Here is a 71,199-nt window from a genome sequence, read left to right on the forward strand (position 1 = left end):
CAAAGTTGTCGATTAATTTGGAAGCAGTGCCAGGGGGGCGGTAAATGACAGCTACTCTAAGATGGACTGGTTGGAAGAGGCATATGGCGTGGACCTCAAATGTAGAGAATATAAGGGATGGTTCTGGTGGTATGAGTTGGTAGGAGTAACTAGAAGGTAAAAGGACCCCAACACCACCCCCATGGCGACCCCCAGGTCGGGGTGTGTGTGTGAATGTAAGGCCCCCAGCAGAGAGAGCAGCAGCAGAAGTAGTGTCAGAGGGCGTAATCCAAGTTTCAGTAATGGCTAGTAGGTGTAGGGAGTTGGAAATGAAAAGGTCATGAGTGGGGACCAGTTTGTTATAAACAGATCTGGCATTCCAGAGGGCACAGGATAGGGGGTATGAGTTTGTGGGAGAGATGTGAATTAGATTTTCAGGGTTGCTGTAGCGATGAGGTGGGATTAACTTTGAGGGCAGGGATGATGAGAGAGTAGTGATGGTACGGGTGCCTGAGCTAGGAGGGGAAACTGCAGGAGGTGGGCAGGGAGGGAGGTCAGTGTGATGTGGATGGGGGTGTGGGGAGGTGACAGGGAAGGGAGAGAGGGAGCAGGGCTGAGTTGTGGGGTAGCAGGACCATGGGGCAGAGGTGAATGAAAGTGGGGTAACAGGAAAGGTGGGGGAAGAAAACAGAGGGATGGAGGGGAGACAGAGGAGGGGAGAGAGGAGGAGGTGGAGGAGACTAGGGGGGAAGGCTAAAGATACATTATTAGGTAGACACTGAGTGATGTGGGGAGTATAAGAAAACCTTGACATAGTGTTAAGTAGGTAAATAGGTTGAGGGAAAGTGGAAGTAGGAGAGGAGACTGTAAGGCAATCCGAGCAGAAGAATTGCAGAAATGCAGGTGAGAAAAGCAGTGTAGGCTCAAGGGGTGTAGATTTAGTATGAAATGAGTCAAAAGCGTAGATAAAGTGGGTGCAGAAAAGAATTTGGAGTGTAAGAAATGAAAGGATTGTGAGAGGTTTAAGAAGCAATGGTAATTATGTTAGATGTTTTAAGTGTTTGCAGGTAAAATTGCATTGGTGCAGCTGTGCTTAAAAAACAAAATTACAATAATACAGATACAGGCATTTGTAGGTGAAATGGATGGTTTATGAAATGTCCAAGTAAGGTAGTTATGTGCTATGTAATCAGATGCAACAATCAGGAGGTGAGTGATCTGAGGAGTAAGTGACTCACATTTGTTATTAGTTCTTCAGTTTTCTTTGTTTTGTTAGATTGGTGTGCTTCTGTTTTCCTTCTTTTTCACTTCGATTGAACGCTGATTGAACACTGCTGTTATGTGTCAATTTTATCACGCTTTGATAAAAATGCACGCTTAGATCAATAAATGCACAGCCAAATGGCTTTGCACAGCCTACACCATTGGACTTAAGTAGAAGACTATTACAAGTGAAACCAATAATTGAAATCTGTAACCACACCCCACCCCCTCAAATGCCAGGCAATAAATTACCTTAAAAACAACAACCAGGCATTCCACAAAGATTAAACTGGGTCTATATCATTCAAAACTTTAAAAAAGTACTTCAAAATCACATACTATGCAATAATGTTTCAATTTGCATTACCCAGCAGAATTAGCTTTGCATATATAGATATAGTGCAGCAGAATATATTGGTGGTTGTAGTCAATTGTAATTACCTGTAGGTGACAAGAAGAGAAGAAACGTCAATTCACAATCGATATCAGCTGAAGATAAATTAATGCTGATTGAACACTGCTGTTATGTGTCAATTTTATCACGCTTTGATAAAAATGCACGCTTAGATCAATAAATGCACAGCCAAACGGCTTTGCACAGCCTACACCATTGGACTTAAGTAGAAGACTATTACAAGTGAAACCAATAATTGAAATCTGTAACCACACCCCACCCCCTCAAATGCCAGGCAATAAATTACCTTAAAAACAACAACCAGGCATTCCACAAAGATTAAACTGGGTCTATATCATTCAAAACTTTAAAAAAGTACTTCAAAATCACATACTATGCATTAATGTTTCAATTTGCATTACCCAGCAGAATTAGCTTTGCATATATAGATATAGTGCAGCAGAATATATTGGTGGTTGTAGTCAATTGTAATTACTCAGCAGAATTAGCTTTGCATATATAGATATAGTGCAGCAGAATATATTGGTGGATGTAGTCAATTGTAATTACCCAGCAGAATTAGCTTTGCAAATATAGATATAGTGCAGCAGAATATATTGGTGGTTGTAGTCAGTTGTAATTACCCAGCAGAATTAGCTTTGCATATATATAGTGCAGCAGAATATATTGGTGGTTGTAGTCAATTGTAATTACCCAGCAGCAGCTCTACTGCACTCAACATCACCAGTGCTCACAATATATATAATGATATATACTATGCCATAGTGGTGCTTACTATATAACACCTCCTACTGCGTTCCCCCTGGCAATGAGCATGACACCCAGAGAGTGAAACCCCTGGCAATGAGCATGACACCCAGCACGTGAAACTCTTGGCATTGAGCAGTTTTTGTAAAAGTAATTAGAAGCTTTACTGTAGGGCATAGTGTATCACAGATATTGTGGTGAGTGACATAATATGTTCCAAAGGGCATTAATGTGTGGGGCTTAACATGGTGGAAATTACTGTACTTTTTTCCCTGTGGTGGCCGAGGTCTGTTGGTGCAGGGTCAAGAACTGGGGTGTAAGGTAGTCTTTGCCTGCAAGGCTACGCCCATTTTATGGAGACCATACCCATTTTTGCGAGGTCACGCCCCCCCATCCCGTCCGGAGCGCTCACGCAAATATAGTTTTTTTTTATATATATATATATATATATGGGGGAGGGGCACAATTTTTAATGCCAATGGTGGCGGGGGGCACGCATTTGAAGCCAAATTGTTTAGAAACACCCCTGCAAGAAAATATCTGCAAATCCAATGTTACCATAAGTGTGGCATATACCTGCGCTTGCTCTTGGGGTGAGAACATCTCCCTAATTGAATTCAGCGATATGAATAGAGGTTGTGCAGCAGCCACAGAAAGGGTTAATCTCTGCAGCTTGTCACTAAATTACATTGTTGCAATTTTAGCTGGGAGCTGCAATAATTACTCTAATACATAACACAGCCAACACTTCTATATTCACACAATATACTGCATGGTGAATATAGAAGTGGTGCTTACTAAACAGCACCTCCTACTGCATTCCACATCACCGCTGGTCACACTCATATCAGGCCCATAATGCTGTATACTATGCCATAGTGGTGCTTACTATATAACACCAGGTGCTGTGCAGTGGTCAAAACACACTAACTGGTCCCATGCTGTTGTTGAACTAAAGGCCTATACACACGATGAGATTCGGTCTATGCTAATAGGTTTAAAAAGGTTACATAAAAGCTACTTTATGTATTTATTCATTAAAGTTTTTAAGTTGTATTTTACAACCATACAATGATATGATATATAATGTATCGTATAATCATTACATAATGTTGATGGCATTGAATTGTCTCTGCCTTGACTAGTGGCAGCAGCTTCAGCACTAGGTGGAAGTGGATCTTGATCTTTCCCTATTTTACCCTCCACCTTTTTGTTCTCCATTTTTTAATGTGTGGAATTATATGCCAGTAATATATCTGGAATTAGACGGTGGTAATGTCTGGAATTAGATACCACTAGATAGATACCAGATATCACTGCATACCCTCCAACATTTTACACACAAAAATCGGTACAAATTAGAAAAAGGGGCGTGGTCACATGTAAAGGGGGCGTTGTCACGCCCCTTTTCCTATACTTTCAATGGAAGTTTGGAGAGCCAAAAATAGGTACAGACCATGAAAAAATAAGATTTTACTTACCGATAAATCTATTTCTCGTAGTCCGTAGTGGATGCTGGGACTCCGTAAGGACCATGGGGAATAGCGGCTCCACAGGAGACAGGGCACAAGAATAAAAGCTTTAGGATCAGGTGGTGTGCACTGGCTCCTCCCCCTATGACCCTCCTCCAAGCCTCAGTTAGGATACTGTGCCCGGACGAGCGTACATAATAAGGAAGGATATTGAATCCCGGGTAAGACTCATACCAGCCACACCAATCACACTGTACAACCTGTGATCTGAACCCAGTTAACAGCATGATAACAGCGGAGCCTCTAAAAAGAAGGCTCACAACAATAATAACCCGATTTTTGTAACAATAACTATGTACAAGTATTGCAGACAATCCGCACTTGGGATGGGCGCCCAGCATCCACTACGGACTACGAGAAATAGATTTATCGGTAAGTAAAATCTTATTTTCTCTGACGTCCTAGTGGATGCTGGGACTCCGTAAGGACCATGGGGATTATACCAAAGCTCCCAAACGGGCGGGAGAGTGCGGATGACTCTGCAGCACCGAATGAGAGAACTCCAGGTCCTCCTCAGCCAGGGTATCAAATTTGTAGAATTTAGCAAACGTGTTTGCCCCTGACCAAGTAGCTGCTCGGCAAAGTTGTAAAGCCGAGACCCCTCGGGCAGCTGCCCAAGATGAGCCCACTTTCCTTGTGGAATGGGCTTTCACAGATTTTGGCTGTGGCAGGCCTGCCACAGAATGTGCAAGTTGAATTGTACTACAAATCCAACGAGCAATAGTCTGCTTAGAAGCAGGAGCACCCAGCTTGTTGGGTGCATACAGGATAAACAGCGAGTCAGACTTTCTGACTCCCGCCGTCCTGGAAACATATATTTTCAGGGCCCTGACAACGTCAAGTAACTTGGAGTCCTCCAAGTCCCTAGTAGCCGCAGGCACCACAATAGGTTGGTTCATGTGAAAAGCAGAAACCACCTTAGGGAGAAATTGAGGACGAGTCCTCAATTCTGCCCTGTCAGAATGAAAAATTAAGTAAGGGCTTTTATATGATAAAGCCGCCAATTCTGACACACGCCTGGCTGAAGCCAGGGCTAACAGCATCGTCACCTTCCATGTGAGATATTTTAAGTCCACAGTGGTGAGTGGTTCAAACCAATGTGACTTAAGGAACCTCAAAACAACATTGAGTTCCCAAGGTGCCACTGGAGGCACAAAAGGAGGTTGTATATGCAGTACCCCTTTTACAAATGTCTGAACTTCAGGTACTGAAGCCTGTTCTTTCTGGAAGAAAATCGACAGGGCCGAAATTTGAACCTTAATGGACCCTAATTTTAGGCCCATAGACAGTCCTGTTTGCAGGAAATGGAGGAAACGACCCAGTTGAAATTCCTCTGTAGGGGCCTTCTTGGCCTCACACCACGCAACATATTTTCGCCAAATGCGGTGATAATGTTTTGCGGTTACATCCTTCCTGGCTTTGACCAGGGTAGGGATGACTTCATCTGGAATGCCTTTTTCCTTCAGGATCCGGCGTTCAACCGCCATGCCGTCAAACGCAGCCGCGGTAAGTCTTGGAACAGACAAGGCCCCTGTTGGAGCAGGTCCTTTCTTAGAGGTAGAGGCCACGGGTCTTCCGTGAGCATCTCTTGAAGTTCCGGGTACCAAGTCCTTCTTGGCCAATCCGGAACCACGAGTATCATTCTTACTCCTCTCCTTCTTATGATTCTCAGTACTTTTGGTATGAGAGGCAGAGGAGGGAACACATACACTGACTGGTACACCCACGGTGTCACCAGAGCGTCCACCGCTATTGCCTGAGGGTCCCTTGACCTGGCGCAATATCTGTCTAGTTTTTTGTTTAGACGTGACGCCATCATGTCCACCTTTGGTTTTTCCCAACGGTTTACAATCAGGTGGAAGACTTCTGGGTGAAGTCCCCACTCTCCCGGGTGAAGGTCGTGTCTGCTGAGGAAGTCTGCTTCCCAGTTGTCCACTCCCGGAATGAACACTGCTGACAGAGCTACCACATGATTTTCCGCCCAGCGAAGAATCCTTGCAGCTTCTGCCATTGCCCTCCTGCTTCTCGTGCCGCCCTGTCTGTTTACGTGGGCGACTGACGTGATGTTGTCCGATTGGATCAATACCGCCTGACCCTGAAGCAGGGGTTTCGCTTGACTTAGGGCATTGTAAATGGCCCTTAGTTCCAGAATGTTTATATGAAGAGATGTTTCCATGCTTGACCACAAGCCCTGGAAATTTTTTCCCTGTGTGACTGCCCCCCAGCCTCTCAGGCTGGCGTCCGTGGTCACCAGGACCCAATCCTGAATGTCAAATCTGCGGCCCTCTAGTAGATGAGCACTCTGCAGCCACCACAGAAGAGACACCCTTGTCCTTGTCGACAGGGTTATCCGCTGATGCATCTGAAGATGCGATCCGGACCATTTGTCCAGTAGATCCCACTGAAACGTTCTTGCATGGAATCTTCTGAATGGAATCGCTTCGTAAGAAGCCACCATTTTTCCCAGGACCCTCGTGCACTGATGCACTGACACCTGGTCTGGTTTTAGGAGGTTCCTGACTAGCTCGGATAACTCCCTGGCCTTCTCCTCCGGGAGAAACACCTTTTTCTGGACTGTGTCCAGAATCATTCCTAGGAACAGTAGACGTGTCGTTGGAATCAGCTGCGATTTTGGAATATTTAGGATCCACCCGTGCTGACGTAACACTACCTGAGATAGTGCTACTCCGATTTCTAACTGTTCCCTGGACCTTGCCCTTATCAGGAGATCGTCCAAGTAAGGGATAATTAAGATGCCTTTTCTTCGAAGAAGAATCATCATTTCGGCCATTACCTTGGTAAAGACCCGAGGTGCCGTGGACAACCCAAACGGCAGCGTCTGAAACTGATAATGACAGTTTTGTACTACAAACCTGAGGTACCCTTGGTGAGACGGGTAGATTGGGACGTGGAGATAAGCATCCTTGATGTCCAGAGACACCATATAGTCCCCTTCTTCCAGGTTTGCTATCACCGCTCTGAGTGATTCCATCTTGAATTTGAACCTCTTTATGTAAGTGTTCAGGGATTTTAGATTTAAAATTGGTCTCACCGAGCCGTCCGGCTTCGGTACCACAAACAGCGTGGAATAATACCCCTTTCCCTGTTGTAGGAGGGGTACCTTGATTATCACCTGCTGGGAATACAGCTTGTGAATGGCTTCCAAAACTGCCTCCCTGTCGGAGGGAGACTTTGGTAGAGCAGACTTCAGGAACCGGCGAGGGGGAAACGCCTCGAATTCCAGTTTGTACCCCTGCGATACCACCTGTAGAATCCAGGGGTCCACTTGCGAGTGAGCCCACTGCGCGTTGAAATTCTTGAGACGGGCCCCCACCATGTCTGAGTCTGCTTGTAAAGCCCCAGCGTCATGCTGAAGACTTGGCAGAAGCAGGGGATGGCTTCTGCTCCTGGGAAGCGGCTGCATGGTGCAGTCTTTTTCCCCTTCCTCTGCCCCGGGGCAGGAAGGAATGGCCTTTAGCTCGCTTGTACTTATGGGAACGAAAGGACTGAGTTTGAAAAGACGGTGTCTTTTTCTGCTGATGTGAAGTGACCTGGGGTAAAAAGGTGGATTTTCCAGCCGTTGCCGTGGCCACCAGGTCCGATAGACCAGCCCCAAATAACTCCTCCCCTTTATACGGCAATACTTCCATATGTCGTTTGGAATCCGCATCGCCTGACCACTGTCGCGTCCATAACGCTCTTCTGGCAGAAATGGACATAGCACTTACTCTTGATGCCAGGGTGCAAATATCCCTCTGTGCATCACGCATATATAGTAATGCATCCTTCAAATGCTCTATAGTTAACAGTATATTGTCCCTATCCAGGGTATCAATATTTTCAGTCAGGGAATCCGACCACGCGACGCCAGCACTGCACATCCAGGCTGAAGCGATTGCTGGTCGCAGTATAACACCAGTATGTGTGTATATACTTTTAAGAATATTTTCCAGCCTTCTATCTGCTGGTTCTTTGAGGGTGGCCGTATCAGGAGACGGTAACGCTACTTGTTTAGATAAACGTGTGAGCGCTTTATCTACCCTAGGGGGTGTTTCCCAACGTGTCCTAACCTCTAACGGGAAAGGATATAGTGCCAATAATTTTTTAGAAATTAGCAGTTTTTTGTCGGGGGAAACCCACGCTTTATCACACACCTCATTTAACTCATCTGACTCAGGGAAAACTATTGGTAGTTTTTTCACACCCCACATAATACCCTTCTTTGTGGTACTTGTAGTGTCAGAAATGTTCAATGCTTCCTTCATTGCCGTGATCATGTAACGTGTGGCCCTACTGGACATTACGTTTGTCTCCTCACCGTCGACACTAGACTCAGTATCTGTGTCTGGATCTGTGTCGACCCACTGAGGTAACGGGCGTTTTAGGGCCCCTGACGGTGTCTGAGACGCCTGGACAGGCACTAATTGATTTGCCGGCTGTCTCATGTCATCAACCGTTCTTTGCAAAGTGCTGACATTATCACTTAATTCTTTAAATACGATCATCCAGTCAGGTGTCGACTCCCTAGGGGGTGACATCACTAACCCAGGCAATTGCTCCGCCTCCACATCATTTTCCTCCTCATACATGTCGACACACACGTACCGACACACAGCACACACACCGGGAATGCTCTGATAGAGGACAGGACCCCACAAGCCCTTTGGAGAGACAGAGGGAGAGTCTGCCAGCACACACCAAGCGCTATATATATATACAGGGATAACCTTATATAAGTGTTAATCCCTTATAGCTGCTGTTTATATAGTTTTTAGCTGCCAATAGTGCCCCCCCTTCTCTTTTTTACCCTGATTCAGTAGCAAGTCTGCAGGGGAGAGTCAGGGAGCCGTCCTTCCAGCGGAGCTGTGAGGGAAAATGGCGCTTGTGTGCTGAGGAGATAGGCTCCGCCCCTTCACGACCACCTTATCTCCCGCTTTTTCTGTAAAAAATGGCAGGGGTTAAAATACATCCATATAGCCCCAGAGCTATATGTGATGTATTCTTTAGCCAATCTAAGGTATATCATGTTATATTGCGTCTCAGGGCGCTCCCCCCCAGCGCCCTGCACCCTCAGTGACCGGAGTGTGAAGTGTGCTGAGAGCAATGGCGCACAGCTGCGGTGCTGTGCGCTACCTTAGTCTGAAGACAGGATCGTCTTCTGCCGCCGATTTCACCGGACCTCTTCGCTCTTCTGGCTCTGTAAGGGGGCCGGCGGCGCGGCTCCGGGACCCATCCATGCTGAACCTGTGATCGTCCCTCTGGAGCTAATGTCCAGTAGCCTAAGAAACCCGATCCACTCTGCACGCAGGTGAGTCCGTTTCTTCTCCCCTTAGTCCCACGATGCAGTGAGCCTGTTGCCAGCAGGACTCACTGAAAATAAAAAACCTAAAATATACTTTTATTCTAAGCAGCTCAGGAGAGCCACCTAGCCTGCACCCTTCTCGTTCGGGCACAAAAATCTAACTGGGGCTTGGAGGAGGGTCATAGGGGGAGGAGCCAGTGCACACCACCTGATCCTACAGCTTTTATTCTTGTGCCCTGTCTCCTGCGGAGCCGCTATTCCCCATGGTCCTTACGGAGTCCCAGCATCCACTAGGACGTCAGAGAAAATACCTATTAAAAAGGTACAGTTGGAGGGTATGTCACTGTGACTGGAATGATGACATATGCACAGTGACAGGACACTACCACAGCACCCTACAGCAGCCATATGCGGCACAAGACACTGGAGTATTAGTAATGTACTGTAGTATACTGAGCACCACAAGACAATGAGCAGTGATACGGAGCACTGATGAGATTACTAGAACTGACACAGAGCAGCCAGATGCAGCACTGGACTATTAGTAATGTTCTGTAGTATACTGAGCACCACAATGCAGCACAAAACAATGAGCAGTGATACTGAGCACTGATGAGGATACTAGAACTGACACTGAGCAGCAAGATGCAGCACTGGACTATTAGTAATGTACTCTAGTATACTGAGCACCACAATGCAGCACAAGACAATGAGCAGTGATACTGAGCACTGATGAGGATACTACTGAGAACTGACACTGAGCAGGAGAGACACACTACAATTTCATCTTGCGCCTCTTTTTTTATTTATCTTTGCATCATGTGCTGTTTGGGGCTATTTTTTTAAGTGCCATCTTGTCTGACACTGCAGTGCCACTCCTAGATGGGCCAGGTGTTTGTGCTGCCCACTTGGGTCGCTTAGCTTAGTCATCCAGGGACCTTGGTGCAAATTTTAGGACTAAAAATAATATTGGGAGGTGTGAGGTGTTCAGAATAGACTGGAAAGAAGTAGAAATTGGTTATTGAGCTTAATACTATAGGATCAAAATTACCCCCAAATTCTATGATTTTAGCTGTTTGAGGTTTTAAAAAAAAATCACCCGAATCCAAAACCCGAAAGGGTGGTTTTGCCAAAACGCGTCCGTATCCAAAACACAACTGCGGCTCCGAAACCAAAACCAAAACATGAAACACGAAAAATGCCCGCTGCACATCTCTAGTTAGGGGAGAAGCATGTAGCCTTGTAGACTATGCACAGCTATATCTAGAAAAATATACGATCTAATCTTTAACCAACCAATGCAAGAAAGTATTTAATGTGAAAATACGAAACACTAGACTAATTGGAGGTGCGCCCTAAAGCAAATTACAATGTTAGGATTAGGGGGTTCGGAAAGACCTCTAGTGTATACACTACTATATACATTTTAAGATAGGAAGGTACAAATTACATATTCACATTGCATCTATGGGCTGGATTCAAATGTCCCTTTCCTCCCTCAATCGTGCCCGTCAGCAGCTATTCTAATGTTGCTGCCAACGGGTGCGACATGTTTATTTCAGCTCGCTACCCCCAGGGGAAACAAGCTGAAATGTGTGCAAAGAGACCCATTTGGGCAACCAAACGGTGTCTTTTCACGATCGCGCCCATTACTTTATTCAGGTTTAGGTGCTTTGTGCACCTAAACCAGAGTGTAATGGGCGCAATAATTGAATGCATTTGAATTTCCCTTATATGTGTGTGTGTGATATACAAACAGACACACATACTGTATTTCTTTATATAATGGACACCTCAGTTTCTATTCATTCATGTCCTGCCCCCTACTCTGTCAGACCCCTTCCCCTCTACTTTTCTGACCCCAAACGCCACTCATTCTTGTTGAGTGCTGGTGGGCCCATTCAGAATTTTGCTATGGGGCCCACAAAGGTCTAGTTACGCCACTGGGCAGGGTTATAGAGGAGGCGGTGCAAGGCATCCTGGGAACAGTCAAAGCTTTAGCCTGTTGGTGCCTTGGATCAACATCCAACTCTACACCCCGATGTTAGTGTAGTGCCTTTTGGGGTTAAGGTTTTACAGAAAGTTACAGTTTTTTTTAATTTAGTAAAATATGCCCCATTTTAAAGATAGGGCATTTAAATTTGTTGCACCTGTGCAGTACATAGCAGCCTGCAGGGCATGTACAGTGGCTTCATTTGGGTGCACATACATTGCCGACTCCTGGTCGCAAACTGAAATTATTGTGTGTAAGTGGAATTAGCGGTGTTTATGTCATACAGGGGGGTGGGGGAGGTTTGTGGTTGGCGGGGGGCACGCTGTGCGATTATTATCCTGCATCTATACATACATGCGCTAACACCTGGACATACACTGATGTACCCACACCTAATATCCATACATACACGCCCTGACACCTGGACATACACCAACATTCCCACACCTGCATCTATACATACACATGCTGACACCTGGACATACACCAACATACAAGCACCTGCATCTATATATACACGCGCTGACAAATGGACCTACACCGACGTACCCACACTTGCATCTATACATACATGCACTGACATCTGGACATACAAGCACCTGCATCTATACATACACGCGCTGACACCTGAACCTACACTGACGTTCCCACACCTGCATCTATACATACACATTCTGACACCTGGACATACACAGACGTACCCACACCTGCATCTATACATACACGCGTTGACACCTGGACGTACACTGACGTACACACACCTACATCTATATATGCATGGATGCAAATGTGGGTACGTCTGTATACGTCCAGTTGTTAGCATGTGTATGTATAGATGTTAGGTGTGGGTACATCAGTGTATGTCCAGGTGTCAGCACATGTATGTATAGATTCACATGTGGGTACGTTGGTGTACGTTTAGGGGTCAGCGTGTTTATGTATAGATGTTGGTGTGTGTATATCAGTGTACGTACAGATATAGGTGTGTGTATGTATGTATGTATGTATGTATATGTATAGAGGAAGGTGTGATACATACATATAACACATACATGATAGATACATACATATATCACACACACGATAGATAGATAGATAGATAGATAGATAGATAGATAGATAGATAGATAGAACACATACATACAAGATAGATAGATACATACATACATACATACATGATAGATACATATATACACACACATACGATAGATAGATAGATAGATAAATAGATAGATAGATAGATACATATATATATATATATATATATATCACAAACATATATGATTCATACATATATCACACACACATACATGATACATACATGAGAAAGACCTGGGATGGTGATGAGGCCCGGGCCCCCTGCTGATGTTGCGTTGAGGAAGGCAGTGTTCCAGGGCGGATGCCAGTCGGGGAGAGCGCTGCGCAGCCCGGGAAAAATACTGCTGAGGAGCTACATCTGGAAGAGCCCCAGGGAGGGAGAGTGTCACATGCCCCATCCTGCGCGGCACACTCTGCAGGCCTGCACATGGGAAGGGAGGTCTCTGGCCACACATACTCACCCTGCTGCTGAAGCCCGCTGCTGTCCCCATCAGCGCTCTCCAGCGGGGAGCGGGGCCAGGATGAACCTCAACCTGTGAGAACTATCTTCATGATCAAGAGATCTCATATGCAAGATAAGTATGTGTTGGGAAAGGGCTGGGGAGGGCGGCTGCTCGGGCACACCCTCGTCAAGTTAAGGAGATTTAACTGAGGAACACAAGGGAACTCTCGTCTGGGGACAACAACTGCAGGGAGACCACATCTTTTCAGATGAACATGGGAGGGCGGAAGGCTGCCTAATACTGAAGCACCCTCAGACATTAAACCATATGCAACAACTATTGCAAGCATTCCTGGGGGAAGGTCTGCAGCAGACGGATTTGCATTCAGTGATGTCATCCAAGCAGTGGGCCAAAGTTGGCTGGAACCCTCATCTGTATATGAAAAGAGAAAAGGGGCATGTGGGGCATGGCGGTCTTTTGCGGCGCTTGGATAACCCCAAGTTTGCATTAAACACCCCCACCCTCCTTCGGTGTGGGGCTCATGTTGGCCATGCCCAAGCCCCTGAAGCATTCAAGCTGATTTCTTGCAGCAGCTGGGCACTGTAACAGCTTCAGAGCTGATCTACAAGACAAGTAAAAGGGTGTGGGCCCTGCAGCACCACCGGTAGTTTGCATACACACATATATAGGACAGCATCTCTTATATGCCCCAGGGTCAATAAAATAGTATCCTTGTCTAGGCTATCCATCCCCTCAGATAAGGCATTTGTCCATGCCGCTACAGCACTACACACCCAGGTCGACGCAATTGCCGGTCTGAGTAAGGTACCTGAATGTGTATAAATGGACTTCAGGGTAATCTCCTGTTTGCGGTCAGCACACTCTTTGAGGGTAGCCGTATCCTGGGACGGGAGGGCTACCTTCTTGGATAAGCGTGTTAATGCTTTGTCCACCCTAGGGGAGGATTCCCATCGTAACCTATCCGTTGATGGGAAAGGATACGCCATAAGAATCCTTTTGGAAATCTGCAGTCTTTTATCTGGAGATTTCCAAGCTTTTTCACATAACTCGTTCAGCTCGTGTGAGGGGGGAAAGGTTACCTCAGGCTTCTTTCCCTTGTACATATGTACCCTCTTGTCAGCGACAGGGGGTTACTCTGTGATGTGCAAAACATTTTTTATTGCCATAATCATAAATCGAATGGATTTTGCCAATTTTGGCTGTAACTTTGCATCATCGTAATCGACACTGGAGTCAGAATCCGTGTCGGTATCTGTGTCAACAAACTGGGATAGTGGGCGCTTATGAGACCCTGACAGTCCCTGCAACATAGGATCAGGCATGGGTTGAGACCCTGACTGTCCCAAAGCTTCTGCCTTGTCTAATCTTTTGTGCAATGAGTTTACACTAGCATTTAAAACATTCCACATATCCATCCAATCAGCTGTCGGCGGAGACACCACATTCATTTGCTCCCGCTCCTCTCTAATATAGCCTTCTTCCTCAGACATGTCGACACACGTGTACCGACACACCACACACACAGGGAATGCTTTTTCTGAAGACAGTTTCCCCACAAGGCCCTTTGGAGAGACAGAGAGGGAGTATGCCAGCACACACCCCAGCGCTATATAACCCAGGAATAAAACAGTAACTTAATGTTTGCCCAGTAGTGCTGCTGTATGTAATTTGCGAATTATGTGCCCCCCCCCCTCTTTTCAACCCTCTTGTCTAACGTGGTATAAGCAGGGTAGAGTCCGGGGAGCTTCCTCTCAGCGGTGCTGTGGAGAAAAAATGGCGCTGGTGAGTGCTGAGGGAGAAGCCCCGCCCCCTCGGAGGCGGGCTTCTGTCCCGCTTAAACTGTAAAATTGGTGGGGGCTCATACATATATACAGTGCCCAGCTGTATATATGTTATATTTTTGCGAAAGAGGTTTATATTGCTGCCCAGGGCGCCCCCCCTGCGCCCTGCACCCTTACAGTGACCGGAGTATGTGAGGTGTATGGGAGCAAAGGCACACAGCTGCAGTGCTGTGCGTTACCTCAGTGAAGATCATGAAGTCTTCTGCCGCCTCTGAAGTCTTCTTTTCTTCTCATACTCACCCGGCTTCTATCTTCCGGCTCTGCGAGGGGGACGGAGGCGCGGCTCTGGGACGGACGGCGAGGGTGAGATCCTGCGTACCAATCCCTCTGGAGCTAATGGTGTCCAGTAGCCTAAGAAGCAGGACCTTGCAACTCAGAGAGTAGGGCTGCTTCTCTCCCCTCAGTCCCTCGATGAGGGAGTCTGTTGCCAGCAGTGCTCCCTGAAAATTAAAAACCTAACAAAATACTTTCTGTCAGAAAGCTCAGGAGAGCTCCTGAAAAGCACCCAGTCTCCACTGGGCACAGTATCAAACTGAGGTCTGGAGGAGGGGCATAGAGGGAGGAGCCAGTGCACACCCAGAACTAAAGTCTTTCTTAAAGTGCCCATGTCTCCTGCGGAGCCCGTCTATCCCCATGGTCCTTACGGAGTCCCCAGCATCCTCTAGGACTTTAGAGAAAATAGGATTTTAATACCTACTGGTAAATCCTTTTCTCTTAGTCCGTAGAGGATGCTGGGCACCCGTCCCAGTGCGTACTGTGTCTGCAGTTATTAAATGGCCCTTAACTCCAGAACATTTATGTGGAGACAACTTTCCTGACTTGACCATCTTCCTTGGATGTTTTCCCCCTGTGTGACCGCTCCCCAGCCTCGGAGGGTTGCATCCGTGGTCCCTAGGATCCCGTCCTGGATCCCAAACCATCGCCCCTCTAGGTGGTGAGAACTGTGCAGCCACCAATGGAGTGAGATTCTGGTCTTGGAAGACAGGATTATCCTCCGGTGCATGTGTAGGTGGGATCCGGACCACTTGTCCAACAGGTCCCACTGGAACACTCTGGCATGGAGCCTGCCAAACTGAATGGCCTCGTAGGCCGCAACCATCTTCCCCAGCAACCGAATGCATTGATGGATTAACACTCTTGCTGGTTTCAGAATTTGTTTGACCAGACTCTGGATCTCCAGAGCCATTCCACTAGAAGAAAACCTCTTCTGTGTCCAGTATCACTCCCAAAAACAACAACCGCGTCATTAGGACCAACTGCAATTTTGGCAAGTTTAGGAGCCAACCATGTTGTTAAAGAACTGTCAGGGAGAGTAGATGTTTTGCACCAACTGGTACCTGGATCTCGCCTTTATCAGGAGATCATCCAAGTACGGGATAATTGTGACTCCTTGCTTGCGAAGGAGAACCATCATTTCCGCCATCACCCTGGTGAAAATCCTCGGAGCCGTGGACAGACCAAACGGCAACGTCTGAAATTGATAATGACAATCCTGAATTGCAAACCTCAGGTAGCTTGATGCAGTGGCTAAATGGGAACATGTAAGTAGGCATCCTTTATGTCTACCAAAACCAGGAAATCTCCTTTATCCCCCGGACTGGAGATCACTACCCTGAGAGATTCCATCTTGAAATTGAATTTCTTTAGGTAGAAATTAAGGGATTTCAGATTTAAGATTGGTCTGACTGAGCCGTCCGGCTTCGGGACCACGAAGAGGCTTGAATAAAAACCTTCTCCCTGCTGACTAAGGCTGATTTGAACAATCGGTGAGGGGGAACTTCTTGAAACCCCAGTTTGTACCCTTGGGACACTATTTGTAAAACCCACGAGTCCAGGTCCGAATGAATCCAGAACTGACTGAAGAGTTTTAGACGTGCCCCCCAGTGGTGGAACTAGCGAGCAGTGGGCCCATGTGCGACAAAATGGCTTGGGCCCCCCCCCCATCCCTTCCCATCCAAGTCCACCCCCTCACCCCTGAAGAGGATCTGGTTAGGGGGGCCTGCTCAGGGAAGTGGATACTTAGCAACAGTGCCGTAACTAGACATTTTAGCAGTGTGTGCAAGAAACGGCATTGGAGCCCCACCCCTGCATGCAAAACAGGGGCAGTGCGCGCCGTAGGCGCGCGCAAAAAAACATAGTGGCGTGGCTTCGTGGTTAAGGGGTGTGGCCACAAAATAATACCAATTCATAAAACGGTGCACAGTAGTCTCCATTATTCAAATTACGCCGCACAGTAGCACCACTACACCAGGTAGAGACCCTTTTACACCTTACGGCGGACAGATTCCTCTTTTTACACATTACAGCAGACAGCGTCCTCTTTTTACACATTACAGCAGACAGCGTCCCCTTTTTACACATTACGGCAGACAGCATCCCCCTTTTTTACACAACGGCAGACAGCGTGCCCTTGTTACACATAGCGGCAGACAGCGTACATTTTTTTCACATAACGGCAGACAGCCTGCCCTTGTTAAACATAGCGGCAGACAGCGTACACTTTTTACACATAACGGCAGACAGCCTGCCCTTGTTAAACATAGCGGCAGACAGCGTACACTTTTTTCACATAACAGCAGTCAGCCTGCCCTTGTTACACATAATGGCAGACATCGTACACTTTTTACACATTACAGCAGACAGCTTGCCCTTGTTACACATTACAGCAGACAGCTTGCCCTTGTTACACATTATGGCAGACAGCGTGCCCTTGTTACACATTACGGCAGACAGCATCCCCCTTGTTACACATTACGGCAGGCAGATTCCCCCTTGTTACACATTGCGGCAAGCAGATTCCCCCTTTTTACACATTGCGGCAAGCAGCTTCCCCCTTTTTACACATTGCGGCAGGCAGATTCCCCCTTTTTACACATTGCGGCAGGCAGTCCCCCTTTTTACACATAGCTGCAGGCAGATTCCCCCTTTTTACACATAGCGGCAGGCAGATTCCCCCTTTTTACACATTGCGGCAGGTAGTCCCCCTTTTTACACATAGCTGCAGGCAGATTCCCCCTTTTAACACATAGCTGCAGGCAGATTCCCCCCTTTTACACATAGCTGCAGGCAGATTCCCCCTTTTTACACATAGCGGCAGGCAGATTCCCCCTTTTTACACATAGCGGCAGGCAGATTCCCCCTTTTTACACATAGCGGCAGGCAGATTCCCCCTTTTTACACATAGCGGCAGGCAGTCCCAACAAAGAAAGAAAGAGACGAAAGAAAGAAAGAAAGAAAGAAAGAAAGAAAGAAAGAAAGAAAGAAAGAAAGAAAGAAAGAAGAATTATACTTACCCTCTCCGCTGGCTCAGGCTTCTCGTGCAGCTTGACGATTCCCGGGCAGTAGAGAAGGAGGAGGAGGGAGGTGGAGGAGGGAGCCGCAGCAGCGCTGTCTTATTGGTGGAGGCGCTGCTGCTGCTGCCCCTCTGCTTCACTATAGGCTGTTCTCGGAAGACAGCCTATAGTGAAGCAGAGGGGCAGCAGCAGCAGCGCCTCCACCAGTAACAAAGCGCTGCTGCGGCTCCTTCCTTCAGCTCCCTCCTCCTCCTCCTCCCGCCCGTGCCGCTGCTCCTCTCATCTCCAAGCGACCCTCCTCCCTCTTCGTGTGTTACAGAGGCGGCAGCGTGTCTGGTGCTGCGGCTGCTGCCCGTAGTGCCCTGGCCTGATCTGTTCGTTACGACGGGCGGGCGGCGGGAGTCGCAGGACGCAGACCTGACGGGAGCGCTGGTGTGCGGCTGCGGCATAATACAATGAGTCATTGTGACTCATTGTAATGCCGGCGGCTGTGGGCCCTTGAGTGCGGTGGGGCACCAGTGCAATGCACTGCCAGTAGTTCCGCCCCTGGTGCCCCCCACTGGTGTGGGCTCCTGCAAGAGAGCCCCAGCGTCATGCAGTGGATTTGGCAGAAGCAGAGGACTCTGCTCCTGCGATCTTGAAGAGGCTTCTTGGAGTCAGCATCAGCATTCCCTTGGTGAATCCACAATGCCCTTCTATCCGAGACTGCCATGAAATTGGCCCGTGAGCACTTGTGCCCGGTGTAGGATTTTTAAATATGTGTAGTTTACTGTATGCAAGGGTTTAAAACCTTTTAGGAACTGAGATCTAAGGTGTATTACATGTAGTTTAAAAAAAACAAAAAAGGTTTATTTTATGGCAGTAGTTTCCAAACTGGGGTTCTTGCACTGGTAGCATAGTTTGGTGGTCCAGGACCAATTAAAATTATTTATACTTTATTAAATTGGCAAAACCATTCCCTCACAACATAACTGAACCTGAGGATGACATGCTATAAACACAATTTACTTAATTTTATATTTTTTTCTGAATTTCTCAATAAAAAAAACTTTGGCCTAGGGGTGCCGTGAAACAAATTTTGATACTATTTATTTATATAGTGCTCTTTCTCCAACAGGACTTGAGATATGGCTTCTGGAACTGAACACAGGATTCTAAATGTGGCTGTACCAAGGACCTATACAGTGGCATTACAGGTTGAGTATCCCTTATCCAAAATGCTTGGGACCAGAGGAATTTTGGATATCGGATTTTTCTGTATTTTGGAATAATTGCATACCATAACGAGATATTATGGTGATGGGACCTAAATCTAAGCACAGAATGCATTTATGTTTCATATATACCATATATACACAGCCTGAAGGTAATTTTAGCCAATATTTTTTATAACTTTGTGCATTAAACAAAGTGTGTGTACATTCACAGAATTCATTTATGTGTCATATACACCTTATACACACAGTCTGAAGTTCATTTAATACAATATTTTTAATAACTTTGAGTATTAAACAAAGTTTGTGTACACTGAGCCATCAAAAAACAAAGGTTTCACTATCTCAGTCTAACTCAAAAAAGTCCGTATTTCGGAATATTCCGTATTTCGGAATATTTGGATATGGGATACTCAACCTGTATTACTTTTTTCTGCTACTGGTTCTTTACCTAAGCATCTGACTTGCCTTTCCTATTGCTTTGTTACATTGCTCACCTGAAATAGTAATACTTAGATAGCTTTCCTCTTGCCATTATAATGCCCTTAATATTATAGTTAGCCTTTGTATTTTTGAGACGTGTATGATTTTGCATTTTTTGGCATTAAATGTTGCCATGTTCTTGACCATTCCTCTAGTCCAGGGGCGGAACTGCCAGAGACAACGGAGTCAGTTGCCGCCGGGCTCCAGCCCTAAAGGGGCTTCCTCCATTGCCCTCTGGCTGTTACGTGCCCTTCCTACTAAATAGACAAAGGCGCTACCAGCAGGGTCTCGCAGTTTGTACATTCCATGCCGTAACACCCTTCTTTCCACCTTTTTCAAGACCCAGCCCAGCAGCCTCGCCGCTGCCACCACCGCTAGCTGCAGCACTGCCAGCGGTGGGGTGCCCCTGCTTCTTCTCACACCACAGATAGCTGGGCAGCACTGCAACTGCCTGCCTGATTGCTCCGCCCCCTTCCGGCTCCCAAGCACCTCTGCTGCCCAGTGATCCAGGAGCCTGCTGCTAGGAAGAAGTGGCCGAGCTTCAGCAAGCGAGTCTGGACACTGGCGGAGGAAGCCATGATAACCAGATAATGGGGAGTGGAGAGCCAGTTCCAAGGTAATACTTTATACAGCTGGTTGAGATCCTGGTCGGTGGATATGGATTCCAAGAAAACCCTGGAGGTGCTTCCTTTCAAGGGAGACACTCTCTTTGGAGAAGACCTCAATAAGATTGTAGCTGATCTGGCTACTGCTAAAACAGCTTGCCTACCTAGTATGACTCCTACCACGCAGAAGGCTAAAAGTACTTTCCCTTGGCCCTTTCATCCTCAAGGTAAAGCGTACCCAAGGTCAGGCATACCCAAAGCAAGCTCATGCTTCCAGACCTGCCAAGCCCAGACTGAAGCAAGCCTGGGCTGCCCATCAGCCTGCTTCCAAAACGGACAAGCCTGCCGCATGACGGTGCAGGCCTCCCTCTGGGGGATCCCAGGGTGGGGGGCCCGACTTCTAGGTTTGGCATAATTCTAAGCTAGAGAATTCTGTTTGGAGCTTACCTTGTACTTTGTGAAGAAATAATCAGCATTGTGGCTGAGCAGATACATGTAGTGTGTGGCTGCAAACTGCATGGATCTGCTGCGTTGTAATGCTGATACTTTTTTTTTCAAAGTACCAATAGCTTCATATAATGTTCACAATTTTTATGCAGGATCAAATAGCTCAATAGGTAGGGTGTTTGATTAGAATTCAACAGGTTATAGGTTTGAATCCTGGGTATGGTAGTTTGAGATGTGTTATTTAATAAAGTATGTTGTTCTGACTGCCGGCATCCTATCACCTGGGATATCATACTAAATAAATGGAGTTGATCAATTTTTTTTTTATTTTTTTTATAAACTAGGGACAATTTCCAGATACTTTTCTTTATAACTGAGATTGCCCCCTGGAACTTCACATCAGTTGACAACTATGCATGAGTGGGCAGTGCTTGCTCTGGATCTGCCCACCCATTTATGTGCCGTCATAAAAGAAAGCACAACTGACAGTTATCCTGGGCGTACACTACACAATTATCTGTCAGGCTATCTATCCAGTCTGGATGGATGGAATGAAAATCTGGTAATGTATAGGAGCAAATGTCAATTAACCATTTGCTCCCAAACACTAGAAAAGTGGTCAAAAATGGTCATTACACAAATTGGTTAAACCCAAAATTTAACCAATTTGTTTAGGGGACCATTTTTGTCCATTTTCTAGTGTTTGAGAGTAAATCGTTGATGGTCATTTGCTCACATAGATAACCGGATTTCTATTCCAACCAGCCAGTGTTGGAGATATGGTCTGCCAGATTACATAATGCATACCAGAGCCATAACTAGACTTTTTGGTGCCCTGTGACAGATAATTATATGCCCCCCCCCTCCCCATTTTTGCAATATGGACAAAAGGCGCATGCCTTGTGGGGAAGGGGCATAACAAGATTGGTCTCAGAGAAAGCACATGAGATATGAAGATATATCTAGTATACTTGACACTCAATGGTTTGTGGTATTGCCGGGGTGCCCTCCTTAAATGCATATACAGTCACACATGGCGTGTTTGTGCAAATGGCATATCAGCAGTCAGCACTAACTGGTGACATGCCATTTGTACAAGTAAGCCATGTGTGACTAATATATAAACATACTTTATTAAATAACACCTCAAACTATCATACCCAGGATTCAAACCTATAACCTGTTGAATTCTAATCAAATACCTTACCCATTGAGCTACTTGATCCTGCATCTATTCAAACCTCCAAAAACAGATTCAGTTGCATTTTCCAGCGTGTTTTGTTTGCGCCTTTGCAAATGTCTTACATCGACAAACTTATTTAGTACTATTTTGCAAATAGGGTTACATTGTCGCAACATTGTGTTCCCTAATTGCTTGATTTTTTTAAATGCAACAATTGATAAAGACACCTGATAATTGCTCTGTGGAGTCTTATTTTGTGTCTACTTCTTATCTACATTTAATTCCCTACCTCTAATCAAGGCATTTTTAAATGCTGGGGGCTGCCAGGACGTGAGGCCTACCTAGACTTTAGATCTGAATTTGAATGTACTTGTGAACTAACTTAATTTTCTACTTCTAAATTCATTCCTAAATTCACTACTTACATTAATCCTGTAGTTGGGCATTTTGAGCCTTCAATTGTGGGCATTGTTTTGTGTCCAGACCAGCAGCTGGTGGTGTGCATTTGCTGGAAAGGCATCGAAGACCTCCGATATGCTGCATCTCCTGATGTGTGTCTCCCTCAAGTGGCTGTCAGCAAATGCATGATAGACACCCCATTCCAAGCTGATTGTGACATCACGGAACATGCATCATAGAACAGGCATGCTAGAATATGGGTCTTCAACCTGCGACCCTCCAGCTGCTGTGGAACTACATATACCAGCATGCCTTGCCTCAGTTTTAGCATACCTTAATAGCAAAACTGTGGCAGGGCATGCTGGGATGTGTAGTTTCACAGCAGCTGGAGAGCCACAGGATGAAGACCCATGTGCTAGAGCCAAGCCGCAGGTACATTGAATGCTAGCAAGCTGAATGTTTAAATCATTTTTGTTCCGCAGCATTCCAATGCGGAAGATTCCATGGAACCAGAGATTATTCCATTGAGAAGGACATGCTGCCTTGATGACTGCACTGTGCAAATTAAATCACGGAGCCAGTTGGCTTGTGGGTGGCTCTGGTGACTGGGTGGTTGGGTGGGCTGTGTGTCGGAGGTGGAGCACATGCAAATGAATGTGTATCATCCAGCTAGTGAGAGTGAAAACTCATGCAGGAGTGTGCCTGCTTGTCAGTGGGTTATGCACCTTGCCAGGCGTCAAATCTACATGGAGCAGCTGGAGGGGACAAGAGCAGGTTTGCAAAATATAGATAGAAGAGCATATATGCTGGCGCATTCTCCATGATTGTGTCAGCTTATGTTTTGGTGCACTGCACTTTCCTTCACTAAGTTTTAGCCATTTTGGTTAAACGCAAGTGTAGTTGCTTCTCGCCCTTTTGGCTGTGATCTTGTATCGTGGTTGAAGAGTCTGCTGGAGGGATTGTTTTCTTCATTGGCGAGAGACTGAAGATATTCCAGGATGGAAGGCTTGGGAACACTATCCGTTTTTCAGTTGTGGAAGAGTTGAAAGACCGGATTGGACTACATTCTATAGTAAAGGATATCTTTGTATTTATTAATCCTCCATTTATATGTGTCTGTCTTTCAATAAAGCTTCGGGCTTGTGATTCCTTCACCCTCTTACACTCCACACCCATAGCCTTATTAACTGTTGTATTATTGTATTGTTTAAATGTATAGTGCAGTTCATGATTTATAGTGTAGGCTGGCCTGTGCTGTAGTTCTTGAACTGTACTATACCGACAGCATTTGTATTGTGTTTTGGCTGTGCTGCAACACGGTACTTATGTGTGTAATGTTTATGTATGTTTTTTTGCTTCTTTATGTCAATAAAGACTGCTTTTTCAATCCAATATCTGAAAACAATCAATGTTTATCTTTGATGGCAATAGAAGTGGTATGATATTTGCTGCTTTTTAAAGGCAATATCTGATATGTCCCCTATCTGGGAACCATATATTAAATGGCTTTTCAGAAAAGGGAGATGGGAGAAGAGCTTTCAGTACTTGTAGGACCGATGCTCATTTCCTATTCTAGCCTCCAAAAACAGATTCAGTTGCATTTTCCAGCGTGTTTTGGATGCGCCTTTGCAAATGTCTTACATCGACAAACTTATTCAGTACTATTTTGCAAATAGGGTTACATTGTTGCAACATTGTGTTCCCTAATTGCTTGATTTTTTAAATGCAACAATTGATAAAGACAGCTGATAACTGCTCTGTGGAGTCTTATTTTGTGTCTACTTCTTATCTACATTTAATTCTCTACCTCTAATCAAGGCATTTTTAAATGCTGGGGGCTGCCAGGACGTGAGGCCTACCTAGACTTTAGATCTGAATTTGAATGTACTTGTGAACTAACTTAATTTCCTACTTCTAAATTCATTCCTAAATCCACTACTTACATGAATCCTGTAGTTGGGCATTTTGGGACTTCGATTGTGGGCATTGTTTTGTGTCCAGACCAGCAGCAGGTGGTGTGCATTTGCTGGAAAGGCATCGAAGACCTCCGATATGCTGCATCTCCTGATGTGTGTCTCCCTCAAGTGTCTGTCAGCAAATGCCTGCTAGACACCCCATTCCAAGCTGATTGTGACATCACGGTACATGCATCATAGAACAGGCATGCTAGAACATGGGTCTTCAACCTGCGACCCTCCAGCTGCTGTGGAACTACACATCCCAGCATGCCCTGCCTCAGTTTTAGCATACCTTAATAGCAAAACTGTGGCAGGGCATGCTGGGATGTGTAGTTTCACAGCAGCTGGAGGGCCACAGGATGAAGACCCATGTGCTAGAGCCAAGCCGCAGGTACATTGAATGCTAGCAAGCTGAATATTTAAATCCTTTTTGTTCCGCAGCATTCCAATGTGGAAGATTCCATGGAACCAGAGATCCTTCCATTGAGAAGGACATGCTGCCTGGATGACTACACTGTGCAAATTAAATCACGGAGCCAGTTGGTTTGTGGGTGGCTCTGGTGACTGGGTGGTTGGGTGGGTGGTGTGTCGGAGGTGGAGCACATGCAAATGATTGTGTATCATCCAGCTAGTGAGAGAGAAAACTCATGCAGGAGTGTGCCTGCTTGTCAGTGGGTTATGCACCTTGCCAGACGTCAAATCTACATAGAGCAGCTGGAGGGGACAAGAGCAGGTTTGCAAAATATAGATAGAAGAGCATATCTGCTGGCACATTCTCCATGATTGTGTCAGCTTATGTTTTGGTGCACTGCACTTTCCTCCACTAAGTTTTAGCCATTTTTGTTAAGCTCAAGTGTAGTTGCTTCTCGGCCTTTTGGCTGTGATCTTGTATCGTGGTTGAAGGGTCTGCTGGAGGGAGGGATTGTTTTCTTCATTGGCGAAAGACCAAAGATATTCCAGGATGGAAGGCTTGGGAACACTATCCGTTTTTCAGTTGTGGAAGAGCACAGAGGTCGGATTGGATTACATTCTATAGTAAAGGATACCTTTCTATTTATTGCCCCTCCCCTTATATGTGTCTGTGTTACAATAAAGCTTCGGTCTTGTGATTCCCTCACCCTCTTACACTCCACACACATAGCCTTATTAACTGTTGTATTATTGTATAGTTTAAATGTATAGTGCAGTTCATGATTTATAGTGTAGGCTGGCCTGTGCTGTAGTTCTTGAACTGTACTATACCGACAGCATTTGTATTGTGTTTTGGCTGTGCTGCAACACAGTACTTATGTGTGTAATGTTTATGTATGTTTTTTTGCTTCTTTATGTCAATAAAGACTGCTTTTTCAATCCAATATCTGAAAACAATCAATGTTTATCTTTGATGGCAATAGAAGTGGTATGATATTTGCTGCTTTTGAAAGGCAATATCTGATATGTCCCCTATCTGGGAACCATATATTAAATGGCTTTTCAGAAAAGGAAGATGGTAGAAGAGCTTTCAGTACTTGTTGGACCGATGCACATTTCCTATTCTAGCCTCCAAAAACAGATTCAGTTGCATTTTCCAGTGTGTTTTAAATGCGCCTTTGCAAATGTCTTACATCGACAAACTTATTTAGTACTATTTTGCAAATAGGGTTACATTGTTGCAACATTGTGTTCCCTAATTGCTTGATTTTTTAAATGCAACAATTGATAAAGACACCTGATAACTGCTCTGTGGAGTCTTATTTTGCGTCTACTTCTTATCTACATTTAATTCCCTACCTCTAATCAAGGCATTTTTAAATGCTGGGGGCTGCCAGGACGTGAGGCCTACCTAGACTTTAGATCTGAATTTGAATGTACTTGTGAACTAACTTAATTTCCTACTTCTAAATTCATTCCTAAATTCACTACTTACATGAATCCTGTAGTTGGGCATTTTGGGACTTCGATTGTGGGCATTGTTTTGTGTCCAGACCAGCAGCAGGTGGTGTGCATTTGCTGGAAAGGCATCGAAGACCTCCGATATGCTGCATCTCCTGATGTGTGTCTACCTCAAGTGGCTGTCAGCAAATGCCTGCTAGATACCCCATTCCAAGCTGATTGTGACATCACGGAACATGCATCATAGAACAGGCATGCTAGAACATGGGTCTTCAACCTGCGACCCTCCAGCTGCTGTGGAACTACACATCCCAGCATGCCCTGCCTCAGTTTTAGCATACCTTAATAGCAAAACTGTGGCAGGGCATGCTGGGATGTGTAGTTTCACAGCAGCTGGAGGGCCACAGGATGAAGACCCATGTGCTAGAGCCAAGCCGCAGGTACATTGAATGCTAGCAAGCTGAATGTTTAAATCCTTTTTGTTCCGCAGCATTCCAATGCGGAAGATTCCATGGAACCAGAGATTATTCCATTGAGAAGGACATGCTGCCTGGATGACTGCACTGAGCAAATTAAGTCACGGAGCCAGTTGGCTTGTGGGTGGCTCTGGTGACTGGGTGGTTGGGTGGGCGGTGTGTCGGAGGTGGAGCACATGCAAATGAATGTGTATCATCCAGCTAGTGAGAGTGAAAACTCATGCAGGAGTGTGCCTGCTTGTCAGTGGGTTATGCACCTTGCCAGACGTCAAATCTACATGGAGCAGCTGGAGGGGACAAGAGCAGGTTTGCAAAATATAGATAGAAGAGCATATATGCTGGCGCATTCTCCATGATTGTGTCAGCTTATGTTTTGGTGCACTGCACTTTCCTCCACTAAGTTTTAGCTATTTTGGTTAAACAAAAGTGTAGTTGCTTCTCGCCCTTTTGGCTGTGATCTTGTATCGTGGTTGAAGAGTCTGCTGGAGGGATTGTTTTCTTCATTGGCGAGAGACTGAAGATATTCCAGGATGGAAGGCTTGGGAACACTATCCGTTTTTAAGTTGTGGAAGAGTTGAAAGACCGGATTGGACTACATTCTATAGTAAAGGATATCTTTGTATTTATTAATCCTCCCTTTATATGTGTCTGTCTTTCAATAAAGCTTCGGGCTTGTGATTCCCTCACCCTCTTACACTCCACACCCATAGCCTTATTAACTGTTGTATTATTGTATTGTTTAAATGTATAGTGCAGTTCATGATTTATAGTGTAGGCTGGCCTGTGCTGTAGTTCTTGAACTGTACTATACCGACAGCATTTGTATTGTGTTTTATCTGTGCTGCAACACAGTACTTATGTGTGTAATGTTTATGTATGTTTTTTTGCTTCTTTATGTCAATAAAGACTGCTTTTTCAATCCAATATCTGAAAACAATCAATGTTTATCTTTGATGGCAATAGAAGTGGTATGATATTTGCTGCTTTTGAAAGGCAATATCTGATATGTCCCCTATCTGGGAACCATATATTAAATGGCTTTTCAGAAAAGGGAGATGGTAGAAGAGCTTTCAGTACTTGTAGGTCCGATGCACATTTCCTATTCTAGCCTCCAAAAACAGATTCAGTTGCATTTTCCAGCGTGTTTTGGATGCGCCTTTGCAAATGTCTTACATCGACAAACTTATTCAGTACTATTTTGCAAATAGGGTTACATTGTTGCAACATTGTGTTCCCTAATTGCTTGATTTTTTAAATGCAACAATTGATAAAGACACCTGATAACTGCTCTGTGGAGTCTTATTTTGTGTCTACTTTTTATCTACATTTAATTCTCTACCTCTAATCAAGGCATTTTTAAGTGCTGGGGGCTGCCAGGACGTGAGGCCTACCTAGACTTTAGATCTGAATTTGAATGTACTTGTGAACTAACTTAATTTCCTACTTCTAAATTCATTCCTAAATTCACTACTTACATGAATCCTGTAGTTGGGCATTTTGGGACTTCGATTGTGGGCATTGTTTTGTGTCCAGACCAGCAGCAGGTGGTGTGCATTTGCTGGAAAGGCATCGAAGACCTCCGATATGCTGCATCTCCTGATGTGTGTCTCCCTCAAGTGGCTGTCAGCAAATGCCTGCTAGACACCCCATTCCAAGCTGATTGTGACATCACGGTACATGCATCATAGAACAGGCATGCTAGAACATGGGTCTTCAACCTGCGACCCTCCAGCTGCTGTGGAACTACACATCCCAGCATGCCCTGCCTCAGTTTTAGCATACCTTAATAGCAAAACTGTGGCAGGGCATGCTGGGATGTGTAGTTTCACAGCAGCTGGAGGGCCACAGGATGAAGACCCATGTGCTAAAGCCAAGCCGCAGGTACATTGAATGCTAGCAAGCTGAATATTTAAATCCTTTTATTCCGCAGCATTCCAATGTGGAAGATTCCATGGAACCAGAGATCCTTCCATTGAGAAGGACATGCTGCCTGGATGACTACACTGTGCAAATTAAATCACGGAGCCAGTTGGCTTGTGGGTGGCTCTGGTCACTGGGTGGTTGGGTGGGTGGTGTGTCGGAGGTGGAGCACATGCAAATGATTGTGTATCATCCAGCTAGTGAGAGAGAAAACTCATGCAGGAGTGTGCCTGCTTGTCAGTGGGTTATGCACCTTTCCAGACGTCAAATCTACATGGAGCAGCTGGAGAGGACAAGAGCAGGTTTGCAAAATATAGACAGAAGAGCTCTCCAGCCTAGTTTGCTGTCTGTTTCCACTTCTCTTTTCTTGAGCCGCTCCCTTCTATGCCCTTGCGCACTATCCTGACTTCTCCCATCTGCTTACTTTGTGCCTTCCAACGCACAATGCGAACTACAGGTAGTGCTGCAGGGCCCACACCCTTTTACTTGCCATACAGAGCAGCTCTGGAGTTGTTACAGTGCCCAGCTTCTGCAAGAAATCAGCTTGAATGCTTCAGGGGCTGGGGCATAGCCAACATGAGCCCCGCACCGAAGGAGGGTGGAGGTGTTTAATGCGAACTATAGGTCATCCAAGCGCCGCAAAAGGCCGCCATGCCCTGCATGCCCCTTTTCTCTTTTCATATGCAGACGAGGGTTGAAGCCAACTTTGACCCACTGCTTGGATGACATCACCATATGCAAATCCATCTGCTGCAGGCCTTCCCCCAGGAATGCTTGCACTAGTTGTTGCATTTGGTTTGTTGTTTGGGGGTGCTTTAGTATTAGGCAGCCTTCTGCCCTCCCATGTTCATCTGAAAATATGTGTTCTCCCTGCAGTTGTTGTCCCCAGATGAGAGTTCCCTTGTGCTGCCTCAGTTGAATCTTCTTTACTTGACAGAGATGTGCCTGAGCATCGGCCCTCCCCAGCCCTATCCCAAATCATACTTATTTTGCATAGGAGATACCATGGTCATGAAGATTGTTCTCCCAGGGTGAGGTTCATTCATTGCATTCTGGGTATGCTGACTCCTGTGATTTCCCCAAATGTGGGAAACTTGACTGCATTATTTGTGGTAGTGGGGGACTGTGTTTGTGCTTTCCTCTGGTCAGCTCTGGTAAAAGTCAGATTTCTTTGTCTCAGATCTTCCTCTAGCCTTGTTCTTCTTTCGAGAGTTCCCTTGTACTGCCTCAGTTGGATCTCCTTTACTTGACAGGGGGGTGCCCAAGCAGCGACCCTCCCCAGCTCTAGCCCAACTCCTACTTACCTGCCAGGTGAGATACTATGATCATGAAGGTGCTTCTCCCAGGGCAAGGCTCACCCATTGCACTCTGGGTGTGCTGCCCCTGTGATTTCCCCAAATGTGGGAAACTTGACTGCATAATTTGTGTTTCCACTGGTCAGCTTTCATATAATTCAGATCTCTTTGTCTCAGGTCTCTCTCCAGCCTAGTTTGCAGTCTGTTTCCACTTCTTTTTTTTTTGAGCCCCTCCCTTCTATACCCTTGTGCACTATCCTGACTTCTCCTCCTGTCTGCTTACTTTGTGCCTTCCAATGCACAATGCAAACTACAGGTAGTGCTGCAGGGCCCACAAACTTTTACTTGCATTACAGAGCAGCTCTGGAGCTGTTACAGTGCCAAGCTGCTGCAAGAAATCAGCTTGAATGCTTCAGGGGCTGGGGCATTGCCAACATGAGCCCCACACCGAAGGAGGGTGGGGGTGTTTAATGCGAACTAAGGGTCATCTAAGCGCCGCAAAAGGCCGCCATTCCCTGCATACCCCTTTTCTCTTTTCATATGCAGATGAGGGTTCCAGCCAACTTTGGCCCACTGCTTGGATGACATCACTGTATGCAAATCCGTCTTCTGCAGACCTTCCCCCAGGAATGCTTGTACTAGTTGTTGCATTTGGTTTGTTGTTTGGGGGTGCTTCAGTATTAGGCAGCCTTCTGCCCTCCCATGTTCATCTGAAAATATGTGTTCTCCCTGCAGTTGTTGTCCCCAGATGAGAGTTCCCTTGTGCTGCCTCAGTTGAATCTCCTTTACTTGACAGAGATGTGCCTGAGCAGCGGCCCTCCCCAGCCCTATCCCAAATCATACTTATTTTGCATAGGAGATATCATGGTAATGAAGACTGTTATCCCAGGGTGAGGTTCATTCATTGCATTCTGGGTATGCTGACCCCTGTGATTTCCCCAAATGTGGGAAACTCGACTTCATTATTTGTGGTAGTGGGGGACTGTGTTTGTGCTTTCCTCTGGTCAGCTCTGGTAAAAGTCAGATTTATTTGTCTCAGATCTTCCTCTAGCCTTGTTCTTCTTTCGAGAGTACCCTTGTGCTGACTCAGTTGGATCTCCTTCACTTGAAAGGGAAGTGCCCGAGCAGCGACCCTACCCAGCTCTAGCCCAACTCCTACTTACCTGCCAGGTGAGATACTATGATCATGAAGGTGCTTCTCCCAGGGCAAGGCTCACCCATTGCACTCTGGGTGTGCTGCTCTTGCGATTTCCCCAAATGTGGGAAACTTGACTGCATAATTTGTGTTTCCCCTGGTCGGCTCTCGTATAATTCAGATCTCTTTGTCTCAGGTCTCTCTCCAGCCTAGTTTGCTGTCTGTTTCCACTTCTCTTTTCTTGAGCCGCTCCCTTCTATGCCCTTGCGCACTATTATGACCTCTCCTGTCTGCTTACTTTGTGCCTTCCAACGTCAATGCAAACTACAGGTAGTGCTGCAGGGCCCACACCCTTTTACATGCTTTACAGAGCAGCTCTGGAGCTGTTACAGTGCCCAGCTGCTGCAAGAAATCAGCTTGAATGCTTCAGGGGCTGGGGCATAGCCAACATGAGCACCACACCGAAGGAGGGTGGAGGTGTTTAATGTGAATTAGGGGTCATCCAAGCGCCGCAAAAGGCCGCCATGCCCTGCACATCCCTTTTTTCTTTTCATATGCAGACGAGGGTTGAAGCCAACTTTGACCCACTGCTTGGATGACATCACCATATGCAAATCCATCTGCTGCAGGCCTTCCCCCAGGAATGCTTGCACTAGTTGTTGCATTTGGTTTGTTGTTTGGGGGTGCTTCAGTATTAGGCAGCCTTCTGCCCTCCCATGTTCATCTGAAAATATGTGTTCTCCCTGCAGTTGTTGTCCCCAGATGAGAGTTCCCTTGTGCTGCCTCAGTTGAATCTCCTTTACTTGACAGAGATGTGCCTGAGCAGCGGCCCTCCCCAGCTCTATCCCAAATCATACTTATTTTGCATAGGAGATACCATGGTCATGAAGATTGTTCTCCCAGATTGAGGTTCATTCTTTGCATTCTGGGTATGCTGACCCCTGTGATTTCCCCAAATGTGGGAAACTTGACTGCATTATTTGTGGTAGTGGGGGACTGTGTTTGTGCTTTCCTCTGGTCAGCTCTGGTAAAAGTCAGATTTCTTTGTCTCAGATCTTCCTCTAGCCTTGTTCTTCTTTCGAGAGTTCCCTTGTGCTGCCTCAGTTGGATCTCCTTCACTTGACAGGGGGGTGCCCGAGCAGCGACCCTCCCCAGCTCTAGCCCAACTCCTACTTACCTGCCAGGTGAGATACTATGATCATGTAGGTGCTTCTCCCAGGGCAAGGCTCACCCATCGCACTCTGGGTGTGCTGCCCCTGTGATTTCCCCAAATGTGGGAAACTTGACTGCATAATTTGTGTTTCCCCTGGTCGGCTCTCGTATAATTCAGATGTCTTTGTCTCAGGTCTCTCTCCAGCCTAGTTTGCAGTCTGTTTCCACTTCTCTTTTCTTGAGCCGCTCCCTTCTATGCCCTTGCGCACTATCCTGACTTCTCCCGTCTGCTTACTTTGTGCCTTCCAACGCACAATGCGAACTACAGGTAGTGCTGCATGGCCCACACCCTTTTACTTGCCTTACAGAGCAGCTCTGGAGCTGTTACAGTGCCCAGCTGCTGCAAGAAATCAGCTTGAATGCTTCAGGGGCTGGGGCATAGCCAACATGAGCCCCACACCGAAGGAGGGTGGAGGTGTTTAATGCGAACTAGGGGTCATCCAAGCGCCGCAAAAGGCCGCCATGCCCTGCACGCCCCTCTTCTCTATTCATATGCAGATGAGGGTTGAAGCCAACTTTGACCCACTGCTTGGATGACATCACCATATGCAAATCCATCTGCTGCAGGCCTTCCCCCAGGAATGCTTGCACTAGTTGTTGCATTTGGTTTGTTGTTTGGGGGTGCTTCAGTATTAGGCAGCCTTCTGCCCTCCCATGTTCATCTGAAAATATGTGTTCTCCCTGCAGTTGTTGTCCCCAGATGAGAGTTCCCTTGTGCTGCCTCAGTTGAATCTCCTTTACTTGACAGAGATGTGCCTGAGCAGCGGCCCTCCCCAGCTCTATCCCAAATCATACTTATTTTGCATAGGAGATACCATGGTCATGAAGATTGTTTTCCCAGGGTGAGGTTCATTCATTGCATTCTGGGTATGCTGACCCCTGTGATTTCCCCAAATGTGGGAAACTGGACTGCATTATTTGTGGTAGTGAGGGACTGTGTTTGTGCTTTCCTCTGGTCAGCTCTGGTAAAAGTCAGATTTCTTTGTCTCAGATCTTCCTCTAGCCTTGTTCTTCTTTCGAGAGTTCCCTTGTGCTGCCTCAGTTGGATCTCCTTCACTTGACAGGGGGGTGCCTGAGCAGTGACCCTCCCCAGCTCTAGCCCAGCTCCTACTTACCTGCCAGGTGAGATACTATGATCATGAAGGTGCTTCTCCCAGGGCAAGGCTCACCCATTGCACTCTGGGTGTGCTGCTCCTGCGGTTTCCCCAAATGTTGGACACATGACTGCATAATTTGTGTTTCACCTGGTCGGCTCTCGTATAATTCAGATCTCTTTGTCTCAGGTCTCTCTCCAGCCTAATTTGCAGTCTGTTTCCACTTTTCTTTTCTTGAGTTGCTCCCTTCTATGCCCTTGCGCACTACCCTGACTTCTCCTGTCTGCTTACTTTGTGCCTTCCAACGCACAATGCAAACTACAGGTAGTGCTGCAGGGCCCACACCCTTTTACTTGCCTTACAGAGCAGCTTTGGAGCTGTTACAGTGCCCAGCTGCTGCAAGAAATCAGCTTGAATGCTTCAGGGGCTGGGGCATAGCCATCATGAGCCCCACACCGAGGGAGCAACTCGAAAGAAGAACAAGGCTAGAGGAAGATCTGAGACAAAGAAATCTGACTTTTACCAGAGCTGACCAGAGGAAAGCACAAACACAGTCCCTCACTACCACAAATAATGCAGTCCAGTTTCCCACATTTGGGGAAATCACAGGGGTCAGCATACCCAGAATGCAATGAATGAACCTCACCCTGGGAGAACAATCTTCATGACCATGGTATCTCCTATGCAAAATAAGTATGATTTGGGGATAGAGCTGGGGAGGGCCGCTGCTCAGGCACATCTCTGTCAAGTAAAGGAGATTCAACTGAGGCAGCACAAGGGAACTCTCATCTGGGGACAACAACTGCAGGGAGAACACATATTTTCAGATGAACATGGGAGGGCAGAAGGCTGCCTAATACTGAAGCACCCCCAAACAACAAACCAAATGCAACAACTAGTGCAAGCATTCCTGGGGGAAGGCCTTCAGCAGATGGATTTGCATATGGTGATGTCATCCAAGCAGTGGGTCAAAGTTGGCTTCAACCCTCGTCTGCATATGAAAAGAAAAAAGGGATGTGCAGGGCATGGCGGCCTTTTGCGGCGCTTGGATGACCCCTAATTCACATTAAACACCTCCACCCTCCTTCGGTGTGGGGCTCATGTTGGCTATGCCCCAGCCCCTGAAGCATTCAAGCTGATTTCTTGCAGCAGCTGGGCACTGTAACAGCTCCAGAGCTGCTCTGTAAAGCATGTAAAAGGGTGTGGGCCCTGCAGCACTACCTGTAGTTTGCATTGTGCATTGGAAGGCACAAAGTAAGCAGACAGGAGGAGAAGTCAGGATAGTGCACAAGGGTATAGAAGGGAGGGGCTCAAAAAAAAAGAAGTGGAAACAGACTGCAAACTAGGCTGGAGAGAGACCTGAGACAAAGAGATCTGAATTATATGAAAGCCGACCAGTGGAAACACAAATTATGCAGTCAAGTTTCCCACATTTGGGGAAATCGCAAGAGCAGCACACCCAGAGTGCAATGGGTGAGCCTTGCCCTGGGAGAAGCACCTTCATGATCATAGTATCTCACCTGGCAGGTAAGTAGGAGTTGGGCTAGAGCTGGGTAGGGTCGCTGCTCGGGCACTTCCCTGTCAAGTGAAGGAGATCCAACTGAGTCAGCACAAGGGAACTCTCGAAAGAAGAACAAGGCTAGAGGAAGATCTGAGACAAAGAAATCTGACTTTTACCAGAGCTGACCAGAGGAAAGCACAAACACAGTCCCCCACTACCACAAATAATGCAGTCAAGTTTCCCACATTTGGGGAAATCACAGGGGTCAGCATACCCAGAATGCAATGAATGAACCTCACCCTGGGATAACAGTCTTCATTACCATGATATCTCCTATGCAAAATAAGTATGATTTGGGATAGGGCTGGGGAGGGCCGCTGCTCAGGCACATCTCTGTCAAGTAAAGGAGATTCAACTGAGGCAGCACAAGGGAACTCTCATCTGGGGACAACAACTGCAGGGAGAACACATATTTTCAGATGAACATGGGAGGGCAGAAGGCTGCCTAATACTGAAGCACCCCCAAACAACAAACCAAATGCAACAACTAGTACAAGCATTCCTGGGGGAAGGTCTGCAGAAGCCGGATTTGCATACAGTGATGTCATCCAAGCAGTGGGCCAAAGTTGGCTGGAACCCTCATCTGCATATGAAAAGAGCAAAAGGGGTATGCAGGGAATGGCGGCCTTTTGCGGCGCTTGGATGACCCTTAGTTCGCATTAAACACCCCCACCCTCCTTCGGTGTGGGGCTCATGTTGGCAATGCCCCAGCCCCTGAAGCATTCAAGCTGATTTCTTGCAGCAGCTTGGCACTGTAACAGCTCCAGAGCTGCTCTGTAATGCAAGTAAAAGTTTGTGGGCCCTGCAGCACTACCTGTAGTTTGCATTGTGCATTGGAAGGCACAAAGTAAGCAGACAGGAGGAGAAGTCAGGATAGTGCACAAGGGTATAGAAGGGAGGGGCTCAAAAAAAAAGAAGTGGAAACAGACTGCAAACTAGGCTGGAGAGAGACCTGAGACAAAGAGATCTGAATTATATGAAAGCCGACCAGTGGAAACACAAATTATGCAGTCAAGTTTCCCACATTTGGGGAAATCGCAAGAGCAGCACACCCAGAGTGCAATGGGTGAGCCTTGCCCTGGGAGAAGCACCTTCATGATCATAGTATCTCACCTGGCAGGTAAGTAGGAGTTGGGCTAGAGCTGGGTAGGGTCGCTGCTCGGGCACTTCCCTGTCAAGTGAAGGAGATCCAACTGAGTCAGCACAAGGGAACTCTCGAAAGAAGAACAAGGCTAGAGGAAGATCTGAGACAAAGAAATCTGACTTCTACCAGAGCTGACCAGAGGAAAGCACAAACACAGTCCCCCACTACCACAAATAATGCAGTCAAGTTTCCCACATTTGGGGAAATCACAGGGGTCAGCATACCCAGAATGCAATGAATGAACCTCACCCTGGGATAACAGTCTTCATTACCATGATATCTCCTATGCAAAATAAGTATGATTTGGGATAGGGCTGGGGAGGGCCGCTGCTCAGGCACATCTCTGTCAAGTAAAGGAGATTCAACTGAGGCAGCACAAGGGAACTCTCATCTGGGAACAACAACTGCAGGGAGAACACATATTTTCAGATGAACATGGGAGGGCAGAAGGCTGCCTAATACTGAAGCACCCCCAAACAACAAACCAAATGCAACAACTAGTACAAGCATTCCTGGGGGAAGGTCTGCAGAAGCCGGATTTGCATACAGTGATGTCATCCAAGCAGTGGGCCAAAGTTGGCTGGAACCCTCATCTGCATATGAAAAGAGAAAAGGGGTATGCAGGGAATGGCGGCCTTTTGCGGCGCTTGGATGACCCTTAGTTCGCATTAAACACCCACACCCTCCTTCGGTGTGGGGCTCATGTTGGCAATGCCCCAGCCCCTGAAGCATTCAAGCTGATTTCTTGCAGCAGCTTGGCACTGTAACAGCTCCAGAGCTGCTCTGTAATGCAAGTAAAAGTTTGTGGGCCCTGCAGCACTACCTGTAGTTTGCATTGTGCATTGGAAGGCACAAAGTAAGCAGACAGGAGGAGAAGTCAGGATAGTGCACAAGGGTATAGAAGGGAGGGGCTCAAAAAAGAAGAAGTGGAAACAGACTGCAAACTAGGCTGGAGAGAGACCTGAGACAAAGAGATCTGAATTATATGAAAGCCGACCAGTAGAAACACAAATTATGCAGTCAAGTTTCCCACATTTGGGGAAATCACAGGGGCAGCACACCCAGAGTGCAATGAGTGACCCTTGCCCTGGGAGAAGCACCTTCATGATCATAGTATCTCACCTGGCAGGTAAGTAGGAGTTGGGCTAGAGCTGGGGAGGGTCGCTGCTTGGGCACCCCCCTGTCAAGTAAAGGAGATCCAACTGAGGCAGCACAAGGGAACTCTCGAAAGAAGAACAAGGCTAGAGGAAGATCTGAGACAAAGAAATCTGACTTTTACCAGAGCTGACCAGAGGAAAGCACAAACACAGTCCCCCACTACCACAAATAATGCAGTCAAGTTTCCCAAATTTGGGGAAATCACAGGGGTCAGCATACCCAGAATGCAATGAATGAACCTCACCCTGGGAGAACAATCTTCATGACCATGGTATCTCCTATGCAAAATAAGTATGATTTGGGATAGGGCTGGGGAGGGCCGCTGCTCAGGCACATCTCTGTCAAGTAAAGAAGATTCAACTGAGGCAGCACAAGGGAACTCTCATCTGGGGACAACAACTGCAGGGAGAACACATATTTTCAGATGAACATGGGAGGGCAGAAGGCTGCCTAATACTGAAGCACCCCCAAACAACAAACCAAATGCAACAACTAGTGCAAGCATTCCTGCGGGAAGGCCTGCAGCAGATGGATTTGCATATGGTGATGTCATCCAAGCAGTGGGTCAAAGTTGGCTTCAACCCTCGTCTGCATATGAAAAGAGAAAAGGGGCGTGCAGGGCATGGCGGCCTTTTGCGGCGCTTGGATGACCTATAGTTTGCATTAAACACCTCCACCCTCCTTCGGTGTGGGGCTCATGTTGGCTATGCCCCAGCCCCTGAAGCATTCAAGCTGATTTCTTGCAGAAGCTGGGCACTGTAACAGCTCCAGAGATGCTCTGTATGGCAAGTAAAAGGGTGTGGGCCCTGCAGCACTACCTGTAGTTCGCATTGTGCGTTGGAAGGCACAAAGTAAGCAGATGGGAGAAGTCAGGATAGTGCGCAAGGGCATAGAAGGGAGCGGCTCAAGAAAAGAGAAGTGGAAACAGACAGCAAACTAGGCTGGAGAGCTCTTCTGTCTATATTTTGCAAACCTGCTCTTGTCCTCTCCAGCTGCTCCATGTAGATTTGACGTCTGGAAAGGTGCATAACCCACTGACAAGCAGGCACACTCCTGCATGAGTTTTCTCTCTCACTAGCTGGATGATACACAATCATTTGCATGTGCTCCACCTCCGACACACCACCCACCCAACCACCCAGTGACCAGAGCCACCCACAAGCCAACTGGCTCCGTGATTTAATTTGCACAGTGTAGTCATCCAGGCAGCATGTCCTTCTCAATGGAAGGATCTCTGGTTCCATGGAATCTTCCACATTGGAATGCTGCGGAATAAAAAGGATTTAAATATTCAGCTTGCTAGCATTCAATGTACCTGCGGCTTGGCTTTAGCACATGGGTCTTCATCCTGTGGCCCTCCAGCTGCTGTGAAACTACACATCCCAGCATGCCCTGCCACAGTTTTGCTATTAAGGTATGCTAAAACTGAGGCAGGGCATGCTGGGATGTGTAGTTCCACAGCAGCTGGAGGGTCGCAGGTTGAAGACCCATGTTCTAGCATGCCTGTTCTATGATGCATGTACCGTGATGTCACAATCAGCTTGGAATGGGGTGTCTAGCAGGCATTTGCTGACAGCCACTTGAGGGAGACACACATCAGGAGATGCAGCATATCGGAGGTCTTCGATGCCTTTCCAGCAAATGCACACCACCTGCTGCTGGTCTGGACACAAAACAATGCCCACAATCGAAGTCCCAAAATGCCCAACTACAGGATTCATGTAAGTAGTGAATTTAGGAATGAATTTAGAAGTAGGAAATTAAGTTAGTTCACAAGTACATTCAAATTCAGATCTAAAGTCTAGGTAGGCCTCACGTCCTGGCAGCCCCCAGCACTTAAAAATGCCTTGATTAGAGGTAGAGAATTAAATGTAGATAAAAAGTAGACACAAAATAAGACTCCACAGAGCAGTTATCAGGTGTCTTTATCAATTGTTGCATTTAAAAAATCAAGCAATTAGGGAACACAATGTTGCAACAATGTAACCCTATTTGCAAAATAGTACTAAATAAGTTTGTCGATGTAAGACATTTGCAAAGGCGCATCCAAAACACGCTGGAAAATGCAACTGAATCTGTTTTTGGAGGCTAGAATAGGAAATGTGCATCGGTCCTACAAGTACTGAAAGCTCTTCTACCATCTCCCTTTTCTGAAAAGCCATTTAATATATGGTTCCCAGATAGGGGACATATCAGATATTGCCTTTCAAAAGCAGCAAATATCATACCACTTCTATTGCCATCAAAGATAAACATTGATTGTTTTCAGATATTGGATTGAAAAAGCAGTCTTTATTGACATAAAGAAGCAAAAAAACATACATAAACATTACACACATAAGTACTGTGTTGCAGCACAGCCAAAACACAATACAAATGCTGTCGGTATAGTACAGTTCAAGAACTACAGCACAGGCCAGCCTACACTATAAATCATGAACTGCACTATACATTTAAACTATACAATAATACAACAGTTAATAAGGCTATGTGTGTGGAGTGTAAGAGGGTGAGGGAATCACAAGACCGAAGCTTTATTGTAACACAGACACATATAAGGGGAGGGGCAATAAATAGAAAGGTATCCTTTACTATAGAATGTAGTCTAATCCGACCTCTGTGCTCTTCCACAACTGAAAAACGGATAGTGTTCCCAAGCCTTCCATCCTGGAATATCTGTGGTCTTTCGCCAATGAAGAAAACAATCCCTCCCTCCAGCAGACCCTTCAACCACGATACAAGATCACAGCCAAAAGGCCGAGATGCAACTACACTTGAGCTTAACAAAAATGGCTAAAACTTAGTGGAGGAAAGTGCAGTGCACCAAAACATAAGCTGACACAATCATGGAGAATGTGCCAGCATATATGCTCTTCTATCTATATTTTGCAAACCTGCTCTTGTCCCCTCCAGCTGCTCTATGTAGATTTGACGTCTGGCAAGGTGCATAACCCACTGACAAGCAGGCACACTCCTGCATGTGTTTTCGCTCTCACTAGCTGGATGATACACAATCATTTGCATGTGCTCCACCTCCGACACACCACCCACCCAACCACCCAGTCACCAGAGCCACCCACAAACCAACTGGCTCCGTGATTTAATTTGCACAGTGTAGTCATCCAGGCAGCATGTCCTTCTCAATGGAAGGATCTCTGGTTCCATGGAATCTTCCACATTGGAATGCTGCGGAACAAAAAGGATTTAAATATTCAGCTTGCTAGCATTCAATGTACCTGCGGCTTGGCTCTAGCACATGGGTCTTCATCCTGTGGCCCTCCAGCTGCTGTGAAACTACACATCCCAGCATGCCCTGCCACAGTTTTGCTATTAAGGTATGCTAAAACTGAGGCAGGGCATGCTGGGATGTGTAGTTCCACAGCAGCTGGAGGGTCGCAGGTTGAAGACCCATGTTCTAGCATGCCTGTTCTATGATGCATGTACCGTGATGTCACAATCAGCTTGAAATGGGGTGTCTAGCAGGCATTTGCTGACAGACACTTGAGGGAGACACACATCAGGAGATGCAGCATATCGGAGGTCTTCGATGCCTTTCCAGCAAATGCACACCACCTGCTGCTGGTCTGGACACAAAACATTGCCCACAATCGAAGTCCCAAAATGCCCAACTACAGGATTCATGTAAGTAGTGAATTTAGGAATGAATTTAGAAGTAGGAAATTAAGTTAGTTCACAAGTACATTCAAATTCAGATCTAAAGTCTAGGTAGGCCTCACGTCCAGGCAGCCCCCGGCATTTAAAAATGCCTTGATTAGAGGTAGAGAATTAAATGTAGATAAGAAGTAGACACAAAATAAGACTCCACAGAGCAGTTATCAGGTGTCTTTATCAATTGTTGCATTTTGAAAAATCAAGCAATTAGGGAACACAATGTTGCAACAATGTAACCCTATTTGCAAAATAGTACTAAATAAGTTTGTCGATGTAAGACATTTGCAAAGGCGCATCCAAAACACGCTGGAAAATGCAACTGAATCTGTTTTTGGAGGCTAGAATAGGAAATGAGCATCGGTCCTACAAGTACTGAAAGCTCTTCTCCCATCTCCCTTTTCTGAAAAGCCATTTAATATATGGTTCCCAGATAGGGGACATATCAGATATTGCCATTCAAAAGCATCAAATATCATACCACTTCTATTGCCATCAAAGATAAACATTGATTGTTTTCAGATATTGGATTGAAAAAGCAGTCTTTATTGACATAAAGAAGCAAAAAAACATACATAAACATTACACACATAAGTACTGTGTTGCAGCACAGCCAAAACACAATACAAATGCTGTCGGTATAGTACAGTTCAAGAACTACAGCACAGGCCAGCCTACACTATAAATCATGAACTGCACTATACATTTAAACAATACAATAATACAACAGTTAATAAGGCTATGGGTGTGGAGTGTAAGAGGGTGAAGGAATCACAAGCCCGAAGCTTTATTGAAAGACAGACACATATAAAGAGAGGATTAATAAATACAAAGATATCCTTTACTATAGAATGTAGTCCAATCCGGTCTTTCAACTCTTCCACAACTGAAAAACGGATAGTGTTCCCAAGCCTTCCATCCTGGAATATCTTCAGTCTCTCGCCAATGAAGAAAACAATCCCTCCAGCAGACTCTTCAACCACGATACAAGATCACAGCCAAAAGGGCGAGAAGCAACTACACTTGCGTTTAACCAAAATGGCTAAAACTTAGTGAAGGAAAGTGCAGTGCACCAAAACATAAGCTGACACAATCATGGAGAATGCGCCAGCATATATGCTCTTCTGCGGCCCACTAGTAGATGAGCACTCTGCAGCCACCACAGAAGAGACACCCTTGTCCTCGGAGACATGGTTATCCGCTGATGCATCTGAAGATGCGATCCGGACCATTTGTCCAGCAGATCCCACTGAAAAGTTCTTGCGTGAAATCTGCTGAATGGAATCGCTTCGTAAGAAGCCACCATTTTTCCCAGGACCCTTGTGCAATGATGCACTGACACTTTTCCTGGTTTTAGGAGGTTCCTGACTAGCTCGGATAACTCCCTGGCTTTCTCCTCCGGGAGAAACACCTTTTTCTGGACTGTGTCCAGAATCATCCCTAGGAACAGCAGACGTGTCGTCGGGATCAGCTGCGATTTTGGAATATTTAGAATCCACCCGTGCTGTTGTAGCAGTACCCGAGATAGTGCTACTCTGACCTCCAACTGTTCCCTGGACTTTGCCCTTATCAGGAGATCGTCCAAATAAGGGATAATTAAGACGCCTTTTCTTCGAAGAAGAATCATCATTTCGGCCATTACCTTGGTAAAGACCCGGGGGGCCGTGGACAATCCAAACGGCAGCGTCTGAAACTGATAATGACAGTTCTGTACTACGAACCTGAGGTACCCTTGGTGAGAAGGGCAATTTGGGACATGAAGGTAAGCATCCTTGATGTCCAGGGACACCATATAGTCCCCTTCTTCCAGGTTCGCTATCACTGCTCTGAGTGACTCCATCTTGAATTTGAACCTTTGTATGTAAGTGTTCAAAGATTTCAGATTTAGAATAGGTCTCACCGAGCCGTCTGGCTTCGGTACCACAAATAGTGTGGAATAATACCCCTTTCCCTGTTGTAGGAGGGGTACTTTGATTATCACCTGCTGGGAATACAGCTTGTGAATTGCTTCCAATACTGCCTCCCTGTCGGAGGGAGACGTTGGTAAAGCAGACTTCAGGAACCTGCGAGGGGGAGACGTCTCGAATTCCAATCTGTACCCCTGGGATACTACCTGTAGGATCCAGGGGTCCACTTGCGAGTGAGCCCACTGCGCGCTGCAACTCTTGAGACGACCCCCCACCGCACCTGAGTCCGCTTGTAAGGCCCCAGCGTCATGCTGAGGACTTGGCAGAAGCGGTGGAGGGCTTCTGTTCCTGGGAAGAGGCTGTCTGCTGCAGTCTTTTTCCCTTTCCTCTACCCCGGGGCAGATATGACTGGCCTTTTGCCCGCTTGCCCTTATGGGGACGAAAGGACTGAGGCTGAAAAGACGGTGTCTTTTTCTGCTGAGAGGTGAGTTGGGGTAAAAAGGTGGATTTTCCAGCTGTTGCCGTGGCCACCAGGTCCGAAAGACCGACCCCAAATAACTCCTCCCCTTTATACGGCAATACTTCCATATGCCGTTTGGAATCCGCATCACCTGACCACTGTCGTGTCCATAAACATCTTCTGGTAGAAATGGACATCGCACTTACTCTTGATGCCAGGGTGCAAATATCCCTCTGTGCATCACGCATATATAGAAACGCATCTTTTAAACGCTCTATAGTCAATAAAATACTGTCCCTGTCCAGGGTATCAATATTTTCAGTCAGGGACTCCGACCACGCCACCCCAGCGCTGCACATCCAGGCTGAGGCAATCGCTGGTCGCAGTATAACACCAGTATGTGTGTATATACTTTTTAGGACATTTTCCAGCTTCCTATCAACTGGCTCCTTGAGGGCGGCCGTATCAGGAGACGGTAACGCCACTTGTTTTGATAAGCGTGTGAGTGCCTTATCCACCCTAGGGGGTGTTTCCCAACGCGCCCTAACTTCTGGCGGGAAAGGGTATAATGCCAATAATTTCTTAGATATCAGCAATTTTTTATCGGGGGAGACCCACGCATCATCACACACTTCATTTAATTCTTCTGATTCAGGAAAAACTACGGGTAGTTTTTTCACACCCCACATAATACCCTTTTTTGTGGTACTTGTAGTATCAGAAATATGCAAAGCCTCCTTCATTGCCGTGATCATGTAACGTGTGGCCCTACTGGAAAATACGTTTGTTTCTTCACCGTCGACACTGGAGTCAGTGTCCGTGTCTGTGTCGACCGACTGAGGTAATGGGCGCTTTAGAGCCCCTGACGGTGTTTGAGACGCCTGGACAGGCACTAACTGACTTGCCGGCTGTCTCATGTCGTCAACAGTTTTTTGTAAAGTGCTGACACTATCACATAATTCCTTAAATAAGACCATCCAGTCAGGTGTCGACTCCTTATCGGGTAATATCACTACTACAGGCAATTGCTCCGCCTCCACACCATTTTCCTCCTCATACATGTCGACACACGCGTACCGACACACAGGACACACACAGGGAATGCTCTGATAGAGGACAGGACCCCACTAGCCCTTTGGGGAGACAGAGGGAGAGTTTGCCAGCACACACCAGAGCGCTATATATGTATAGGGACAACCTTATAAATAAGTGTTTCTCCCTTATAGCTGCTATATATGTTTTTATATGCCAAATTAGTGCCCCCCCCCTCTCTTTTTTACCCTGTTTCTGTAGTGCAGGACTGCAGGGGAGAGTCAGGGAGACGTCCTTCCAGCGGAGCTGTGAGGGAAAATGGCGCTTGTGTGCTGAGGAGATAGGCTCCGCCCCCTTCACGGCGGCCTTTCTCCCGCTTTTTATGAGGTAAAATGGCAGGGGTTAAATACATCCATATAGCCCAGGAGCTATATGTGATGTATTTTTTACCATAAATAGTGTTTTCATTGCGTCTCAGGGCGCCCCCCCCAGCGCCCTGCACCCTCAGTGACCGGAGTGTGAAGTGTGCTGAGAGCAATGGCGCACAGCTGCAGTGCTGTGCGCTACCTTTCTTGAAGACAAGATGCCTTCTGCCGCCGATTTCTGGACCTCTTCACTCTTCTGGCTCTGTAAGGGGGCCGGCGGCGCGGCTCCGGGACCCATCCATGGCTGGGCCTGTGATCGTCCCTCTGGAGCTAATGTCCAGTAGCCAAGAAGCCCAATCCACTCTGCACGCAGGTGAGTTCGCTTCTTCTCCCCTTAGTCCCTCGATGCAGTGAGCCTGTTGCCAGCAGGACTCACTGAAAATAAAAAAACCTAAGTCTATACTTTTATTCTAAGCAGCTCAGGAGAGCTACCTAGATTGCACCCTTCTCAGCCGGGCACAAAAACCTAACTGAGGCTTGGAGGAGGGTCATAGGGGGAGGAGCCAGTGCACACCACCTAGTCCTAAAGCTTTTACTTTTGTGCCCTGTCTCCTGCGGAGCCGCTAATCCCCCATGGTCCTGACGGAGTCCCCAGCATCCACTTAGGACGTCAGAGAAAATGATGCTTATCTTTTTGAAGATGGAGAGTCAGTGGAGGTACACCCAACGCGTTTCGTCCTTAGACTTCATCACCCCTTGATGAAGTCTAAGGACGAAACGCGTTGGGTGTACCTCCACTGACTCTCCATCTTCAAAAAGATAAGCATCATTTTTATCATCCTGAAATATTTTTTATCAGTATGAAATTGTTTTTACTGATTTTACATGATTTTGGATTCTAGCTAAATTATATACTCTATTTTTACCTGTTTATGTTTTTAAAATCTTTTTTTTTTACTGCATATCAAAAAAAATTTTTTTACCTACTTTTTTATCCCATCATTATATTATAAATTGCATAAATAAATATATTGTTACCCTTTTTCTAAAACCGTATCCTGCTATATTCTTCATAGTTACTTTAATTTGATAGACACTGTAAGTCGCTGGTACCCCTATTCCCCTTTTTTTCATATATATATATATATATATATATGCACACACACTCATGTATATACATGCATATACATGTATACACAAATACACGTATGTACATGTTTATGTATGTATAATACACTGATAGAGTACATTATATTTATGAATTAATTGCTTCCCGATTCTGCAGCATCATCATCAGCACCACCAGTGTTACTCACAGTCACTTCACACTGACTGCTGCACAACACATCACTTAATTTCCGGGCCGCCCGCCACCTGGTGAAGAGACATGGGAGATGAAGGACCAGCAGTGCCACGTTGAGCGGAAGTATTGTGAATTAGTTACCCACACACTCCTTGTGACACCTGCTCCCCGTCTGCCCTCCCACCCGCCGCCTGCCGTCCGGAACCCACACTGACAAGTAAGTCTCAGCAGAATGTGTCTGCCAGCAGCTCCCAGTCCCTCCTAGAGGAACACTGCCAGTGGTGTGGCGGCCGCGGCACACTAGGACTGAGAGACCGCAGCAGGAGGAAAGCACAGGTGGGCGGGAGGAGAGCATGGGCGGACATCACCACGTCACATTGCAAGGTGACGCCAGTCCCCCCAGTGAGGCTGCCGACGAATGCACTCAGCATAGTATTAGCAGCAGGCAGAGGGGGGGCGGGTGCAGCGGTGGTGGGAGGTACGGAAATGAGCTGCAGGCTAGGCTCCACCGATCACACACTCAGCGATCACTGTGCTACAGCAAGCGTGGCGTGCAGCGGTGCTGGACATTAGGGAGTGCCTGTGCGCACCAGGCACCCCCTGTACGCACGCCTATGCGCTACCACCCCCCATATGCCACACTACATCACTATGCTACAGCCCTCCCATATGCTGCACTTCATAATTACACTATACCCCCCATACAACATACTACATCACCACACTACACTACTCACAATAAAATTAAAACATCCCAGTTCCTAATTCTTAATGAGCTCACGTGAGTTCTCTCCCCAACGGAGCTCCAGACCAAGTAACAATGAAGACACCAGCAGCGTGTAGGGGGCAGGCCTGGTCCACTTGTCAGGAGAGAGCAGTCACAGGAGGGTAAGAAGGGGGCGGGGCCTAGTCCTACAGACGGGAGAGAGCACAGACAGGAGAGAGCAAGGTACAGGGGTAGAAGGGGACGGCTGATGTGAAGAAGGGGGCGGGGCCTATTCTTACAGGCTTTCAAAATTCGACTTTAAAATTCGACATTTGACAAATTCGACTTTTCTGCAATGGTACAAATGCGGCAATTCGACAAAAGTATATTCAATTGAAGTTTGTAAATTCGACAACAGTGCTTTTAAACAGTAAATTCGTCATTCTCAATCTGCAACACTTTGCTGGCGGAATCTAATTAAAAATTTTTAAAAACATGTTTTTTTTTGCTGTTTTTTTTTTTTTTGGTAATAGCATATCTATTTATATTAGAAGGGATTAGGTACTTGGTTTGTCTTTTTTGGAGGCACAAGTATTATTTATATATTTTTTAAAATATTATTTATTTTTTAAATGGAATGTGAAAAACCCAGAAAAAAAATTGTGTGGGTCCCCCCTCCAAAGCATAACCAGCCTCGGGCTCTTCGAGACGGTCCTGGTTCTAAAAATCCGGGGGGAAAACGGACAGGGGATCCCCCGTATTTTTAAAACCAGCACCGGGCTCTGCGCCTGGTGCTGGTGCAAAAAATACGGGGGACAAAAAGAGTAGGGATCCCCCGTATTTTTTACACCAGCATCGGGCTCCACTAGCTGGACAGATAATGCCACAGCCGGGGGTCACTTTTATACAGTGCCCTGCGGCCGTGGCATTTAATATCCAACTAGTCACCCCTGGCCGGGGTACCCTGGGGGAGTGGGGACCCCTTCAATCAAGGGGTCCCCCCCCCAGCCACCCAAGGGCCAGGGGTGAAGCCCGAGGCTGTCCCCCCCCATCCAAGGGCTGCGGATGGGAGGCTGATAGCCTTGAGAAAATTTAAAGAATATTGTTTTTTCTAGTAGTACTACAAGTCCCAGCAAGCCTCCCCCGCAAGCTGGTACTTGGAGAACCACAAGTACCAGCATGCAGGAGAAAAACGGGCCCGCTGGTACCTGTAGTTCTACTGGAAAAAAAATACCCAAATAAAAACAGGACACAGGCACCGTGAAAGTATAACTTTATTTCACACCTGCCGACACACACATACTTACCTATGTTGACATGAAGCAGTCGGTCCTCTTCTCCAAGTAGAATCCACGGGTACCTGAAAATAAGATAATTATACTCACCTGATCCAGGTTCCAGATTAAATCCACGTACTTGGCAAAACAACAAACCGAACACCTGGACCAGACGGACTGAAAGGGGTCCCATGTTTACACATGGGACCCCTTTCCACGAATGCAGACATCCGAATCTCGCGAGAATCCGACAGCGGGATGATGACGTTCGTGCGCGCTCGGGCTAGCCGAGCAAGGCGGGAAGGTTCGAACCTGCCTCGGACCCGTGTAAAATGGGTGAAGTTCGGGGGGTTCGGATTCCGACGAACCGAACCCACTCATCACTAGTATGTACGTGTGTGTCAGGTGCCGTGCGCGTACGTACGTGTCAGTGCCTTGCGTGTACGTACGTGTGTGTCAGGTGTCGTGCGTGTATGTGTGTGTGTGTGTCAGGTGGCGCGTACCTACATGTGTGTATGTCAGGTGCTGTGCATGTGTGTACGTACACGCGTGTGTCAGGTGCCGCGCGTGTACGTGTGTGTGTGTGTGTGTGTGTGTGTGTGTGTGTGTGCCAGGAGCCGCGCGTGTACATGTGTGTGGGTGTCAGGAGCCGTGCGTATACGTACATACGTGTAGGTGTCAGGTGCCGAGCATATACGTACATACGTGTGTGTGTGTCAGGAGCAGCGCATGTTCGTACATGTGTGTGTGTCAGGAGCCACGCGTGCTTGTGTGTGTGTGTGTCAGGAGCCATGCGTGTGCATACGTGTGTGTGTCAGGTGCCACACGTGTACGTACGTGTGTGTCAGGTGCCGCACGTGTATGTGTGTGTGTGTGTTAAATGCCGCGTGTGTATGTACGTATGTGTGTGCCTGGAGCCGCGCGTGTACATACATGTGTGTGTGTCAGGTGCCTTACGTGTATGTGTGTGTCTCAGGTGCTGCACGTGTATATGTGTGTATCTCAGGTGCTGCATTTGTATGCGTCAGCTGCCACGTGGGTGTCAGGTGTTGAGCGTGTATGTGTTTGTGTCGCATCTGTATGTGTGTGACTGTCAGGTGCTGCGCGTGTATGTGTGTGTCAGGTGCTGCATGTGTATATATGTGTGAGTGGCAGGTGCTGCGTGTGTATACGAGTGTTTGTGAGGTGCTGCGAGTGTATGTGTGTGTTAGGTGCTCTGAGTGTATATGATTGTGTGTCAGGTGCTGTGCGTGTGTGCGTTAAATGCCACATGTATGTATGTGTGTCAGGTGCTGTGTGTGTGTGTGGGTGTGTCAGGTGCTGCATGTCTGTGTGTGTGGGTGTCTCAGGTGCTGCGTGTGTGTGTGTGTCTGTCAGGTGCTGCATGTGTGTGTCAGGTGCTGCATGTCTGCGTGTGTGTGTCAGGCGCTGCATGTCTGTGTGTCAGGTGCTGCGTGTGTGTGTGTGTGTGTCAGGTGCTGTGTGTGTGTGTGTGTGTGTGTCAGGTGCTGCGTATGTGTGTGTGTGTCAGGTGCTGCGTGTGTGTGTCAGGTGCTGCGTGTCTGCGTGTGTGTGTCAGGTGCTGCGTGTCTGCGTGTGTGTGTCAGGTGCTGCGTGTGTGTGTCAGGTGCTGCGTGTCTGCGTGTGTGTGTCAGGTGCTGCGTGTGTGTGTGTCAGGCACTGCATGTCTGTCAGGTGCTGCGTGTGTGTGTGTGTCAGGTGCTGTGTGTGTGTGTGTGTGTTTCAGGTGCTGCGTGTGTGTGTGTGTGTCGGGTGCTGCGTGTGTGTGTGTCAGGTGCTGCGTGTCTGCGTGTGTGTGTCAGGAGCTGCGTGTGTGTGTGTGTCAGGTGCTGCCTGTCTGCGTGTGTGTCAGGTGCTGCGTGTGTGTGTGTGTGTGTGTCAGGTGCTGCATGTCTGTGTGTCAGGTGCTGTGTGTGTGTGTGTGTGTGTCAGGTGCTGTGTGTGTGTGTGTGTGTCAGGTGCTGTGTGTGTGTGTGTGTGTGTCAGGTGCTGCGTGTGTGTCAGGTGCTGCGTGTCTGCGTGTGTCAGGTGCTGCGTGTCTGCGTGTGTGTGTGTGTCAGGTGCTGCGTGTCTTCGTGTGTGTGTCAGGTGCTGCATGTCTGCGTGTTTGTGTGTCAGGTGCTGTGTGTGTGTCAGGTGCTGCGTGTCTGCGTGTATGTCAGATGCTGCGTGTGAGTGCGTGTGTCAGGTGCATGAGTATGAGTGTCAGGTGCGTGTGAGTGTGTGTGTCAGGTGCTGCGTGTGCGTGTGTGTCAGGTGCTGCGTGTGCGTGAGGTGCTGCGTGTGTGTCAGATGCTGCGTGTGCGTGTGTGTCAGGTGCGTAAGTGTGCGTGTGTGTCAGGTGCGTAAGTGTGCGTGTGTGTCAGGTGCGTGAGTGTGCGTGTGCGTCAGGTGCGTGAGTGTGTGTGTGTGTCAGGTGCGTGAGTGTGTGTGTGTCAGGTGCGTGAGTGTGTGTGTGTCAGGTGCGTGAGTGTGTGTGTGTCAGGCGCTGCGTGTCTGTGTGTGTCAGGCGCTGCGTGTCTGTGTGTGTCAGGCGCTGCGTGTCTGTGTGTGTCAGGCGCTGCGTGTCTGTGTGTGTGTCAGGTGCTGTGTGTGAGTGTGTGCGTGTGTGTCAGGTCCGTTTGAGTGTCAGGTGCTGCGTCTGTGTGTGTGTGTCAGGTGCTGCGTGTGTGTCAGGTGCTGCGTGTGTGCGTGTGTGTCAGGCGCTGCATATGCGTGTGTCAGGCGCTGCATGTGCGTGTGTCAGGCGCTGCATGTCTGTGTGTGTCAGGCGCTGCGTGTCTGGGGAAGGTGGCCGGACACACAGCAGGGAGGGGGGTGGCCGGACACACAGCAGGGAGGGGGGGTGGCCGGACACACAGCGGGGGGGGGGGGTGGCCGGACACACAGCAGGGGGGAAGGGGGGGGCGGACACACAGCAGGGAGGAGGAGGAGGAGGGGGGGGTGGCTGGACACACAGCAGGGAGGGGAGGGTGACCGGACACACGGCAGGGAGGGATGGGGGTAGGGGGTGGCCGGACACAGCAAGAGGAGGGGGGGTGGCCGGACACACAGCAGGGGAGGGGAGGGTGGCCGGACACACAGCAAGGAGGGGGGGTGGCTGGACACACAGCAGGGAGGGGGGGTGACGGGACACACGGCAGGGAGGGGAGGGGGTGGCCGGACACAGCAGGGAGGAGGGGGGGGGTGGCCGGACACGCAGCAGGGGAGGGGAGGGTGGCTGGACACACGGCGGGGGGGGGGCTGGACACACGGCAAGGGGGGGGGGAAACACGGCGGGGGGGGGTGGCTGGACACACGGCGGGGGGGGGTGGCTGGACACACAGCAGGGAGGGGAGGGTGACCGGACACACGGAAGGGAGGAGGAGGGTGACCGGACACACGGAAGGGAGGAGGAGGTGTGGCCGGACACACAGCAGGGGGGGGGGGGGCGGACACAAAGCAGGGAGGGGAGGGGGTGGCCGGACACAGCGGGAGGAGGGGGGTTGGCCGAACACACAGCACGGGAGGGGAGGGTGGCTGGACACACAGCAGGGAGGGCGGGGGGACGGACACACAGCAGGGAGGGCGGCGGGGGGGGACACACAGCAGGGAGGGCGGGGGGTATGGAAGGACAAACAGCAGGGCGGACAGACACATAGCAGGGAGGGCAGGGGGGGCGGACGGACACACAGCAGGGAGGGGGGGACTAACGGACACACTGCAGGGGGGGGGGACACACCTGACACACTGCAGGGAGGGACGACACACTGCAGGGCGGGGGGGGGACACTGCAGGGAGGGCGAGGGGGGGGGAGACGGACACACAGCAGGGAGGGCGAGGGGGTGGGGGACGACGGACACACAGCAGGGAGGGAGGGGAGGACTGGTGACCATAGAGACCTTGATAAATATCGCATACTGCAGGGAGGGAGGGCCGGACACAGCAGGAGGAGAAGGAGGGAGGAGTGGCCGGACACAGCTGCCCGAGACGGCTCCTACTGCCAGCCGCACCACAGACGCGGGGAGGAGACGCAGGCAGCAAGCAGGGAAGGTCCGGCGGGCGGCCGGGCACACAGCGGGAGGGAGGGCGGACAAGCGGGGGAGAAGTGGAAGCTGGGTACACAGCGGTGGGCTGCCTGACAGAACTCACCCAGTGCTACGCAGCTCCGGCGAGCTCCTCCCGCTTCATGGACCTCAGTGAACTCACGCGCCGGGAACCGCTGGCTGTCCTCCTGCAGCTCCACGTGACTCCTTCCCACTCTGTCTCCTCGTGCCCAACTGCCAGAGCTACTCTCTGTACACCCCCTGCTGGCGGCCACTGCGCAGCCGCAACAAATTGAAAAGCCCTATCTTTATAATGGGGCATATTTTACTTAATTAAAAAAAAACTGTAACTTCCTGAAAAACCTTAACCCCAAAAGGCACTACACTGGGACATACTCTATCTAGTAAAACAAACCCCAAGTCTTAATTCGTCCTCTATCCTGAGTTATGCCTTCCCAAAAAAATCCTCATTCACTCTATGGGAATACGGTGTCAAAAAGCCACAGAGGGAGTGGCAGAAAAAAACTGACAGTTGGAACTTTAGGTTACTCCCAATTCCTCATTTTTTATTATTTTGCCCTGAAATTTGGCATGCAGCACCGTGTGACGATTCTACGCTCCCATGGCAAATTTCAGCTCAGTACGTCCAATCAGTTTTGAGGTGTAGCCCCTCAAACACCATGCCCCCATCTCAGAAGTTCCCTATGGGAGAATTCCGTTTGTTCGATTCAGCCTTAATATAAGGGCACGACCGTGACCTTATAATATATATATATATATATATATAAAATATATATAATATATATATATATATATATATATATATAGATATATATAGATAGATAGATATAGATATAAATATATATATATATAGATATATAATATATGTATGTGGCTGTGTACATATATACACGCGTGTGTGTGTGTGTGTGTGTGTGTGTGTATATATATATATATATCTATCATGTGTGTATTACTGGTGTCTGCTGGTCTGAGGGATATCTGTGTTGAATTTGTTTGTTTCTTATTTTTTTTATTTTTCTATTTTATTATATATATATATATATATATATATTTATTTATTTATTTATTTTTTTTGGGGGGGGCGCAAAATTTCTGTCTTGCCCCGGGTGCCGGTAGTCCTAGTTTCGGCCCTGAGGAGGGGCATAGAGGGAGGAGACAGTTCACACCCTTTGAAAGTCTTAAAGTGCCCATGTCTCCTGCGGATCCCGTCTATACCCCATGGTTCTTAATGTGATCCCAGCATCCTCTAGGACGTATGAGAAAACAAATAACGCACACACGAGGAGGAGAGAACAAAGGAAGCTATAAGGAGGGGAGGGGAGGGGGGGGGGGGAAGGTAAGGTAGTAAAGGGATATTGGATAAACTACAACCTTATACATATTCATTAATGTACCAGTAGTTAGAAGTAGAAGAGCTCTAACAGAAACCACAAAGCTTATCTAAAGCCACACCACACTGGATATGCCCAATCTCATTTGATCTTTGAAGCAAAGCAGTATTGGACTTTGTTAATACCAAGCAGTCTCCCATCCATGTATTATCAGATTATTTAGGTGTTTTTAAACTACCAACACCCTTTTCTTGGTACTGTACATTTAATTTTTACACATATTCTTTTATGTACCAGAAGTTAGAAGTAGAAGAGCTCTAACAGAAACCACAAGCTCATCTACAGCCACAGCACACTGGATTTGCCCAATCTCTCCTGATCATGGAAGCTGAGCAGTGTTGGTCCTGGTTTTAGTACTTGGATGGGAGACCACCAGGAAATACCAGGAGCTGTGTGTATTTTTACAATACCAACACCGTTCTCTTGATGCATTCCATTTTGAAACATTGGGGCAGATCTATTAAGCCTGGTGAACTGATAAAGTAAAAAAATACAAAAGAATATAACCAGGCGCTAATACATCATCACCATATTCTGGTGATCAAATTACTGGTATTAAAAATTATGTACAAATAATACTGCAATTAATGTATACTTAAGCTGCAGGAGAGAGCTTGACTTGGGGTAAATCAAGTAAAAAAAGAACCGGCACTTTAAAGTCTCCGGTAACACTGGAACACTGAACTAATCTCCTCTTGCGCTATAAATAGTATGATATGGCTCAAAGTTCAATAAAAACAAATAAATAATTTCATATATTCTATATTTTTTATTACATATAAATATATATATATATATATATATATATATATATATATATACTTTACAATAAACTATTAGACCGGTCAAATAAAATCACTAACAATATATTTGCATAGCTATAGGAGGTGGATCTTAGATCTCTGTGCACAGAGAAATTTTCAAAAATAAAAATCAGTCCATATATTGGATTAATAAATCAATTTACCAGCTGTAATTCGCACCCATGTAGTAGATAACATATTTATAAGTTGTTATATATTGGAATTCCTCAATATGCTGCCACTTGGCAAAGGAGATGATATTGTGCAAAATAACCGCTTCACACTGGAGCCTTACGTGTAGCTTGCACCAGTTGTTAGACACTAAGTCTCTCAACGCACCCTTACGCCTGCCGAAACAGAAGTTCTCAACAACGGCCTGTCATTTGTCCCCACCAATCAACACAAGGATCTAGAGTGGAAGATTGACCTGTACCAATTTGCCAGGAAGCTCCGCAGACAGGAATATTTTGCACAGCATCCCAAACAAGAGTCTGCCGAAACAACCATTTTTCAACCGTTTTTGAACAAAAGGAGTCATTCTACCTTTGACCCCCAGTCCGCCAACTCTTCCATCAAGACATACATACGCTTGGTAGATGAAGCAACCAGTAAATACACTAGGGCAAACCAGGAGCATCATCACAATTTGTCCAAGCAGGAATGGGCAGCACTCAGGAACCTGGGATCTTACACCGACATCGTCATCCGCCCCGCAGACAAAGGGGGCGGGGTGGTGATCCTTGACATGGCATATTATCGTTCGGAAATTCTGACCCAGCTAGCAGACCCCAATACGTACAGCTTATTGGATGGTGATCCCACGGCAAAGTACAAACAAGAATTGGATACCATCTTGGCAACAGCCTGTTCACAGAACCTTATTTCTGAAAAGCTACACAAGGCTCTCACACAGAAGTTTCCGGTAGTTCCTGTTCTGTTTACTGTTCCCAAAATACACAAAAATCTCGAGACTCCCCCTGGTCGCCCGATAATTTCTGCCAGACAATCCCTTTATCAGCCTATTTCCCAGCTCCTTGACTACATATTGCAGCCGTTGGTCCTCAAGCAGGCGACGTATTTGAAAGACACCACATCCTTTCTGCGTTTATTGGACAACTATGGTACAGTCCCCGAGGGAGCAATCCTCTGCACGGTGGACATTTGCAGTCTGTATACCAGTATCCCGCATGCCGGGGGTCTAGAAGCCATGAGAACTTTCCTGGTGAAAGAGAGGATGGAGGATGTCGACTTGGACCTCTTCATGACATTATTGGAATTAACTCTTACACGAAACTATTTCATCTTCGACGGCCGATTCTACCAGCAGAGAACCGGGTGCGCGATGGGAAGTAATGTGGCACCATCATACGCTAACGTGTACATGTTCCAGGAAGAGGTCCTCATGTTCTTTCAAGACCAGTCCATCGTTCAATATATATCACTATTCACCAGGTACATAGATGACCTTTTCATCATTTGGACAGGAGGTGAACCAGCTTTAAAATCACTGTTGGAATCCATCAATGACAGACCTTCGACACTTAAAATCACCTTTCACTGGTCCATGTCATCCATCAATTACCTGGACGTCCAGGTTGCCATCAAGGCGGGGAGTCTACAGACCAGTGTATACAATAAACCCACCGATAAAAACACTCTCCTGCGGGCCAACAGCCACCATCCGCAACCACTGAAACTGGGTCTTCCCAGATCCCAAATGATGAGGGCAGCTCGAATCAACAGTCAACCTGACCTCCTGGAGGAGGAATTGGACAAGATGGTGTCAAGATTCACCGCTAGAGGCTACGAATGCACTACACTGGAGGCCATCAAAAAGGAGGTACTACAGCTACCCCGTTCCACTTTATTACAAACCAAGAAGAGGTCCACTGACAACAGAATCGTTTGGACCACTACATTCGACACCTCCAGCGCGGTACTGAACAGAGCTAATAGAGCGCTCTGGCCAATTGTATCTTCGGACCCACGTCTACCCTTCAAGCACAAGACCCCAATGATGTGTTATAGAAGAGGTCGGAACATCAAGGACTTGGTAGTGCACACCGACATTTCCAACATTTCGAGCTCTCCCATCCGGTCTCAAAAGGATTCATTCTTGATCAAGAAGCCAGGGTGCTACCGCTGCTTGGGCTGCACAACCTGCAGCCACATGTTGACAGGTTCCACTTTCATCGTACCACGGACAGGCAGGAAGATTGTCATGCGCCACGTGGTAACCTGCACCTCCACCTACATCATTTACCTGATTACTTGCCCATGTGGCTTATGCTACGTGGGCAAGACTATCAGATCCCTACGGGAACGCATGGCTTTACACCGCTCCGCAATCAAGGCGGCCCTCGCCGGGAGTTCTTCGGAACAACCGGTGGCCAGACACTTCTATGAAGCAAGGCACCGCCTATCTGATCTTAAGCATATCATCATAGATCACGTTCCAAAATCCCTCAGAGGGGGGGACAGGGATGGACAACTCCTTCGCAGGGAGTCTTCTTGGATTTACAGACTCAACACTACCCAGCCAGATGGACTAAATGAAAGAATAGTGTGGAGTACATTTGGATGATTTTCCAACAACACAGCCTTTACGATTACAAGAATTGCTGGATCATGGTCGATATCCGTCATGATCTCAGCCTTGTTTAGCTTTGTCTGTTCTGTTGGGCAACTTAGTGTCTGCATTCCATTTACTGCTCTCTGCTCTTCCCTTTTCTTTCTATACATCTTCACACAGTATCAGTGATGCACGGTTCACGGCCTTGCATGCTGCTTGCCCACATACCAACACAGGGGGCTCATATAATCCCCCCCTTCCCTCCCCCTCTCCCCCTTTCCTCCTTCTTCGCCAGGTTTGGTTGTTTATCATGTTATTCTAGATGCCTTTACTATGTCTTTCCAAGGGTTCTGGGGAGGTCTCACTGCACCGATCTCTGTTATTTTGCCCAGGTCACGTGCACGCATCCCGTCCCCGGCGTCCCGACTGCTGCCTAGCAACCTAGCAGCCGCGTCATCACGAGCCGCGCACGCACGTCATCACACAGCGCCGCTCTACGCACCGGGATCACGGACCGACTCACACTGGCGGTTTGGCGGGTTTCTTCGCTTTATAGGTAAGTCACCCTCAGCACTTTCTTCACTCTCTCACATCTTGACAACGGGGTTAGACACCCCGAAACGTTGATGTTCTCTGTTATGTATTTTTAATACATCTTCATACCAATACAAGACCCTGAGTGCCGCAGTCTTTTTTCCTGACTATCTACAAGTATTGCTGAGGGCACCGGGGCGTTATGCTCAGAGGAGGAGTGCCGGGCCATATATGATCTATATATATATATATATATATATATTTATATGTAATAAAAAATATAGAATATATGAAATTATTTATTTGTTTTTATTGAACTTTGAGCCATATCATACTATTTATAGCACAAGAGGAGATTAGTTCAGTGAACTGATAAAGTGCAAGGTGATAAAGTACAAGCCAGTCTGCTCCTAACTGTCATTTTTCAAACCCAGCCTGTGACATGGCAATTAGGAGCTGATTGGCTGGTACTTTATCACCATGCAAATTATCATTTCACCAGGTTTAATAAATCGTCCGCTTATTCATTTATGTACGAGTAGTTAGAAGTAGAAGAACTCTAACAGAAACCACTAAGCTCATCTACAGCCACACCACACTGTATATGCCCAATATCACCTGATTTTAGGCCTCGTTTGTTCTTGGATGTGAGACCACCTGGGAATACCAGGTGCTGTAGGTAGTTTTATACTACCAACACCGTTCTCTTGATGCATTCTATTTTGAAACTTATTCATTGATGTTGAAGTTAGAAACAGCAAAAATCATCTACAGCCGCATCACACTGGATATGTCCAATCTCATCTGATGATGGAAGCTAAGCAGTGTTGTGCCTGGTTTGTTTTTGGATTTCAAGTCCTGCCTTCTAGTTTGGCCACGGCACCTCGGATATTTACCAAGGTCATGGCCGTGATGACGACCCTTCACCATCAGAGAATCAGGATCCTGCCAAATCTGGACGACTTGCTGATCCTGGTGAACTCCCAAGAGGTTCTCCACAGTTATCTGGAACTGGCGGTCCAATTCCTACAAGTCCACGGGTGGCTCATCAACTGAAAAAAGTCCTTGCTGGTCCCTGCTCGGAACATGGTGCACCTAGGGGCACTGCTGGACACACACAGCCAACAATTGTTTCTGTCTCCAGAGAAAGTCCTGAAAATTCAGGACAGTATCTTTCTCTCTCGCCCAAGAGTGTTGATACACATGGCGATGCAAGTACTAGACCTCATGGTGTCGGCTTTCGATATGGTAGAGTACGCTCAATTTCATTACCGCCCTCTGCAGAGGTTAATCCTCTCCAAGTGGGACGGCCTGCCTCATTGGATAATGTCTCAAATGATCTCCTTGACTCCGGAGGTTCGTCTGACACTGAGCTGGTGGCTACAGGACCAACAGTTGAGCAGGAGCCATCCCTTCTGGATCTCCAGCTGTGTCCTCCTGACAATGGATGCCAGTCTTTTGGGCTGGGCCACGGTGTTGGGTCGGTGAACCAGGGAGGAATCTCTCCTCCTGATATACATTCTGGAATTGCAGGCAGTGTTCAATTAATTGACACTGGCCCTGCCTCTAGTACAGAACAGGCCTGTTCAAGTACAATCTGACAACGCCACCACGGTAGTGTACACAAATCATCAAGGCGGCACTCGAAACTTGGCGGCACTCGAAACTGCATGGCAAAGCTGGAAGTATCAAAAATCCTCCATTGGGTAGAATGTCATCTGACAGCAATATCGGCAGTGTTCATTCCCGGAGTCCTCAACTGGGAAGCGGATTTCCTCAGTCGTCAGGACGTTCACGCTGGAGAGTGGAGAGGCCGCAGCAGAAATGTCTGCACTGGTGTCATTAGGTGACTGAGGCAGGGATGACTGGGAGATAGTGGGTGACTGAAGCATGTATGAGTGGGAGATAGTGGGTGACTGAGGCCGGGGTGACTGGGAGATAGTGGGTTACTGAGGGAGGGGTGATAGGAAGGGGTTGGGTAAGTATGGGAAGAAAGTGGGTGACAGGGATAATAAATGACTAAGGCAGGGGTGATAGGGAGATAGTGGATGATTGTGGCAGGGGTGACAGGGACAGTAAGAGACTGAGGCAGGGGTGACAGGGATAGTGGCTGACTGAGGCAGGGGTGACTGGGAGATAGTGGGTGACTGAGGCAGGGTTGATAGGGATAGTGGGTGACTGAAGCAGGGGTGACAGTGGGTGACTAAAGCAGGGGTGACTGGTATAGTGGGTGACTGAGGCAGGGATCGCAGGTATTGTGGTTGACTGAGGCAGCGGTGACTGGGAGATAGTGGGTAACTGAGGCAGGGGTGACAGGGAAAGTGTGTGACTCAGGCAGGGGTGACAGGGAGATAGTGGGCAGCATATCTCTGCCTCACTGCAGCAGCACATTCCTGCTTCAATGACAGCAGCACATCCCTGCCTCGCTGACAGCAGCACATCCCTGCCTCGCTGACAGCAGCACATCCCTGCCTCGCTGACAGCAGCACATCCCTGCCTCGCTGACAGCAGCACATCCCTGCCTCGCTGACAGCAGCACATCCCTGCCTCGATGACAGCAGCACATTTCTGCCTCGCTGACAGCAGCACAGCACTGCTTCGCTGACAGCAGCACATCACTGCTTCACTACCAGCAGCACATCCCTGCCTCACTGGCAGCAGCACATCCCTGCCTTACTGACAGCTGTATATAGGGCCTAATTCAGACCTGATCCCTGCTGTGCATATTCACACAACAGGAGATCAGGTCTGAAGTGCGTGTGTGCTGGTGCCGCAGTGCACCGGCACATGCCAGAGATGCGATCAGCATCTCTGCCCAGTGAGCGCCTCTGCCTGATTGACAGGCATAGGCGGTCACTGGGCAGGAGGAGTCGGGCCAGCGGCGTTGTGCCGCCATTTTGGGGGCACAGTCCGGACAACGCAGACATGGCCGTATGGGGGCGGGCCGTGACGGCTGCGTGACCCGGACAGCAACGGGCCTTATTTACTAAAATCTCAGATAAATTTTATGGCATTTATGTGCAGTCTAGTTTGCACAGTTGATAGAGTGTTGATCTTGCACTATCAATGTAAGCCTCACATAGGTTTGATACACATGTAAGTTTGTTTTTATTTTACTACATTGTGGTTTGTGGCTCTATACCATGTAATGCATGTCTTTTAACAGTAGTCAAGTCTTCCAATGTGCTTGTTAGTGAAACCCAATAGATAGCTTTATTTTATTTTGTTTCTTCAAATATTGAATGCATATGTCTTATAACTTTTTTTTTTTTAATATATATATATACATTTTTATTATAAGATTTTCAATGACACAAAACCATCCAAGTTGCAGATTATGGATTGTGAAGGACAAATCAACCATATAAACAATTTAAGCAATTTAAATTGCATGCAGGTAGTAGAATATCAAACTCCTTGGATGAGAGTTGGTCGTAATAAACTAGGATAGAAAAGAATACAGTAGAAAATAAGATTTTAAACCTACCGGTAAATCTTTTTCTCGTAGTCCGTAGAGGATGCTGGGGACTCCGTAAGGACCATGGGGATAGACGGGCTCCACAGGAGACATGGGCACTTTAAGGAAGACTTTAGTTCTGGGTGTGCACTGGCTCCTCCCTCTATGCCACAGTTAGAGAAACTGTGCCCAGAGGAGACGGACAGTATGAGGAAAGGATTTTGTTAATCCAGGGCAAGATTCATACCAGCCACACCAATCACACCGTATAACTTGTGATAAACTACCCAGTTATCAGTATGAAAAAACAACATAGCATCAGTGCAGGACCGATGCAACTATAACATAGCCCTTATTGAAGCAATAACTATATACAAGTATTGCAGAAGTAGTCCGCACTTGGGACGGGCGCCCAGCATCCTCTACGGACTACGAGAAAAAGATTTACCGGTAGGTTTAAAATCTTATTTTCTCTAACGTCCTAGAGGATGCTGGGGACTCCGTAAGGACCATGGGGATTATACCAATGCTCCAAAACGGGCGGGAGAGTGCGGATGACTCTGCAGCACCGATTGAGCAAACATGAGTTCCTCCTCAGCCAGGGTATCAAACTTATAGTATTTTGCAAAGGTGTTTGAACCCGACCAAGTAGCAGCTTGACACAGCTGTAGTGCCGAGACCCCTCGGGCAGCCGCCCAAGAAGAGCCCACTTTCCTCGTGGAATGGGCCTTGACCGATTTCAGTAACTGCAATCCAGCCATAGAATGCGCTTGCTGAATCGTGTTACAAATCCGGCGAGCAATAGCCTGCTTTGAAGCAGGGGCACCAATCTTGTTGGTTGCATACAGGACAAACAGCGCTTCAGTTTTCCTGACTCTAGCCGTCCTGGCCACGTAAATTTTCAAAGCCCTGACCACATCAAGTAACTCGGAATCCTCCAAGTCACGCGTAGCCACAGGCACCACAATAGGTTGGTTCATATGAAAAGATTAAACCACTTTTGGTAGGAATTGAGGACGGGTCCGCAATTCCGCTCTATCCACATGGAATACCAAATATGGGCTTTTATGTGACAAAGCCGCTAATTCCGACACTTGCCTAGCCGAAGCCAAGGTTAATAACATGACCACCTTCCACGTGAGATAATTTAACTCCACTGTTTTAAGTGGTTCAAACCAGTGTGATTTTAGAAAACTTAACACCACGTTAAGGTCCCAAGGTGCCACCGGAGGCACAAAAGGAGGCTGAATATGCAGCACTCCTTTTACAAAAGTCTGAACTTCTGTAGGAGAAGCCAATTCTTTTTGAAAGAAAATGGATAAGGCCGAAATCTGGACCTTAATAGAGCCTAATTGTAGGCCCAAATTCACTCCAGTTTGTAGGAAGTGAAGGAAACGGCCCAGATGGAATTCTTCCGTAGGAGCATTCCTGGCCTCACACCAAGAAACATAATTTCGCCATATACGGTGTAATGTTTTAACGTTACATCCTTCCTAGCCTTTATCAGCGTAGGGATGACCTCAACCGGAATGCTAGGATCCGGCATTCAACCGCCATGCCGTCAAACGCAGCCGCGGTAAGTCTTGGAACAGACAGGGCCCCTGATGCAATAGGTCCTGTCTTAGAGGGAGAGGCCACAGATCTTCTGTGAGCATTTCCTGCAGATCCGGATACCAGGTCCTCCGTGGACAATGAGGATTGTTCTCACTTTTCTTTGTCTTATTATCCTCAACACCTTTGGTATGAGAGGAAGAGGAGGAAATACATAGACCGACCGGAACACCCACGGTGTCACTAGGGCGTCTACAGCTACTGCCTGAGGGTCTCTTGACCTTGCGCAATACCTCTGTAGCTTTTTGTTGAGCCGGGACGGCATCATGTCTATCTGTGGCAGTTCCCACCGACTTGTAATCTGTGCAAAGACTTCCTGATGAAGTCCCCACTCTCCCGGATGTAGGTCGTGTCTGCTGAGGAAGTCTGCTTCCTAGTTGTCCACTCCCGGAATGAACACTGCTGACAGTGCGCTTGCGTGATTCTCCACCCAGCGAAGAATTCTGGTGGCTTGTGCCATCGCCACTCTGCTCCTTGTGCCGCCTTGGCGGTTTACATGAGCCACTGCGGTGACGTTGTCTGACTGGATCAGAACCGATTGGTCGCAAAGTAAGGTCTCCGCTTGACGTAGGGCATTGTATATGTTGATGTGAAGACAAGTCTCTTGACTTGACCAAAGACCTTGGAAATTTCTTCCCTGTGTGACTGCTCCCCAACCTTGGAGGCTTGCGTCTGTGGTCACCAGGATCCAGCCCTGAATGCTGAATCTGCGTCCCTCGAGAAGGTGAGCACTCTGCAGCCACCACAGGAGTGATACCCTGACCCTGGGGGACAGGGTGATCAACCAATGCATCTGTAAATGTGACCCGGACCACTTGTCCAGTAGGTCCCATTGGAAAGTCCTCGCATGGAACCTGCCGAATGGAATGGCCTCGTATGATGCCACCATCTTTCCCAGGACTCGAGTGCAGTGATGCACTGACACAAGTTTTGGTTTCAATAGGTTCCTGACAAGAGTCATGAGTTCCTGGGCCTTTTCTATCAGGAGATAAACCCTCTTCTGGTCCGTGTCCAGAATCATGCCCAAGAAAGACAGACGAGTAGTAGGAATCAACTGCGACTTCGGGATATTGAGAATCCAGTCGTGTTGCTGTAACACTTTCAGTGAAAGTGATACGCTGTTCAGCAACTGCTCTCTTGATCTCGCTTTTATGAGATCGCCCAAGTACGGGATAATTGTGACACCTTGCTTGCACAGGAGCACCATCATTTCTGCCATTACCTTGGTGAAAATTCTCAGGGCCATGGAGAGACCAAACAGCAACGTCTGAAATTGGCAATGACAGTCCTGTACCGCAAATCTGAGGTACGCCTGATGAGGTGGATAAATGGGGACATGAAGGTATGCATCCTGTACACAAATGCGGACAACAGGTGTCAAGCCGTGTGTTGCCTTTGTCAAGCTGTAATAAGTAGGGATAAGGACGTTAACCACCTCGGAACATCCTCCCTTATACGACACCTGCAGCGCATTCATCATAAGTCAGTGACAAGTTCAAAAACTTTGGATGACAGCGGAAGCAGTCCACTGACAACTAAATCCCTTCCTCTTGTAACCAAGCTCCTGCAAACCACACCACCAACTCCCTCAGTGTCAATTTCCTCCTTAGACAGGAGAGCCAATAGTCCTGCAGGCCATGTCACTGGCAAGTCTGACGAGTCCTCTCCTGCCTGGGATTCCTCCGATGCATCCTTGAGTGTAACGCCTACTGCTGCTGGCGCTGCTGTTGTTGCTGCTGGGAGTCGATCGTCATCCCAGAGGGGAAGTCGGAAGACCACTTGTACTACTTCCAGTAAGCAATTGACTGTCCAACAGTCCTTTGCGAGGAAGATGAAATATCACAGCAGTCATCCTGCTGCAAAGCGGATAACTCAGGTCTTGTCAGCCTGGGTGGTGAGAAACGTGGTTCCGGTATCCATCGTTAATTTACAGGCAACTAGAGACTTGATTGAGGTACTGTGTCCCCGGTACCAAATACCCTCTAGGTTCCATTTCTCTAGGCAGGCGATACCGAAAATGTACACAGACCTCAGAAAAAGAGTCACCAGTGTCCTAAAAAATGCAGTTGTACCCAATGTCCACTTGTCTGTGGTTAAGTGGAGCAGGGCAGACTCAGGACTATATGACTGTGACAGCCCACTGGGTAGATGTATTGCCCCCCGCAGCAAGAACAGCAGCGGCGGCACCAGTAGCAGCATCTCGCAATTGCCAACTCGTTCCTAGGCAGGCTACGCTTTGTATCACCGCTTTCCATAAGAGGCACACAGCTGACAACCTCTTACGGAAACTGAGGAACATCATCGCAGAATGGCTTACCCCAATTGGACTCTCCTGGGGATTTGTGACATCGGACAACGCCACCAATATTGTGCGTGCATTACATCTGGGCAAATTCCAGCACGTCCCATGTTTTGCACATACATTTAATTTGGTGGTGCAGAATTATTTAAAAAACGACAGGGGCGTGCAAGAGATGCTGTCGGTGGCCCGAAGAATTGCGGGCCACTTTCTGCCTTCAGCCACCGCATGTCGAAGACTGGAGCACCACCAAACATTCCTGAACCTGTCCTGCCATCATCTGAAGCAAGAGGTGGTAACGAGGTGGAATTCAACCCTCTATATGCTTCAGAGGATGGAGGAGCAGCAAAAGGCCATTCAAGCCTATACATCTGCCCACGAAATAGGCAAAGGAGGGGGAATGCACCTGACTCAAGCGCAGTGGAGAATGATTTCAACGTTGTGCAAGGTTCTGCAACCCTTTGAACTTGCCACACGTGAAGTCAGTTCAGACACTGCCAGCCTGAGTCAGTTCATTCCCCTCATCAGGCTTTTGCAGAAGAAGCTGGAGACATTGAAGGAGGAGCTAAAACAGAGCGATTCCACTAGGCATGTGGGACTTGTGGATGGAGCCCTTAATTCGCTTAACCAGGATTCAATCTGTTGAAATCAGAGCACTACATTTTGGCCACCGTGCTCGATCCTAGATTTAAAACCTACATTGTATCTCTTTCCGGCAGACACAAGTCTGCAGAGGTTCAAAGACCTGCTGGTGAGAAAATTGTAAAGTCAAGCGGAACGTGACCCGTCAACAGCTCCTCCTTCACATTCTCCCGCAACTGGGGGTGCGAGGAAAAGGCTAAGAATTCCGAGCCCACCCGCTGGCGGTGATGCAGGGCAGTCTGGAGTGAGTGCTGACATCTGGTCCGGACTGAAGGACCTGGCAACGATTACTGACATGTCGTCTACTGTCACTGCATATGATTCTGTCACCTTTGAAAGAATGGTGGAGAATTATATGAGCGACTGCATCCAGGTAGGCACGTCAGTATGTATACTGGCAGGAAAAAGAGGCAATTTGGAGGCCCTTGCACAAACTGGCTTTATTCTACCTAAGTTGCCCTCCCTCCAGTGTGTACTCCAAAAGAGTGTTTAGTGCAGCCGCTCACCTTGTCAGCAATCGGCGTACGAGGTTACTTCCAGAAAATGTGGAGAAGATGATGATCATCAAAATGAATTATAATCAATTCCTCCGTGGAGACATTCACCAGCAATTGCCTCCAGAAAGTACACAGGGATCTGAGATGGTGGATTCCAGTGGGGACGAATTAATAATCTGTGAGGAGGGGGATGTACACAGTGAAAGGGGTGAGGAATCGGAGGATGATGAGGTGGACATCTTGCCTCTGTAGAGCCAGTTTGTGCAAGGAGAGATTGATTGATTGATTCTTTTTTGGTGGGGGCACAAACCAACCAGTCATTTCAGTCAGTCGTGTGGCAGACCCTGTCGCTGAAATGATGGGTTCATCAATGTTTTTCTTTTCAATCTAAGCCCCTGCAGTTTTCTGTAAGCATCTGCTTCGCTATGATGATCAACAAGTCACATGGGCAAACACTCAGGGCTGGAGGCGTAGATCTTAGGACCAGCTGCTACAAGCATGGCAGAGGTGTCACTATCACTGGTGACACCCAGAGAGGTGGCGAAGGAGATTGTAATGCAGTGCGCGCAGATAAGCAGCGCAATGGTAAAAAGGAGGCATGGTCTCATAGGTAGGGGCGTGGCCTGAATCACCATTTTGTTGCTCCGGGTATCCCGGGGGTTGGGGGCTGCACCCGGGGACTAGTGTGTGAGTGGTGCTGGCTCCTGCACAGTGACAGAAACTGGGTGTTGCACGTAATGTCACAGTGAAACACCCATATTCTGTCACTGAAGAAGAGCCGGCACTTTGGTGTCACCCCCCTTGGCGGGTGACACTCGGGTGTGTGCCGCAACCCTGTTGTGATGCCACTGACCCATGGGAAGCTTTACGTGGCTTACCCATGTGTTAGTAGCCCCAAGCATCTTTTGTGTTAGTCCCTGAAGAAAAACTTCAAATATTGTTTACAATTTTGTAATCAATGGGCCTAATTCAGTAAGGATTGCAAATTCTGCTAAGTAACAGAATTTGCAATCCTTTGGTTCGCATGCTGGGGCCACCCATCACAGGGCATGGCCACCCAGCATGCCGCCTCCCTTCTTGACCACGCTGAAATTGCAGTCTCAGTGCAGTTCAGCGTGATCATAAAAAATGGGTTAGCCTCCTGTTGGTGCAGACTGTACGTGTGCGCAGGAAGCCGCCACCATTTTTGTGATCGCAGCGGCTGCATGTGATGTCATGCAGCCGCTCTGACCATGCCTCATGTTTCTCCGTTGCCGACCCCATTTTGTAGCCCTGCACCGCTCCATCTCCGACTTTGAAATGGATTGTTGCTGACCCCCCCCCCCCCCCGCACCGATTGACAGTCAGAGGTGATCGCATTATCTGCGGGGTGCCACAGAAAATGCAGGCGCATGCGTATGCTCTTAGCAATTTTTGCAGTTGGATTGCTTATTGCGATTACAATCCAACCTGAATCAGGCTCTATTACCTATCACAATGCACTGCAGGTAGTACAAAATGGGGTTAATATAGGAGAAAAACCCCCAGAGCTGTGCTCCTTAACTGTCCCTGGTGGCTAGTGGAGCGGCTGCCCAGTAATCAGTGTCCACGCCAGTGCGCACACGGCCCGCCCCCTACAGCCACGCTGGATCTCGGTATAGTGTGGGCACAGAAGCCCCTTACCTCCCTTTCATCAGCGGCCTCGTGATCCCGGAGGGCGGTGTGTGTGTGACTGACCTTAGGAAGAAACCGGAGCCTTCGCTGCAGTGACCCAGCAACCAGGGCACGGGAGTATACTGCGCCGCTGGGAGTGATGGAGCTGCAGTAAAGATGTCTATTAGACCTAGCCTGCTGCAGCCCTTGTAGATTCTTATAAAAAAAAGTTCTTCTTTTCTTGTCAAAATTAATAGCTAAGAATAGGCTGCCTGAGGCAGCCCCCTGTTAAGTGGCCTGCTACTGAAGGCACCAACTACAAACTGAGCTCCCTGTTCATGGAAGCGAGGTTATAGAGCAGGGGGCGCTGAGCATCTTGGGAACAGTCAAAAGCTTTGAGCCTGTTGGTGCCTCAGATCAAGATCCTACTCTACACCCCAATGTGAATCCTTGTGGAGTCCAGTGTACCCCACAGAAGAAATGAATGTGTCACACCCATTGGCAGCAACATTAGAATAGCTGCTGATGGGCACAATTGAGAAAGGAAGGGGGGAAAACATTTGAATCCAGCACATATATGTAATTTGAATATGTAATTTGTACCTTCCTACTTTAAAATGTAATGGATGAACCTCACCCTGTGAGAACTATCTTTATGATCAAGAGATCTCATATGCAAGATAAGTATGTGTTGGCAGAGGCGCTCACTGGGCAGAGATGCTGATCGCATCTCTGGCATGTGCCGGTGCACTGCGGCACCAGCACACACACACACTTCAGACCTGATCTCCTGTTGTGTGAATATGCACAGCAGAGATCAGGTCTGAATTAGACCCTATATACAGCTGTCAGTAAAGCAGGGATCTGCTGCTGCCAGTGAGGCAGGGATCTGCTGCTGCCAGTGAGGCAGGGATCTGCTGCTGCCAGTGAGGCAGGGATCTGCTGCTGCCAGTGAGGCAGGGATGTGCTGCTGTCAGTGAAGCAGTGATCTGCTGCTGTCAGTGAGGCAGTGATCTGCTGCTGTCAGTAAGGCAGGGATGTGCTGCTATAAGTGAGGCAGGTATGTGCTGCTGTCAATGAGGCAGGGATGTGCTGCTGTCAGTGAAGCAGGGATGTGCTGCTGTCAGCAAGGCAGTGATCTGCTGCCCACTATCTCCCTATCACCCCTGCCTGAGTCACACACTTTCCCTGTCACCCCTGCCCCAGTTACCCACTATCTCCCAGTCACCGCTGCCTCAGTTAACCACTATACCTGCGACCCCTGCCTCAGTCACCCACTATACCAGTCACCCCTGCTTTAGTCACCCACTATCTGTCACCCCTGCCTCAGTCAACCACTATCTCCATATCACCCCTGCCTCAGTCACCCACTATCCCTGTCACCCCTGCCTCAGTCTCCTACTGTCCCTGTCACCCCTGCCACAGTCATCCACTATATCCCTATCACCCCTGCCTTAGTCACTGACTATCTCCCAGTCACCCCGGCCTCAGTCACCCACTATCTCCCACTCATACATGCTTCAGTCACCCACTATCTCCCAGTCATCCCTGCCTCAGTCACCTACTGACACCAGTGCAGACATTTCTGCTGCGGCCTCTCCACTCTCCAGCGTGAACGTCCTGACGACTGAGGAAATCCGCTTCCCAGTTGAGGACTCCGGGAATGAACACTGCCGATATTGCTGGCAGATGACGTTCTACCCAACTGAGGATTTTTGATACTTCCAGCTTTGCTATGCAATTTCGAGTGCCGCCTTGATGATTTGTGTACACTACCGTGGTGGCGTTGTCCGATTGTACTTGAACAGGCCTGTTCTGTACTAGAGGCAGGGCCAGTGTCAATGAATTGAACACTGCCTGCAATTCCAGAATGTTTATCGGGAGGAGAGATTCCTCCCTGGTCCACCGATGGTGAAGGGTCGTCATCACGGCCATGACCTTGGTGAATTTCCGAGGTGCCGTGGCCAAACCAGAAGGCAGGACCTGAAATCGAAAAACTAACCAGGCACAACACTGCTTAGCTTCCAACATCAGATGAGATTGGACATATCCAGTGTGATGCGGCTGTAGATGATTTTTGCTGTTTCTAACTTCTACTTCTAACTACTGGTACATCAATTAATAAGTTTCAAAATAGAATGCATCAAGAGAACGGTGTTGGTAGTATAAAACTACCTACAGCACCTGGTATTCCCAGGTGGTCTCACATCCAAGAACAAACCAGGCCTAAAATCAGGTGATATTGGGCATATACAGTGTGGTGTGGCTGTAGATGAGCTTAGTGGTTTCTGTTAGAGTTCTTCTACTTCTAACTACTCGTACATAAATGAGTAAGCGGACGATTTATTAAACCTGGTGAAATGATAATTTGCATGGTGATAAAGTACCAGCCAATCAGCTCCTAATTGCCATGTCACAGGCTGGGTTTGAAAAATGACAGTTAGGAGCTGACTGGCTGGTACTTTATCACCTTGCACTTTATCAGTTCACCAGGCTTAATAGATCTGCCCCAATGTTTCAAAATGGAATGCATCAAGAGAACGGTGTTAGTATTGTAAAAATACACACAGCTCCTGGTATTTCCTGGTGGTCTCCCATCCAAGTACTAAAACCAGGACCAACACTGCTCAGCTTCCATGATCAGGAGAGATTGGGCAAATCCAGTGTGCTGTGGCTGTAGATGAGCTGGTGGTTTTTATTACAGCTCTTCTACTTCTAACTTCTGGTACATAAAAGAATACATGTAAAAATTAAATCTACCAAGAAAATGGTTTTGGTAGTTTAAAAACACCTAAAGAATCTGATACTACCAAGCAGTCTCCCATCCATGTATTAACAAAGTCCAATACTGCTTTGCTTCAAAAATCAAATGAGATTGGGCATATCCAGTGTGGTGTGGCTTTAGATAAGCTTTGTGGTTTCTGTTAGAGCTCTTCTACTTCTAACTACTGGTACATTAATGAATATGTATAAGGTTGTAGTTTATCCAATATGCCTTTACTACCTTACCTTTCAACCCCCCCTCCCTCCCCTCTTCTCCTTATAGCTTCCTTAGTTCTCTCCTCCTCATGTGTGCGTTATTTGTTTTCTCATACGTCCTAGATGATGCTGGGGTCACATTAAGAACCATGGGGTATAGACGGGATCCGCAGGAGACATGGGCACTTTAAGACTTTCAAAGGGTGTGAACTGTCTCCTCCCTCTATGCCCCTCCTCCAGACTCCAGTTTTAGTATTGTGCACAGTGATACTGGATGCACTACAGGGGAGCTCTACTGAGTTTCTCTGAAAAGACTTGTTAGTTTTTTTTATTTTCAGGGAGGCTGCTGGCAACAGTCTCCCTGCTTCGTGGGACTTAGGGGAGAGAAGTATGACCAACTTCTAGTGAGTTCAATGGCTCTGCTTCAGGCTGACAGGACACCATTAGCTCCTGAGGGTGCTGATCGCTGGGTACGCCTAGATGCACACTCCCGCAGCCTGCCGTCACCCCCTTACAGAGCCAGAAAACAGGTGAGTAGCAGAAGAACAGAAGACTTCTTCTCCAGTGATGGCATTCTGAGGTACCGAGCAGCGAGCGGAACGCTGCGCGCCATGCTCCCACACAAACGCAGGCACTGCAGGGTGCAGGGCACGGGGGGGGGGGGGGGCACCCTGGGCAGCATAAATTCCTCACAAAAGGCTGGAAAAAGTGGACATTAGTGCCTGGGCACTGTCCTTACCCCGCTAGCGTAATTAATTATTTCTGAGCGGGACAGATACGCGCCATTACAGTAGCGGGGCTTCTTCCTCACCTCACCAGAACATCTTTAGAGCATTACAAGTCTATCACTATAGAGTTTATTATTTCCCAGACTGTGTACTTTTGGCGCTGGATTGTGAGCTGAAAAATC

The 71,199-nt window shown here is 47.6% G+C and overlaps 15 non-coding genes across 15 annotated transcripts; 8 read left to right on the forward strand and 7 right to left on the reverse strand.

Annotated features, from left to right (window-relative positions):
* Positions 1-29,464: 29,464 nt before the first annotated feature.
* Positions 29,465-29,628, forward strand: LOC134898864 (U1 spliceosomal RNA). The gene has a single exon (XR_010172552.1). It is a non-coding gene; the product is annotated as a U1 spliceosomal RNA (small nuclear RNA).
* A 152-nt stretch (positions 29,629-29,780) lies between these two features.
* LOC134899264 (U1 spliceosomal RNA) lies at positions 29,781-29,943 on the forward strand. The gene has a single exon (XR_010172944.1). It is a non-coding gene; the product is annotated as a U1 spliceosomal RNA (small nuclear RNA).
* A 675-nt stretch (positions 29,944-30,618) lies between these two features.
* Positions 30,619-30,782, forward strand: LOC134899170 (U1 spliceosomal RNA). The gene has a single exon (XR_010172852.1). It is a non-coding gene; the product is annotated as a U1 spliceosomal RNA (small nuclear RNA).
* A 152-nt stretch (positions 30,783-30,934) lies between these two features.
* On the forward strand, positions 30,935-31,097 carry LOC134899286 (U1 spliceosomal RNA). The gene has a single exon (XR_010172966.1). It is a non-coding gene; the product is annotated as a U1 spliceosomal RNA (small nuclear RNA).
* A 670-nt stretch (positions 31,098-31,767) lies between these two features.
* Positions 31,768-31,931, forward strand: LOC134899141 (U1 spliceosomal RNA). Its single transcript, XR_010172823.1, has one exon. It is a non-coding gene; the product is annotated as a U1 spliceosomal RNA (small nuclear RNA).
* Positions 31,932-32,083: 152 nt separating this feature from the next.
* Positions 32,084-32,246, forward strand: LOC134899480 (U1 spliceosomal RNA). The gene has a single exon (XR_010173152.1). It is a non-coding gene; the product is annotated as a U1 spliceosomal RNA (small nuclear RNA).
* Positions 32,247-32,917: 671 nt separating this feature from the next.
* On the forward strand, positions 32,918-33,081 carry LOC134898971 (U1 spliceosomal RNA). Its single transcript, XR_010172659.1, has one exon. It is a non-coding gene; the product is annotated as a U1 spliceosomal RNA (small nuclear RNA).
* A 152-nt stretch (positions 33,082-33,233) lies between these two features.
* On the forward strand, positions 33,234-33,396 carry LOC134899609 (U1 spliceosomal RNA). The gene has a single exon (XR_010173262.1). It is a non-coding gene; the product is annotated as a U1 spliceosomal RNA (small nuclear RNA).
* Positions 33,397-33,753: 357 nt separating this feature from the next.
* Positions 33,754-33,917, reverse strand: LOC134898937 (U1 spliceosomal RNA). The gene has a single exon (XR_010172626.1). It is a non-coding gene; the product is annotated as a U1 spliceosomal RNA (small nuclear RNA).
* Positions 33,918-34,592: 675 nt separating this feature from the next.
* On the reverse strand, positions 34,593-34,755 carry LOC134899329 (U1 spliceosomal RNA). Its single transcript, XR_010173009.1, has one exon. It is a non-coding gene; the product is annotated as a U1 spliceosomal RNA (small nuclear RNA).
* Positions 34,756-34,907: 152 nt separating this feature from the next.
* Positions 34,908-35,071, reverse strand: LOC134899114 (U1 spliceosomal RNA). The gene has a single exon (XR_010172797.1). It is a non-coding gene; the product is annotated as a U1 spliceosomal RNA (small nuclear RNA).
* A 675-nt stretch (positions 35,072-35,746) lies between these two features.
* On the reverse strand, positions 35,747-35,909 carry LOC134899331 (U1 spliceosomal RNA). Its single transcript, XR_010173010.1, has one exon. It is a non-coding gene; the product is annotated as a U1 spliceosomal RNA (small nuclear RNA).
* A 152-nt stretch (positions 35,910-36,061) lies between these two features.
* LOC134899115 (U1 spliceosomal RNA) lies at positions 36,062-36,225 on the reverse strand. The gene has a single exon (XR_010172798.1). It is a non-coding gene; the product is annotated as a U1 spliceosomal RNA (small nuclear RNA).
* A 674-nt stretch (positions 36,226-36,899) lies between these two features.
* On the reverse strand, positions 36,900-37,062 carry LOC134899413 (U1 spliceosomal RNA). Its single transcript, XR_010173089.1, has one exon. It is a non-coding gene; the product is annotated as a U1 spliceosomal RNA (small nuclear RNA).
* A 152-nt stretch (positions 37,063-37,214) lies between these two features.
* Positions 37,215-37,378, reverse strand: LOC134898846 (U1 spliceosomal RNA). Its single transcript, XR_010172536.1, has one exon. It is a non-coding gene; the product is annotated as a U1 spliceosomal RNA (small nuclear RNA).
* Between the last annotated feature and the right edge of the window lie 33,821 nt (positions 37,379-71,199).

The sequence above is a fragment of the Pseudophryne corroboree genome, chromosome 3 (assembly GCF_028390025.1).
Source record: "Pseudophryne corroboree isolate aPseCor3 chromosome 3, aPseCor3.hap2, whole genome shotgun sequence".
Classification (NCBI taxonomy): Eukaryota; Metazoa; Chordata; class Amphibia; order Anura; family Myobatrachidae; genus Pseudophryne; species Pseudophryne corroboree.